This window comes from Elaeis guineensis, chromosome 5 (assembly GCF_000442705.2).
Source record: "Elaeis guineensis isolate ETL-2024a chromosome 5, EG11, whole genome shotgun sequence".
NCBI lineage: Eukaryota > Viridiplantae > Streptophyta > Magnoliopsida > Arecales > Arecaceae > Elaeis > Elaeis guineensis.
Window position 1 is genome coordinate 126,921,380 of NC_025997.2, and position 66,499 is coordinate 126,987,878.

General features: G+C 37.6%; 3 protein-coding genes across 5 annotated transcripts; 1 reads left to right on the forward strand and 2 right to left on the reverse strand.

Moving 5' to 3' along the window:
- The first annotated feature begins 17,496 nt into the window (after window positions 1–17,496).
- LOC105045849 (asparagine synthetase [glutamine-hydrolyzing]) lies at window positions 17,497–22,961 on the forward strand. Its single transcript, XM_010924272.4, has 13 exons — window positions 17,497–17,702; window positions 18,664–18,802; window positions 19,659–19,754; window positions 20,011–20,152; window positions 20,281–20,471; window positions 20,798–20,959; window positions 21,033–21,113; window positions 21,223–21,444; window positions 21,559–21,693; window positions 21,778–21,858; window positions 22,029–22,115; window positions 22,252–22,359; window positions 22,497–22,961. The coding sequence occupies exons 1-13, from the start codon at window positions 17,623–17,625 to the stop codon at window positions 22,740–22,742; spliced, it is 1,770 nt and encodes a 589-aa protein (XP_010922574.1). The 5' UTR covers window positions 17,497–17,622; the 3' UTR covers window positions 22,743–22,961.
- Window positions 22,762–38,067, reverse strand: LOC105046174 (uncharacterized). Of its 3 annotated transcripts, none has more exons than XM_019850846.3 (10): window positions 37,201–38,065; window positions 33,666–36,311; window positions 29,848–29,977; window positions 29,682–29,770; window positions 28,621–28,865; window positions 27,735–27,821; window positions 27,529–27,628; window positions 24,607–24,811; window positions 24,349–24,479; window positions 22,762–23,809 (listed from the first exon to the last, which is right to left on the reverse strand). In XM_019850846.3, the coding sequence occupies exons 1-9, from the start codon at window positions 37,285–37,287 to the stop codon at window positions 24,349–24,351; spliced, it is 3,720 nt and encodes a 1,239-aa protein (XP_019706405.1). In that variant the 5' UTR covers window positions 37,288–38,065; the 3' UTR covers window positions 22,762–23,809. The 3 variants fall into 3 exon arrangements, with proteins under 3 accessions (XP_019706405.1, XP_019706404.1, XP_019706407.1); XM_019850845.3 differs by having other exon boundaries at window positions 24,400–24,479; window positions 37,201–38,064; XM_019850848.3 differs by lacking the exons at window positions 22,762–23,809; window positions 24,349–24,479 and having other exon boundaries at window positions 24,631–24,795; window positions 37,201–38,067.
- A 789-nt stretch (window positions 38,068–38,856) lies between these two features.
- On the reverse strand, window positions 38,857–45,829 carry LOC105045848 (uncharacterized). The gene is made up of 3 exons (XM_010924269.4): window positions 44,864–45,829; window positions 39,769–39,839; window positions 38,857–39,274 (listed from the first exon to the last, which is right to left on the reverse strand). Exons 1-3 carry the CDS (start codon window positions 45,665–45,667, stop codon window positions 39,151–39,153), a joined length of 999 nt encoding a protein of 332 aa, XP_010922571.1. The 5' UTR covers window positions 45,668–45,829; the 3' UTR covers window positions 38,857–39,150.
- Between the last annotated feature and the right edge of the window lie 20,670 nt (window positions 45,830–66,499).

Here is a 66,499-nt window from a genome sequence, read left to right on the forward strand (position 1 = left end):
ATGTCTTCTGTTTTTGTAGGCCTCAATATATATATATAACCAATTCACTAATAAGATATTCCATCGGTACTTTATTTGCACAGAACTTTTCTCTCCATTTAAAGTAGATGAAATTTTTTTCCTCAAACCCTCATCCTCTAAGCAAGAGCTAAGATCTTGTTGGGTGTCATGTCTCTTCCGGATCCACGTGGCCCTTTTTTTTTCTCCATTTACTTTTCCTCGGACATCATTTGGATGCTAATGTGGTTATCTGGATACTGATGTGGTTACTAAAAAATCAACACAACGTGTGTCTGGCCAGTAACCAGCACGTGCTTCCCTCTCTCTCCAAACATCAATGCTTCTGTACCTAAGACGTCGTTTGCAAGTTTACTCTTTGACTCTCTTTTCTTTGCTTCAACCCAGCCCCAATCAACAGGTAAGGGTCTATTGCGTCCCTTCCAAATCCATGCCCCCCTTCTTTTTTTTCTCCATTCTTTTTTCGTTGCAGTGACACAGGCGCTATGTGGATGCTGATGCCGCTAACTTCTTCAACGGTTTTTTTTTTTTTTCTGCCCCCCCCCCCGATATGACGGAAAATCAAGCTCCATTTAGCCGGAAACCAGCAGCAAGCCTCGTTGGAAATGGGCAACAAATCCCATAGCACCATCCTACATCGACACCTAGTGTAGCTACTGACGGTGGATGACATCTTGAATGGACTTGATATGTGGGGCACCTAACTCTTGATAGATGGCATGCTGGGATAGCCATTGGCTCTCCTTTAATATATTAGATAGATGACGAGAGAGCAGACCCTGAAGCAACTGCTGTTATCATTATGAGTTGGGAATTCGTGTCGCCGAGGAAGTGTAGGAATACATACATGCATCCTAACATTTATGCATTTGTGTGTAGGCTCAGGATTAAGTTATATCTAGCGTAGCTCTCACATCGATGATCCAGATTATTCAATATGATTTATTATTTTTGAATTATTTATACATCAAAAATTATATAATTTTAATATTCTAATTTATGCATGGAGTGCTCTAAAAATATATGAGATGCTTGTCATAGCCCAAGCCCAAGCTAGATTAACAGACCCAAGCCCAAAACGAAAAAAAAAAGAGAGTAAAAATCGGAAAGAAGACTCTCGGTAGGAGTCTTCTTCTCCGGCGAGACCCAAGCACATTAGGAGTCCTAGGATCTCTCGAAATCCTAGGACCCTCTATAAGAAGGTCTCCCCTCTCTCTTGAGATCGATCATCGGCCTCTTCTCCCTCTCTTTCTCTCCGATTTTCCCGAAGTAGAGCCGCGGGCACTGTTGGTTTCTCGCCGTGATTTCTCGCCGGTGAGGTCACCGGAGACCGGGGGTGAGCTTTGCTTTCCTTCCTCTCTTCCTTCCCTTTCTTTTCGTATTTTTGATTGAGGCTGCCGGCGATGAGTGTCGCCGATCTACAGTCGGGAAAGAGACTCTGTTTTTGGGTCTCTTTTCCTTGAATTTTCCGGCGCCGGCGATCGATTCCGATCGCCGGCTATATTCCTCCGTGATCGGGGGAGTGGCCCCCGTCTGCCGTCGGCCTCCGCCGTGGCAGCCGCGGCCCGAATGGCCGATCAAGGCCGGAGGACCAAGGGTCCCTGTTCCGGCACGGGAAGAACCAAGAAAAAGAAGAAAAAGAAAAAGAAGAAAAAGAAAAGAGAAAGAAGGAAAAAGAGAAAAAGAAAAGGAAAGAAAAAAAAAAGAAAAAGAAGAAAAAGAAAAGAAAATAATAATAATAATAATAATAATAATAATAAATAAATATATATATATATATTTATATATATATATATAAGTAAGTAAATAAATAAATAAATAAATAAATAAATAAAAATGAAATTGATGAGAGAGAGAGAGTTTCTCTCTCTTCTTTCAGTCTGAACCCTGACTTTCTCTCTCTGGAATTGAACTTTCTCTCTCTAGAATTTTCTCTCTCTAAGTTATTTCTCTCTCTTGATGGATCCCTCTCTCTCTAAAGTTATTCCTCTAGGATTAGCGTAGTGGGAGGTCTCATCTGATGATTTTGATCGAGTTTAGGAAAGAGTCGATTTTAAGTGAGGTTTTGAATTGGAATTTGTTTAGATTTAATTTTAAATTAAAATTAATGTAAAAAATATAATTTTGGATAATAGGCATGGAAGAATCTCCTAGAAGTTAGTCGATCTGTTCATTCAGTGCTTCGTGGAAGGTAAGTAATGAATCATCTTCTCGAGATATTCCATATTTATTCTAAAAATAAATAATTATTCTCTGAAATTATGCATGATTTATGAAATTATGTTTTGAAAGAAAAGTGCGTTTGAAATATTATGGTACGTAGATTATGCACACGTTCAGTGAGAAAAATTATGATATATTATGATACAAAGTGTTTTGATACAGATCGAATTTATGCTCTCAGTCTCACTATATTTTAGTGGGCCCCGTCAATGGGGATTATACGTTGGTACTCAGTGGACTCTGCCAGTGGGGGTTGTGCGCTGGTATTTGTGGACCCTGCCAGTGGGGGTTGTGCACTGGTATTCTGTGGACCCCGCCAATGGGGGTTAAACGTTGGTCATAGTCAAGGCTGTTGAGTTACGAGTGTTTTGAATCGAATCGGATTTATGATTATATTATATGTAAATATTTGAAAATATTTGATTTGTATTAAATCAGCATGAAATATATTCTTATGTTTATTGCAGTATTATTCTTGAAAATTATATAATATCTGAATTATCTAGTTGAGATATTTGTTACTTACTGGACTGTCTAGCTCATTACCTTTCTTTCTATTTTTCAGATTCAGATAATTAATTTCGAGCGTAAGAAGAAATATTGGGACCGAGCTTTTAGAGGCGAGATTTAGCATTGTCAACTTCATTGAACTTAGATTTATTTTTTTAGCAAAAAATTTTATTGGATGTAAGACATTTGATTTAGTTACTTGAATTAAAGTTGAATAATAATTATTTGAATTTATTCTGCTGTGATGCATTGATATCGTGATGAGATGCCTTGCATGCTTATGGAGAGAGTTCTTCATGAGTATGCGGCGGTTGCCGCGATCCTCGATTCACAATCTCGGGTCGGGGGCGTGACAATGCTAGAGTTTAATGGTTGGGTTGGGTGATGAAAAACCCATCTCATACTACTTTTTAATCCATGGATCTTATGTTTGTGGTCCAATATAATCATCCTAAGGTTTGAAAAGACTATTGGTATTTTGGTGAAAATTAAAAAATTTAAAATTTTTTCGAACTAATTTCCAAACTTTTGTTTAATCTCATGTTAAATACGAGAAACCTTAAAAGGGGTTTATAATGAAAATTTTTTTCTTGAACTTTATCAAAAATTTAGTAATTTTGGATCAAATCACATACGGATGTACAGCCCGATTTATATGGCTGGGCCGTATTATTTTTTTTCTCTATCTATTTAATGAATATTATTATTATTTTTATTTATTTTGAGATAAATATGATTAACGTCTCTTAACATTCATTGTCCGATTAATAATTTTTCTTATTGATTTTCTATCCATTAGCTAATTAAAAATTCATTTAATTATTTTGACCATTGGATTAGTCTAAATGGCTAATTCTTAGGCCTATAAATTGGATCTTTGGTAGGAGTCAGAATATGTAAAAAAAATTTAGTCTCTCTTCTCCTAATTCTTTCTTTTATTTTCCTAATTTTTTTCTCTCTTTACTTCTCTTTTTTTAAGTTCTTTTTGATCAATTTATTTATCATTGGATTGAAGCTCCATTATCCTCTTCATGACGGTATCTATAGGGGAGATTTTCGATTATATCTTGAATAGAATTTTTGAAATTGATCATGCACAAGGGTCAGAAATCATCTTTGGATAATACATTGCAGTCTTCGAAAAAATTATATTCGCTGATTTTTTTAAAATTTTAATTAACTTTAATATTTATTTGATGATATAATCCAATTATTAATTCAATAGAACCGCAATCAACCGTCATGTTACATTTCCTCAACAAGGACAGTTTCAAAGTCATTCTACAAGGATGTACGGTCCGAATTTAGATCATATATGTACTTCTAATAGCATACAACATTTCTTGGAGGAAATTTCCCAAGGATATGCATTTGATAGCGTAGAATGCTATTTCCATGTCGAGTTGGACTTCATCTTTTAAACATCACTCGGGCAACCCAGATGGGCCAAGGCTCTGTACGCCTTCGATAGGATGCCTACACCCAACATATTAATCGATGGGCTCGGTCCTTGTCCTGATCTCACGGTGTGACTTAGCCGAAACAATCAAGATTCACTTATGCTCCTCCCATCCGAAAAAAAAAAAAAACATTATAAAAAAAATTTATGCCGTGTTTGAGTTCCCATTTTGCATTTTTGAGATCTGTCAAGCATCTATCAAAATCTCTATTCAGAAAATAAACAAAGACACAAAAGTTGGTTGCATACTAGTTTATGCTAGACGTAGGGCTGAGCAAATAACTGGAATTTAAAAATTAATAGAAGCACATCTTTTTGAGATAATTCTGAAGTGAAAGCTTTCAAATGTAGTTGCTTTCAGATGAATAAATTTTTTCTTTTTTATTTTATTTTGTATAGATTCAAAAATAAATTCAAAATCTATAATTTATAAGATTTATTTTTTTTAATATTAAATCGAAAAAAAATTTAATAAATTTAAATGAATCAATATTGAACTTAAAATTAATATTGAATCAATATTGAAGTCCAAAATGATACAATTCATCCGAACCTACTACAAACCGTTTACTTCGATTTCAAACGATTTATACATGATAGATGATCGATAGCGAATTAATTTTTTTTAATTTAATTAAATTTGATCGAATAAAATTTCTTTTCAATCCAATTAAATTTGATTTATACTGACCAGGTGCGCTCCTTGCATCCAAGCATTTAAGCACAGCCATATTGCCCAATTGGCATCCTTCTCTCTCTCAGCGCATGCACTGGCCGCAGATCTTTCGTTGAACTTGTACGATAACATGTCCACTGTATGTCTCATAAAGGGCAAGAAAAAAAAGGGGAAAAAAAAATTAAAGGCTGCACCTAGCTTTGGATACCCTACCATGTCTGACTTCCTTGGATCGACATGGAATAGTGCAATTCAAGGATACAGATTCATCAGTGTCACCATCATCAGGAGTTAGTGGCGTTTATTGTTTAAGGACGAGAGAGCAGACCCTTTGCCTGAAGCTACTGCCGCTATAATGGTGAGTCGGGCATTCGTGTCACCAAGGAAGTGTAGGCATACATACATGCATCCTAACATTTATGTATGTAAGAATGTTTGCGTTTGTGCATGGGCTCGGGATTAAGTTATCTCTAATATTGGTCCCACATCGATGGTTTCGACTATTGAATATGATATATTATTTTTGAATCATTTATATATCAAAAATCATATAATTTTGATATTCTAATCTATACATCGAGTATTTGAAAATTATATGAGATGCTAGAGTTTAATAGTTGGGTCGGGTCATGGAAAATCCATCGCATGCAAATTTTTAATCCATGGATCTCATGTTTGTCGCCCAATTTAACCACCTCCCCAAGGCTTAAAAAGACAAAGGTTCAAAGTCATTGTACAGGGATCTATGGTCCGGAATTAGATCATATATGTACTTCTGATAGCATACAGTATTTCTTGGAAGAAATTTCCCAAGGATATGCATTTGCTAGCATAGAATGCCTTGTCCATGTGGAGTTAGACTCCATCTTTTTAATATCAATTGGGCAGGCCAGATGGGCCAAGACTCTATAGGCCTTTAATAGGAGGCCTACACCCAACATATAAAACAATATAAAACAATCAACATTCACTTATGCCCTCATCCCCCAAAAGAAAAGAAAAGAAAAAAAAAAAAATGCCGTGTTTGACTTCCCATTTTGCATTTTTGAGATCCATCAATAAACATTCACTGGAAAGTTCTCCATATTGAAGTGCTTAGATAATCACATTTTATTAGCAAAGTGGGATAACTCTCAAAAACCAGTGGAGTAGGACCCTCTTTTATTGGTAGTTTGTGTTTGATCCATGGGAGGTGTTCCCTTAAAGTGGGATAGTTGGACATGATTTTCCTGAAGCAACAATGATTGTGTATAATTTGAAGCCATACTTAAAAGCCTAGTGAAGCTGCATTGTTATCAGATCCTTATTCAATCGGTCCGAAATCCTTAAGCTCAAAGCCAACCAAGGATCAAAGCGAGAACCTTTCAAGCCTTCTAACTCTAATTTAATCCTTGTTTGCCTATGGTGTGAACAAACTCTCAAGTGGGGATTTTGATCCCATCCGTTTTCACTACTCTCCACTTTTGAAATGGTGATGGCCTTGGCTCGGCTCATCGTTGCTCCTTGGCCAAACTTGTTTGTTAGAATCTTTCTTTCGAGCTTATTTGGACATTCTAGTAGGACTGGATCGGATAATTTTTTTCTATCTTAAGACATATTGGAACGGCACATTGAAATAGCACTTTTGCAAAAAGACCACCAACTCGGGATATTTTATACCTATCCTATATTTATATCTTTAAGTTGCAAATCCGAATCGAATAGTTGCCAAAATAAATCTACAAGCGTTATTGATGCTCTATCATCTTGGATGCTGAGGTAAAATATAGAATGATTGAAAATGAACTTGCAGAAGTTCGATCATATATGTTTTGGACAGCCCATTTAAGTATGGCCCATGTCAACCCAAAGAAGACTTAGAGGAAGGAAATGAGGTACTAAATTAAATATTAGAATAAATTATAATGATACTATTTCAAATTTTCATGATTGTACTTATCTCCTAATAGTTTTAATTGGTTCAATTAGACCACAAGACTTACATTTTGTTGCAATGAGGCCTGGCCATCCAGCTCCGTTAAGACCACATGATATAACTTAAGTGAGGGAATACCAAATATACCCTAATTCATTTGATATAACTCAAGGATTGGACCACATTACAACAAAAGTATAACTCTTGGGTCTAATTGGAAAATTAAAATTATTGAGGGGTAAGTGCGATCATGAAAATTTGAAGTGCCGCTGTAGTTTATCCTAAACATTATCATGTTCTACCATTTTTGGACTTGGGTTTGAGACATGAGATCTAATTAGAGCTAGATGACTCCGGGCCAAGAACTGAAACCATCCCACCGTGAATCAAAGAATTAAACAAAATCTTCACTGAAACAAAATTCTAGCACCTAAGCACCGAGAAAATCCAAACCACCCAACAGTATTCATGAGACAGTGGAGGAAGGGCAAAAAAAAAAAAAAAAAAAAAAAAAAAAAAGACGAAGTGATTGAGGCGAACTACTATTAATCCTTTGCGATCAACGGATAGGAAAGACATCAGCTTAACGAACAGACGATTAAAATTTATAGGATTAATATTAGTTCTTTGTAAAATAAGATGGAGGCATGCTAGGACATGAATGACTGTCGGATCGAATATATTCTATCGATCCGGATATGATATTTAAAAATAATATCTGATTTATTAATTTTTGATGATATTAAAATAATATATTTATTAATTAAATTTATTTATATGATGGAGAGAAAATCGTTCATTTATTCAAATTAAATCTCGAGTCTAATATTTTTCAATGAAGATTGAGATTTATAATCACGTTTAAAAAAAAAAAATAGATGTGACGGATTATCTCTCTATTTTTATTTTATTTTAATTAAAAAAAAAAGAAAAAAAAGACGGAGGCAACAGAGAATGATCGAGAGATATATGATTGGAACAATAACAATTATATTGTCATGCACCAAGACAAAAGGCGATGCAGTGAACTCCGGTAGTTCGTCATGCGGAGCTAACTCCAAGACCGCATCGTACTTGTTCGCTAGGTGCCTGGTCGTCAGAAGCATTTAGTTCGCATTGAAGCTGTACCTAAAGTTTCATGGATGGGCTCCAAATTTTAAAGCCCCATGGACCATTAGGAAAAGAACAAAAAAAAAAAAAAAAAAAAAGATACGACCAAGGGACCGGTTCATCAATGCTCTTGGTTGGCAAATTTGGCTTGAGAAAAATTCTAGAATTTTCCTGAGGAAAAGCTCTTCTGTCGAAGCCTTCAAACTTTCAAACTCTGGCGCAATCATTTTTCTTCTAAAAGCATGGAGATTATTCGTGAAAAATTTTGGAGTGTGTTATCACCTTTTTTTGATCTCTTCTCCAATCTCCGTATCCAACTCTTTGTAAATACATTTTCTCTAGTTAATAACAAGAGGGAGCGACTTGCACCCTATGTTTCCGTCAAAAAAAAAAAAAAAAAAAAAAAAAAAATCATGATAAAAGTCAAGAAGACAACGAATAAGTTCCCTAAACAGGCTTTCTTTATGTCCCTCCAAAGATTTCCCCTGCCCAACTATTCATATGTTCCTCCAGGATTTACCATTTGGGAGTAAAAATATATTCCTTTGCCGCTATTTTAACAAATAATCAATATTTTTATTTAAATTTAATTATATAAAAAATTTTAATTTTTTTGATAAATTTTTAATTTTATTATAAATTTTATTTAATACAATCAAATCACTGAACTTTTAAATTCTTTCGATTTGAACCCTGACTCTAATTTTCGTCTATTTATCGTGATTGAGTTGTCATGTGAGTGGCATCTTTTTGCCGATTTGGAAAAAAAATTTAGAAGTCTTTCTCTTCTTTTTTTTTTTCTATCTTTTTTATCTAGGATTTTTATCGATGGAAAGACTAGAAAAATCCTCTCCCTCCAGATCTCTATCTTCTCTTCTTTCTGTTTTCTTAAAATAAAAGAAAGAAATTTTTTTTTAGATAGATAGATATCAAAGTTAATGCAACTTAAGAAATGCTTTATGCACCGTGCGCACCACCTGTAGTGAAATCTTCTCTTTCACTCATCTAAGACCTCTTTCTTATCTTTTTAGTTAGCAATCCTTTTCTTCTTAAAAGCATCTCTTTTGAGCCACATCCCTATCGACTCTTTCCTAATTGAAAGCCTAATTCTTTAGATTTGTAGGTTATGTATTTTTTATGCATTTCTCAAGACTAGCTTTACAAATTTCTAATCCAATTCATTCATCTCTTCATATTTTGAATCTCTCTTTTTCTTTATTTTTGTATTTGATAATTTTTTATTAGCCTCTTTTCCATATATTATCCCACCATTTAGATTATTTTGTATTTGTTTGATAGAGAATTAAGATGGTGTTGTTGATTTAGAATTTTTCAAGTGGATTGAGAGTTTACAAGGAAGATTAGGTTTGTATGTCTTTGTTTTCTTTTCTTATTGGTCTCTCCTCTCAAAGTTTGTTTACTGTAAAATTTTAATTATTTAAATTTGATGTTTCCATATCAATATCTTTTATTGCATAAGCAGTCTGGTGCGAAGTAAGGAACCCACGTAATAACTTTGTTACGGTAGGATAATAAAAATTAGAATTAAAATTATCTAAAAATTTGATAGTTTGGTTGCATTAAATAAAAATATATTATAAAATTATAAATTTTAAAAGATTTGAGATTTTTCACGTAACTAAGCCTTTCCATTTACGATGACACGAGCATATGTACTTCAGAAGAAAGTAAAAGTTTTTTCTTTATTTATCATTTCATAAAGACAAGACATAGTACTAAATGGAACTTTTTTTTTTCCTTTTTTAATGATAAGGAGGCAAGATGCCACCCAGCTTTTATTATTGAACGAAGCTTATCTACAAGAGTTTATCTATGGAGTAGGTGCAAGGGCATTGAAAGCTGTTCTTAAAAAAGGAAAAAAAAAGAAAAAAAAGAAAAAAAAAAAAGGAAAAACGGAATTTTAGAATAGAACTACGGAAATCTGCCATGTAAGAAGTTAAGTGCTGTCCAAAGAAAACAGAGACAGCGGAGCAGATACATGGAATGGAACAAGATGTCAAAGCCAGTTGAATAAGATGAGTTCAGACAACAATAGCTAAGAGTAGTACTTAAGCAGAAAACCTCTCGGACAACAAAATGGTGAAGGAAAGGGTTCTTCCAGACATCACGAACAGATCATCTTCCTAACTGCAAGGAGTGATAGAGAAACTAAGCATCAATGGAAGTAGTATTTATCCTCTTGATTTTTTGACCAAATTGAAGTAAAGGCCGAGTGTTGCTTGCTGTGGCAAAGGATTGACCAATTTTTAAGATAGCAGAGCCCATTCTAAGTAATGGTACCGGATGATGCTAATTTGTTTAAGAATATTCTTGAGTTCCTCTCCTTCAAACAAGCCCAAGCTAATGCAGCCACTGGCGTATGGATGACTGGTCGATGGTTATTCTTGGGAAGGGAGTATGCAATTCAATTGAGAAAGAAGGATTCAAACGTGGGAGGGGCCCCTAGAGATATTGAAACTTGAGCAAATAGCATTTTGGATTTCCATTGTAAGGGGGCAATCGGTGAGAAGAGGATCCACCAATTCTTCTGCTGCATTATTGATCATAACTGATTATGATCAGTGACTATTCCATCATGATATTTATTTTAGTTAATATATATCAAGATTCATCATCTAAGTACTGGGTTCCTCTAGGTATCATCTTATTATAGATTGGATTGACTAGTGATCCGATCTGATTCGATCTGTATAGACTCAATCCAAACTATTTTAAAAGATCCATGGATCCGAGTCAGGTTCTAAAATTGGATTTGTTTCATTTTTCAGATCGAATATGAATTTACTAAATTTTGATTTGATCCGATCCGACTTGATTCAGGGAGACTTTTGGGTTGATCTAGTTCTTAAGATAATGATCTGATCCGAATCTAATATGAGATCCGAACACTCATCTGAATGGCTAAACCCCAACCCATCCCGAGTCTCTCTCCCAGCCTCTTAGATGCTCTCTTAAAATGTCTTCCAGGCTTCTTCCAATTTCTGATCAATGTCCCTTCTCCCCAGCGAAACTGTGATGGCTTTAGCGGCTGATGAGACGGCAACTTTGGCGTGTAGTGCATCCTCAGTACTTGGTCTTAAGGTATGCGCTTCTCTAAAACAACGAAATCCTAGATCTCATGTTTCGGTTGATTTCTTCTCCTCCATCTTCCCTTACTCTCATCCATCCTTCTCGCCGTGTCCTCGCTTCACTGGCATCTCCTTCATGGCCCCATTTTTTCTCCTCCATCTCTACCTGTGGCTACCTCATGTACCTTCTCCCTTCCTCTTGTACATGAAAAAAACCCCTTTAAGATCAAAATTTTGGTTAAGTCTAACAATAGTGCAAATAAAGTTGCTTATAGATTTTCTACTTATTGATTTTTTTATTTATAATCTGAATCTAAACCGACCTGAATCCGGATCCAAACTAAATTCGTGTTTTATGAATTGGGACCAGATTATATATAGACCGACTCGATTTGAATGATCTATTGGGTTAAGAAGTTATGAATCCCATCTAATTTGATCCGATCTTCTATTTAGTTGGATTTAGGTCCAATATTTAGATCCAATCAAAAAATTGAATCGGATCAAAATCACTTATGATCCAATCTGACCCGACCTATTTGCATCCCTAGACTTGCTCGATAGAAGGATCAATCTGATTTATCAAGTATCGGTACATCCTTCTTACCGAGTACTAAGTTGGCACCAATGTAATATGGTTGGCATGTACTGGAATTGATCGATACGGCAAATTTTACTATATATATCATATTGATTATGATAATTTATAGATACATTGAGATATATACAAAGAGGTGAGGAAAGATTCACCAAGAGTGCAATAGTAAGACCAAAGAGACCCATCCGACATCAATGGGAATAAATAGTTAGGAAGCTCTCTATGATTGTCAATCAATATGTCCGAACATTGTCTTCCCCAAGTCTCAAAAGCGTGGAGCATTTTTGGGAGTACTTTGTTCATTGCCTATTTAACCCTAACAAAGATTCTTTAATCCCATCCTTGCCAAATTTGCCAACTAAAAACCATAAACAGTTGATCCCAAGCCCCTCTTTCCTCGCCTCTAAAATGTCCAAAGGTCGTGAAGGTTTGGGTGTTGCTTTCCAAACCGAGACACGGCACCAAAACTGACTTGTGGGAGAAAGGACACTCGATGAGAAGATGGGATGAAGACGTTACGCATGGTCCACAGAATGGACATCCTCGACAGCCATGGGCATCTAGATAAGTTTGAAGCCGGCAAGTTATGGCTTGCAAGACCAACGTCCCAATCACGAAAATAAAAAGTGCCAACGAGGGAGATTTTAATTTGCGAAACTCAGCATGACTTATGCTATGGATAAAAAGAGAAATATCATTAGTTTCATATTGATTGTGAGTCAAAAAAGACTCTAATTTATATAAAAAAAATCATCCATCCTACATGAGATATTAGGGTTGAGCACGGATCGGATTGGATTGAGTTGAGAAAAAAATTTGATCCGATCGAATCTAATCGGATTGAAAAAAATCCAACTCACTGCCGATCGTTTATCATATATAAACCATTTGAAACCGAAGTTAACATTTTGTAGAGGATTCGAATGGGTTGTGTCGATTTGAGCTTTAATATTGATCCAATGTTGATTTTAAACATCACAAACTAATACACCATTCAATTCATATAGAAATTAAGATATAATAATTTCATAACATCCATAAATTAATACATAACATGTCATAATTATCAATTTCTAATTCTCCAAATAGTCCAAGTATTAAAAATACTATATCGGCCAGTTGGGTTCGATTTTATACGTGTTAAAAATGCAGAAATTGAACTAGACTGTAATTAACCAAATTTTTTACGAATCACAATCCGATTCAAGTTTTGTTTTATACGGATTCAGTTTCATATGGATCGGATTGAATGGATTTCTTTATATTTCGATTATTTGCTCAGTCCTATAAGATATTTTTTGAAGGACAAAACCGTGATGTCCATGGACCAGAGTGAATAATACCTTACGTGCTAAGCCATGAGCTTTTGGTCACAATATTCTGACACCAGATAGGGACCACTCTTCTAACTCTGGGGTTTCTCCCATCTATCACCAGTCTACGGTAAAAAATAAGAAAAAAGATACCTCCCATCTATATACAGATTTGTACATAGATTTCTTTTTAACAAGGAGTATAAGTTGTAGTATGTAAGGGAGGTTATCATTAGTTTCATATTGATTGTGAATCAAGAGAGACTATGACTTATATATGAATGGACCATTCATCCTACATAAAGTATCTTTTGAAGAATAAAATCATAAAAATTATGAAGTAAAATAAATAATAATTTATATATCAACTCATAAATCTTTGGCTGCAACGGTTTACATGGCAAATTGGTTACTGAGCTTGTCTCCAGTTGATCGGAAGTTTTCATCGGTGGCCTGTTGCAGGTAACGTAATAAAAAGTCTTATGTTATCATTCCAGGTTTTACCTTGTTCTAATCCGAATTTCCACATACCTTCTTGCATTGGGTCGTCATGAGAACCGTCACCCGAAGACATCCCATGAGACATGAATGGCAGATTAAATTTTCGTGTCAGTGAGTACTGTCTGGAGTCAAATTTTATTTGGATCCATGTGTGCACATGGTGGGTTGTCCCACCTACTAAATAGTACATCTTAAGGGCCCAATGTCTAGAATCATGAGAAATTTTACAACTCATTTGTGCAACCACTCGATTGTTTACAACGATACTCCATGAGATCACAGGATCTTGGATGATTATTCTTGCATTTAGAAGATCATATAAATCCATGCATTGATTTATGATTTCTAAATTATCAAGTGTAGGAGCTCTAAGCCACCTTAGCCCTTGGCAAAATCGATAAAAAAAAGAATCAACTATGATTAATTATATAATTAATGACACTAAGATCTTGATGGTTAGATATCATCGCACTGGCGAATGCACAAGATGAAGCATCTAAGTGACATTTTCATTCTAAAATTAAGCTAGATGTCACTGGTCTTTTTTTCTGTAGGCTAAGAGTGGTGGGCTGGATATTACTCAAAAAAAGAGTAGTGGGCTGGATATTACTAATAGAAATTTTTTGTGCACCATCGGTGGTAGAGAAAATCTGATGTAGAGTACGTCGCTTCATCTTATTGGACCACGTAGCCACTGCTTTCCAACGCGCATTTAATATCCACAGTTTTAATTTTTCGTTTGAAATTTTGAATGACGAAAATGTCTCTTCTTAAAAATTATGATACCTCTTTTTAAAAATTATGACATCCCTTCACAAAAATTATGACATCCCTTCCCTTTCAAAAAAATTATGACATCCTGTGCTGATATTATAACATCTTGCATTGAAATTATAACTTTCTGCACAGGATGTCATAATTTTTTCATAAGATAACATAATTTTTGTGAAGAGATATCATAATTTTTGTGAAAGGATATCATCATTTTGTGAAGAGGTGTCATAATTTTTTTGAAAGGAAAGGAATGCCATAATTTTTGTGAAGAGATGTCATAATTTTTAAGAAGAGATGTCATAATTTTTTAAAAAAATATTTTTCGTTGTTCAAAATTTCAAATGAAAAAGTAAAACTATAGACATTAAATATGCATTGGAAAGCGATGGTTATGTGGTCCAATAGGATAAAATGATACGTTTCACATCAAATTTTTTATACCATAGATGGTGCATAAAAATTTTTTTCAATTACTAATTGAGAATAAAGTAGTTGTATTAATTGATTCAACAAAGAGGCAGGTAGAGGTGCTGTCACCAATAATGCTACTTGCCAAATACATTCATTTTTAGTCAGTCTATTACAAATAAGTAGGAAGTGGCACATGCATTTGGTGATTTAAGTCATCTTATTTGGTATCTCATTGCAACCACGTAGCCAGTGGCATTCTTTAAGGACTATAAAAAAAATAAATAAGGCTGTGGCATTACATCATTGATGAGCAAATGAACAATCTTTTATACGTGGGATGACCATTTCTTCATAAAATTCAAACTAATACTACGTTCGATTGTTCCTAGCATATGCCCAATCATATTCTTTCTTCAGCCTTTAGTGTATAAATTTGGTGCAGAACCTCTAACCGGTGACGCAGTAATAAGAAGCACTGGAGAGATGGGACCATCTATATTCAATTAAGTTGATATGACATGACAATGACGTAGCGTTAATTGATTAGACTAAACAATTGAATACACGGGACCATGATCTTATCGCAGAAGTCATTGCTGCTAGTCCTTTATAAAATTATCACGGTATATATTTTTAGTTCCACCAAATGTTTGACATGAAATTTCATTATCCAGAGACTAAGTTGATAAGGGAAAAAAAAAAAAAAAAAGAGAAGTTAATGAGATGTAAAATGTAGTACAGATTCTTAAAGAAAGTCAGATGTGGAATGAAAGCTTTTTTCTTTTCAGGTTTGTGGCAAGCAGATGCTGTTTTCTGATGGCGTGCGTTGTACGGGGAAAAGTTGTTTTGACGAAACAAGTTAGTGGATTAGATGACATCATATCCACTAATTATATTATATCTATCTTTGTAGATGGCTGCAACTGATTTTTTTTTTTTAAAAAAAAATTGAATATTTTATTTTTCAATCCTCCTCATGGGTATATTTATTAGAAAAAAAGAAGAAGAAAAATGCAGCTTCTCTCGGCCAAAAGAACAAAATTAAAGGAAGCCGTTTCTAAATCTCCACAAGCTGTTCTCTTTTCTGAATAAGCTGAACAAGCTTTTTTTTAATTTGATGGTAGAGCTGCATGCTCTGCCGTAGTGCCGTATGGAAGGTTTCATATATGAGATGCGTGGATGCGTGTCTACATAGATTTGGCAGAGTGTAATTGAGATTGTGCATGAAAGGCTCCATGCGGTGCCAAGAGTGTGCTGCCAGGTTATGGCAAGAGGCCATACGTGCAAAGGGTGACCATGTGTATTAATTAATTAAGCAAAACTAAATCAAGGATCAAAAAAACAAACATAAAGAAACACATGTGTGAGTGTGAACGTGTGATAGTATGGCCCAGCCCTTCCATTTAATACATGTTACTTTTATTACTCTCAGATTTGAAGAAAAAAAAAAAAAGAAGAAGAAAAAAACAGTTTTCTTCCTGTATTTGTTTCTTACTTTTTTTTTTTTTTTTATTTCTTTTTATTTATTTTTAAATGTCTGCAAGTCCTATCAACCCAACATCAAGCTTGTGAACGTACTGGTTGGTAATCCAACAAACTCAATCATATTTAGAGAAGTTTGAGACAACCTTTAATGTTGGAGGAGGAAATATGTCCAAAAGATAGGCACCGACACTCTACAACAGCCTTTCATGGTGCATCTTGTGATTAGGTATTAATAATTGATTGTAAGATATGGGTGTCAGAAATAACAATGCTACTTTCCTAAAGGATTTACCACTTATCTAAAATAGATGAGTTTGGATAAGGATTTCTCCTGATTGGAACGGATTTGTATTCTGCACAAGTTTTCTGGTTTTGAATATGAGCCCTAATTTAACATGCTATCATAAATTGGACAAGCTCTTCGCTTAACTCCAGATCCCAAGATAGTAGCAACTATGCAATGAATTATAAAAACTTCATTCTGAATGGCCAGAAAGTTCATATAGTTGATGGTTAAAAGTGAGAATAAGCATAATCCAAAAAAATAGCAACACAAGCAACATTAAGAAAATTTATTAACATTTTTTTTTTCTACTTTTCTTTTCATTTAGGTTAGCTTGCGTTGGAGCTTCTATTTCAATCTGATGTCCGTATTAATTCAGATCAAACCTTAATAACTATTTTTTTTGAAAAAAATAAAGATTATAAAAATCAACAAATTATTCACAAAAAGAACCCCACTACTGCATAAAGAAACTTTACTAAATATCCATCAATTAGTAAATAAGTCAGTTATTTGATTCCCACTAGTTAGTTATACCTGTACGAATGAGATCAAGAAACCAAATAAATGAAGGAGAAATCGCAAGATAGATCCACTCTATTAATATAATATTCACAAAGTCTACCATGCGTTGCAAACTTGCATCCGGTCTATTAAAAAAATAGGTGGATAAAGATAAAAATGGGATCAAAGAGATAAATAAAAGAAAGCAAATCCATCGAGAAAGTTCCATCCCGTCAACGGGGACCGGGAACAGCCCCTCATCAAAGAACGGACGGTGGGAGAAGGCCCCGGTCCCTTTCCGATTTACCGTGGCGTGGGACCCAGATGAGTCAGCTCTCGGGAACCGGGAAACGGATAACTCCCGTTGCGTGGCACTGGGGCCCATTCTACGATGGATGGGGTCCACCGGATCTGCGGTGGACGGCCGCGCGCCCCCATCCGACGACGCGATGATGCGACGCCGTTCGACGCAGCGAAGGGCTAACGGCGTAATTAACAACCTTTTAATGATAATGAAGGCAAATTAATTAATAATTAGACGGAGAATGGTGGGCCACCCCGAGGGCGCGGTCTTCTTGGGTGGTTCGCTGAGGGTTGCTCGGTTTGCGCCTATAAATACCGCACCGGCTCTGGCACCCAGAAGCATACCCTGCATACCATTTCAAAACCTTCCTCTGTTCTCTTGTTCTCTTCTTCTTCTCGCTTTTCCCACTTGCCAGGGGGTTTGTTCTCTTGATTCATCTCATCCCAGTCATGTGTGGGATACTTGCTGTGTTGGGTTGCTCCGATGATTCACAGGCGAAGAGGGTTCGAGTGCTCGAGCTCTCTCGCAGGCAATGATCTAATCATCCGTACTCATATATCTTCCTTTCTTTCCATCATTTGTTTTCTGTGCACTGGAGGGGGTGAAGTTGTGAAACTAGTTTATGCTTGCCATCATGATGGGGTTTATTTGGCATTTGATTCATCCTGTTGTCTGTTTTAAGCTTTTAGCTACCAACCATTTAAATGGGCAAATCAGCTAGCCTTCTATCACTTTTATGTTCATTTTGTTATCCAAGTAAGATGCATGAATAAAACTTCCACTAGAATTCGTTTAGGAACTTCCAAGGATACTATTCTGGGATTCCACCATTATTGTAATCATATAAGATAATATATTAAGGGGATGGTGAAGACTCAAGATTACACTTGTTAATAAGCTATACTATTTGTCGAGTGTTATCAAGAGTATTACCTCTCACATGTCATTCCCATGCATGCTTAGGTCTCTATGTTATGATTACATATATATGCACACTGTTCCATTTTTTGTTTTTTTCCTTTGATTGGTAGGCGCTTTCACATGGTGATGTTTCCTCCTTGGAGAAGCCAAAAGAATATATGGAGCTTTTTATATAATTTCTTATGTTCCTACTATCTATCAAAACCTGGATAACAACCAAAAATAGGAAAAGTCGGTGCAAACTTCCATCACCTTGAATACAACAAATATGTTTTTCAACTATGAGCATTTTGAGCCCATATCATGGATGATGACTGTAAAATTATGCAGGGAGACATGCCTATTTTATCAATACCATCAGATATTTTCACAGCCAAATTAAAACCTTGGAGTTATTTTATTCATTAGCATTCCAAGTGACAAATATATGATTTTGCATGCAAAGATACCTTGTTGAAGATATATATATCTCTATTAAATGATGGAAGGATCATGGTTTATCTCTCTATCATTTCCATATTAATAAATGATTGAAGGAACTGAAGAGGCTGATTTTATTTCTCTGACAGATTAAAGCATCGTGGTCCTGACTGGAGTGGTCTACACCAGTATGGTGATTGCTTTTTGGCACACCAACGACTAGCAATCATCGATCCTGCTTCTGGAGATCAACCACTTTATAATGAAGACAAAACTATCATTGTGACGGTATAACCTACAAGGGAATCTCATCACAAGCCTAGCAGAAACTTTTCTTTCTTACCTTTGTTAATGGGTTATTAGAATTATACTTGCATTAAAACAACAGCGAAGAAAATAGATTATAACCATCAAAGAGAGAGTAAAGCTTTCCATAATTGATAAAAAACAAGAGAACTGTGTCGTTTATGACTTATGTTTGATGGTGGTTGTTAATTTGAAGTGTTTGGAATAACATATTCCAGACATCCTGTCTTATTTAAAAAATGAAAAATACATTATAAAAAAGAAAATGAAGTGAGGCCTCCTGTAATTCTATGCATTCAAGAAGATAAAAGTGAACCTTATAGGGTGGTACAGCACCCTTGTAGGAAACTTGGTGAAGAAGTTGATTTTAACAGCATAATTGTTTTTAACCGGGATTATAAACCTTGAGCACCCTTGAAATTTGACATTAGATTGTTATATTTGCTGTCTATATTTAGAAGAGAAATATATTTGAGCTCTTTAACAAATCTCAGAGATTATATACGATTATTCATATATATCCATCACATGATTTGATTAAGAGCAAGGAATTTGTGACCTAATATATCTTCACCAATCTTCCTCTTCTTTGAAACAAAGCTTGTTCTGTACAAATTTCACCTGATAAAAAGATGATATATGTTTGTCAGAATGATTCTGTCTGTCTCTCGTAGCTTTCATTAGGTCAATTCTCAAGTGTTGCCATCTATAACTAGCAAGTATGTCTAGCCTCATAATATGTTTTCCAGACTTATTTACATTTTAAAGAAAAACAAAATTTCTCCTCCTTGTCGATGTGTCGATCATACCTACCGATGGATGGTTGTGCATGTAACAGGTAAATGGAGAGATTTACAACCATGAAGAGTTAAGGAGTCAATTATCTGACCACAAGTTCAGGACAGGGAGTGACTGTGAGGTCATTGCTCATTTGGTGAGAACCTCTTACTCACTTTTCGTTCATTGTTACTGTTCTTCAATATCTTTTGAGATCACAAGTCGGATACTGCACAGCTTCATCATTTTGTGCTACTGAAATCAAGGCAATAGAAGCATACTTTAACTTGGCATCGCTTGTAGCCCTCCCTTTTTCCACTTTAGATGTGTCTGTTGTAATTAGTCTCATGACTGAAAAAATTTAACATGTAAGAGATTAATCCAGGTTTTCTCTTTGGTTCCATATTTGACAGTATGAGGAGCATGGAGAAAATTTTGTAGACATGCTGGATGGAATTTTCTCATTTGTGTTGCTGGACGCCCGCGACCATAGCTTCCTTGTTGCTAGAGATGCAATTGGAGTCACACCCCTCTACATTGGCTGGGGAATTGATGGTACTTACAAAACCATATAGATAAAAAATTTGGCTTAATTATGATCTCATATGTATCTCTCAGTAGGACTCAGATTTTGGTGGATTGTAACCTCTATAGTAAGGTCAAATGAATCTGTTACTCTTCAGGTTCTATCTGGATATCATCTGAGATGAAGGGGCTGAATGATGACTGTGAGCATTTTGAGCTGTTTCCTCCTGGACATCTGTACTCCAGCAAAGAAGGTGGCTTTAAGAGATGGTACAATCCTCCGTGGTACTCCGAATCTATCCCATCAGTCCCATATGATCCACTCGTTCTGAGGAAGGCATTTGAAGATGTAAGAGTCCATCTTTTTCATTTTTAAGCAATACCGATGATTTGAACCCTGGACCTCCAGAAGGACAAGCCCTTAAGGGAACATAAGACTACATCTTAATACATATTGACATATGACATTTCACTACTTAGGATTTCTGGGTCACCTTAATGTTCTTATATGTTTTTTCTTAATACCATTTGTCAATTTCATTATAAGGTTTCTATGATGCTCGGTAATTAACAAACACGAATTAGATTGGAAAACAGACAGTCCTTGGCACTCCATGTCCTCTAGCTAAAAGACATTTGATGGTTTTGCTACATAATTACTCTTAATTTTTTCAGGCCGTGATTAAGAGGCTAATGACAGATGTTCCATTTGGAGTGCTATTATCCGGTGGCCTTGATTCATCTTTGGTAGCAGCTGTCACAGTTCGTCACTTGGCAGGAACAAAAGCTGCAAAGCAATGGGGAACTCAACTCCATTCCTTCTGTGTTGGTTTAGAGGTCAGCATTACACTCTTGCACAATTCTTATTCTGTAATGAAGTAGTTTAAAGCATGTGAAATGTCCCTTGCAGGGCTCACCTGATCTGAAGGCTGCAAAGGAGGTTGCAAATTATTTGGGCACTGTCCACCATGAATTCCATTTCACAGTTCAGGTTCAAAGGACAACAATATTTTCTATAAGTGCCTTCAAAATTTTTCTGCAGATTTACCTTCCAAAGCTTAGAAAATACATGAAGTTATGGAATTTTTTATGACTGCTAGGATGGTATCGATGCCATTGAGGATGTAATCTACCACATCGAAACATATGATGTGACTACCATCAGAGCAAGTACCCCCATGTTCCTCATGTCCCGTAAGATAAAGGCATTGGGAGTGAAGATGGTCATCTCAGGTGAAGGTTCAGATGAGATTTTTGGAGGATATTTGTACTTCCATAAGGCACCTGATAAGGAAGAGTTCCACCGCGAGACATGTCACAAGGTAAGTGGACTAATGCTTGCCAAAAGTCTTGCAAACAAGAGCCTGTCAGCCTTTTTTCATGTCAAGTAATTATATATTCTTAATGATGGTAGAATTGCTCTATTTCTTCTGCAGATCAAGGCACTCCACCAGTATGATTGCTTGAGGGCGAACAAAGCGACCTCTGCATGGGGGCTCGAAGCTCGTGTGCCATTCTTGGATAAAGAATTTATACATGTTGCAATGAGCATCGACCCTGAATGGAAAATGGTGTGATAAGTATCCAACTTTGATTGCTAATAACATGCTCCAACCATACCCCATTTTTATCTGACACAAAGAGTTGTTTAACAGATCAAGCCTGACCTTGGTCGGATTGAGAAGTGGGTGTTAAGGAAGGCTTTTGATGATGAGGAAATACCGTACCTGCCAAAGGTCCGTAAACTATCAGGATGTTACATGTTTCAGTTTCTTCTGAAACTGCTACTATGGCTCAAAACATGGCAGGACTTGAAATCTAAACTATAGGATATAAACTTACTCTTGTTTTCTTTAGATGCATGGATGGCTGGCAGAACTAAAAACTGGAAATTTTGCTTGTGCAGCATATTCTATATAGGCAGAAAGAACAGTTCAGTGATGGTGTTGGCTACAGTTGGATTGATGGGCTCAAGGCCCATGCAGAAGAACATGTAATATTCCCTTTCTTTCTCTTCCCCAACATAATAGCTAAATCACTGTAAATTCTCTTTGCAGCATTAGCTAGAAAGGAAGTTCTATTCATAATTATTAAAAAACTAATTTCTTTAAAAAAAAATAAAATCACAGGTGACAGATAGAATGATGCTGAATGCAAAGCGCATTTATCCACACAACACCCCCACCACAAAAGAAGCCTACCACTACAGAATGATCTTTGAGAGATTCTTCCCCCAGGTGATCCACTCAGACCACAATCTGCTACCACCAACAGAATGTTTCTCGGAAATAATTTATATATGGTGTTCGGTTCTCTAAATATAAATTATCCTACTGGAGAGTCTTTTTTACCTTAACTTGATTTGGTGCTGCAGAACTCGGCAAGGGTGACAGTCCCGGGAGGGCCAAGTGTCGCTTGCAGCACAGCCAAGGCCATCGAGTGGGACTCTCAGTGGTCGAACAACCTCGATCCCTCAGGGAGGGCTGCTCTTGGTGTCCATGTTTCTGCTTATGATCCTCAAGTACCCACTGCTTCTGCAGGAAAAGGCCCTGCCAAGATCACCCATAAGAAGCCAAGGATGGTTGAAGTAGCAGCTCCAAGCCTCACCATCCAGACCTGATGTCTCCTCCAGTTATCAATATGCCTGGGGACCAGTAATATTTGCATTGATTCTAGCTGTCTCATTGTCGTTGCTGTTGTCAAGTTCATGTAATAGGAGTATTTGAGCAACTGCTTGTATTGGATCAAAAGTAAACCTTCAAGGACTCCTTTCAACTTGTTAGGTGGTTTCATTTTCCTTCCATGCAGCAAGTATATATAAAGTAATTAATTTTGTGCATCGAGTACTCGAGGCAAGTGCTGATGAGTTTAATCAACAGAATTTGGTGGATTTCATTTTGCACATCTGCTAAGATCTTTAATGCATAGACCGAAGACAGGACTTCCATAAAGATCATCTTCAATGGGATCACTTGTCATGTATTCATTGTACCCAGTGTCGGGTCGACAATCATCCTCCTTGGTTTTGAACCTTTAACTAGAATACGAGTAGAAGCTCATGGTTCTTTACAGCCAAAAAAGAAAAGACCAAAATTTGTTATATCTTGCCAGTATTTTAGAAAGAGCAACGTTTGCTTATCTTTGCCTCAAAATCTTAGTCTGCAAACATCTTAACTCCACAAGTTGTGGTAATATATAATCACATTTAGAGCCAAAGCTACAGTCAAGTTTTCTTAGTATGGTCGTGTAAATGGTCAGAAAGAAGATGCAACGGAATCAACTGCACTTGTTAGTGGCATTTGGACCATGTTGACCTTGAGAAATTAAACTGAAATCTCATTAAATTGTACAAGGCGATCTCCTTTGGCTTAGCATTCTAGGTTAAAATAAGAAAAAAACTTGGTATATGGTCAAGAACAGGATGCCCTTGGTGGCATTCGGACAATCCAATACCTTCTAGTGTAGAATACTTGAAAGTGCTCATGGATTGAGCGTCAATCCCTCTAATCCAGTGCTTTCTTCTGGTGCCACTTTTGCCAATAGGTCCATAGCATTTCACTGAGAACTTCAGAGTATTCAAAGCTCGCATAGTAGTGCTTTTAGGTGCTTTCTGCTGGTGTCTGTCTTGCTATTGCTTTCATAGAATGTCCTCAAGAACTTGAACTTGAGACTAGTGTTTTGTTTCACCTGCAAAAAAGAATGAAGATCAGAAAACTAAAAATACAGAAAGCAAAAGGCACAACTTCCCAAGAGAAACTCCTAAGAGCAACGAAGAAGCATATTTTTACACCCCAAGGAGAATCTAAACTGAAATGCAACAGTGAGAAGACCACAATGGTCAATATAACAGTTCCTCATTAAGTAATCTAGAAATGAAAATGATTTGCGGTGCCCATTAAGAACATAAAGAGTCCCTCAGGCCCACCGTTGCTGTCTTGGCAAGTCAATATTCAATTTCACCCCATAAATTACACCATTACCTGAGACCACATTGCTGGAGAATATGTTAATGAATAGGGTGTCCCCTAGCATTACTCATCTAGAAATTACATATGGTGAAAATTTTCAATTGAAAAAAAATGATTTATTCATATTTATTCAATGATTTTATTCTGCACCACTTACCCCACTGGATTTACATAACAAATTATTGCAGAAGAATGTGCACTATCAGTTTGACTACTGGCATCCTTAAAATTATTAACTTCAGCAGGAAAAGAAGAGACCTAAATACAAAAATACATCAATTTCTTAATAGGCTCTGTCATCTCAGCCACCTCAGAAATAGGGATGTGAATGTCTGAGTCTACATTTTCAAGATTTTTGCTGCAACCATCTGGCAATTGATCATGAATCCCTGCATAAAAAAGAAAAAAAAATAAAACAAAAATAAAAGATTATACTTGGGATTGGAAGAAATAAATTTTTCTTTGGGATGGGTAATTTTTGGGGATGGGGTTTGGTTGTTGTTGTTGCACAAATACCTCTTGATTTCTTAGAAACCATTGAAGCTGCTCTTAGGAGCTTCTGACACATGGTAGTATCCTGAAAATTCAGAAGGGTGTACTCCAAATACTTAACTCTGTCAAGACTGCTCATTTTAGTAAATCCAAAAGATGTTGTCCATGTTTCTAGAAGCTCTGGAACTGCTGGAATTAACAGCCTTTCCACCCCTAATGAAGAAAGTAACTGGATAATAATTCAGAAAAATAGGGTCACCAGGTAAGCATGAAAACCGCTTTGTCCAAAACCCACATAAGCAAAAGTAGACATCTGACTGAGCCATCAACTATGTATGCATATTCAAGAAAACGTAAGGGGTTGACTTGCCATGTATGGCAATCCCAACCCTGAGAGGAATGGTAGATGCAGGAGGCTCTCATGAGATCCAACACATTCCTGTGAATCGCACTGTTCTCCAGATGAACAGGAAATGAGTGTGATACACAGGTGGATCATATTAATGCTTCCCCATCCACCATTTCTTCCAACATTGCAATCAGATTATATGGCAAGCAAACTGCTTCTATCAGAAAAACACTGGAATGAAATGCAATGGAAACCATATATGATGGCAAATGTGTGTAAATAAAATGACAGCTGCCAATTTACCTTCATAACCATAATATGGATAGTTCAAGAGTTAAAAATATTTTTATATTGATAGAGAATATTTAAAGCAAGGAAGCATAGATACATCAAATCACATGCCATATCCATATTGAAGACATACAGATACAAATACATGTCGGATGCTTCTAAGATATGTGTCTGATAATTAAGTATCCTATTCTTCCAAAGAATAATAAGCAAAAAAGCCCTGGATGCTTCCTGGATACACTCAAGATGCTCTTGTGATCCCTTCAAGAATGATGGAAGGAATATTAACACTAAATTATGGGATGTGGATTATCGATTTGAACGATGACTAAATGATGACTTTGTGGTGAAATATATTGTTTTGATGGCCTGTTATGCTTTATAAAATGCTTATATATATAATACGTATAGACTAGTGTCACGTGGCTTGAAATGAGTGGACAATGTGGGGGGAAAGAAAGGCCAGATTAATACAATGAATGAAAAAAAAAAAAAAAAGAATGGAGGGAAAGCGGGAGTCTGAGGGCTGAGGATTTGGGAGAGAAGTTTGGGATTCCAGACATCATTATCAGCAATATGAACATTCCTATTACTTTCTACTTCTAAAATAGCTCCGGAATTTCTAGTTTTTTTCTTAAAATCTTTAAATTTCTCTAAAATAATTTCTCCTTTTTGGTTGAATGAGAACACTAAGAAGGGAAATTTAGTCATAATAAGTTCAACTACACAAGGTCATTTGGGTCACAACTCACAACAAAAAGACTGGTCACAAAAAGCTTCTCTTATTATAACAGTAGAGAGATGTTGCCATATCCTATCTGTGTTTCATCCTTTTTTTCCTAGGATTTGTAATATCAGCATATCAACATCATGACATATTTGTCGCTGATGACCACTACCTAGCAACTTTCCATTTATACTTATGGAAAGCTTGTCAACATCATTTCTAAGACTTACCTCTATTTTATATTTTCTCTTCCTCTTTCTCAACCTTTCAACACAACAAGCCATTGTCCTTATTTAGTCCTCTTCAACCATTTGTTGCAAATATCCTCAAATTCTAAGCCAGTTTTCAATTTAATGGTTCTCGATTTGTGTAGCTCAAACATTTCATGCAATAAATACAATTATTGCCATTAGAGCATGATTGATGAATAAAAGTAAAAACAAACAATGATAGAATAATTACATCTCTATCACAGCACATCTCAAGTATTTGAGGTTAAAGAATCATTCACCAATAACTTCTACTAAAGACTACATTCATTTCTATTGCAAGCTTCTTATTATCCTATCATACAAATGCCGTCCACTATCTTAGATGGACTTCTGTCTCTTGACTCTTTGGTGAAAACCCAATCAGCTCTCCTTTAAGGGTGTCCATAAAATCTTCAATTTGACATGCCTGCGCCAACAATGTTTGTCCTACTGCACTTTCTTTTTATGTAATGCAGCTCCCACCGTTCCTCCTATATTCTCATCGGCATTGATTTTACCACACACCTCATCTCCACCATATTCATCTATCCTATTGGGCCCTATTCCCTTGGCCAAAACTTAGTAGCCAGAATATTCTACTTAGGGTAATGTACCTGCTTCAGAATCTCCTAATAATATTGAACACACATCCACTTCCTAAGCACTATTCACTTCATCACTTCGAGCAATTAAGGGCCAACATTGTAAACTGTGAGATAGTGTGGCCCTTTTCACCTTCTAAAATTTTTGTTTCTAGTCTCAAATGCATCAACTCATTATTTTGTCCAATAATCTTTGCTGTTATACACCTTTATCAATCTCACCATGCTTCTTGATGATATATTTAAGAAAGTGATATAATCATATCATCGTATCCATTTTTATAATGGCCTCATCTTCACGTCTTACACTAATAATGCATCTGAATGCTAAGTCTAAGTTTGACGGTTTCACACCTTCATTGTGAACATTTTTTCATGGTTTTTTTATTGGAATGTAACCATACCCTCATCTCTGACTAAAATATATCATCTATAGACCAATACCACAGGATACTTCATCATAATCATCAACATTAATTATTTAATTTCATTTCTGATAAGTACCAAGAAGTATAGCTAAATGCTGATTGAATCTCTAAAGCATTACCTTTTTTGTCATTGTCAAACCTATAATTACTTCAACTGTTTGAATGAATGCTGGTACACATTCATCTCCCTAGTTGTCACTATAGATAAATAATTAGGTAGAAAAATTATAAAATATCATCTTATGGCCCAAAAAATCTTTTGCTTTCAATCACCTCATAATTTATTCAAAAGTATCACCTTTTCAAGTTCATCCAAAAGAAGGCGGCACATTCCTTGTCGGCGATATTGAACACGGGTACCAATAAGGGGCATTTCTGCAACCTTGTCACCATACACCCTAATTCAAGAACAAAAAATCATGCTTCAAAACTAAAACATGAAAAAACTAGTAAGGAACCCTAGATAACAAATGACGGCATCAAATACAGGATTGTTAATGGTACCTAAAAGTAGCCACAGATATCACCTCATCTCCTCTCTCCAAAAGCATAGTGTAAAATCCCCAGAAGTTAAGTCGGTTCAGATCAGACCTGCAATACAATCAAGGCCACAAAAGGTGAATGCAAATATAAAAAGCAATGGTTGTTCCATCGAATAAAAGATAATATCTAACGGGAATGTCAAAGAGGAGGCATAAGAGTTTGGAAGCAACAAGAGGCAACATGATTAATACATGCATCAAATCACAGGCTTGAACCACCATGTGGGTTTAACATGTCCATGGTCTCTGTCTAAGCTTTCAAAGGCAGCCAAATGAACATCCTTATATAGCAAAACTTGTAACAGAAACTCTTTTTTACTTGTTTCAATGAATTAGGTATGTTTCATTGCTTAGTTAAATTAACGTATAAAACTCTACATACTATAATAGCAGTTCCACATAACATCAGTGCATACACCCCCTGAACAAGTATTACAACCTGTCTATTATACCGTTCAAATATAATTTTGCTGAAATCTTTGTTTTAGCATAAGGGTCCAGCCATGATACTCTTTTTAATCACAATTGAGATAATTATCCTGGAATTTAAAAATATGGTGGAAACTAAGAAATATTCTGCCAGCTGGAAATGAAATAAAGAAGGTTTTGCTAAAAGAACTTAGAAAAGAGATTACTTCATTTACTTATTTCCTTTTTTGACCAGAAAAAGCCCAACAAAAATCAGCATAGAACTCCAAAAACTTTTGGACATCTCATGTGACCTAGAAAGAGGGAGACAACAGAATATTCTAGCATTTATGTACTAAAAGTGCTGATAACTAGAATGAAATGACCGACAAAGAAGATAAAGAAATATATTAACATATCAAAATGTAAAGAGATCTCACTCTTTATTGAAAAGAATATCAGCAATAAGATCGCTCTGGGTACGGGGTTCGATCATAGTTACGAAACATTCATGAAGTATATTAAGTGCAACATGCAGCTTGCTATAATATCCAGTTGTGGTCTCAACATCAGAATGATCCTGCTCAATACCAGCATATCCACTGCCTCGCAAAATAGTCCATGACAAAGCTTCTTGGGATGTTGGTTTAGATTGTCCAAGAAGTGCATGAAGACAGAGAAATATCTGCAGCACAGTCACTAACATGTCATAATCTTTCTTATGATTGAAAATAGGTGATAATGTATACTTAGCATTCTGTAGATGAATATGGAAGCAATTTAAGTTCACACCAGATTCAATTAAGAAGCTATTTTATTACTTAGGCAACAAACAGATATTTAAAGGAGCAAAATCATGTAATTAACTGGGAATCGGATATGATACAATGACATGGAATTTAGTTGAAGCTAAAATAAGTATTTTGAAATGTACATTGCAGTAGTGGTTGTATTGTAGTAATTGTAGATGTGCATGAACAAATGGCAAAGTGCTATTGGAAGTAGTTGCTTGAAGTATTTGTTATGGTCAGCCTGTGGGTTTACTTTATCAAAATAGGAACTATTTTGAAAGCACAGGTCATATAGTTTAACTGCTAAATAAAAAATAAGGCCAAGAAAAATATTATCAAAAAAGCATAAAAATGTAAATGAAACATAAGCTCTAGAACCTTAGTGGCACTGCATTAATCACAATGCCTCTATCTCACAACCAGCATAGATATGATATCACAAATCTGCCACATTTTCATGATGAATTTATCTTTCTGAAGCCCATTCAAATAATGCATAGAACAATTTGATCAATATACATCATACATCATGCAAAGGTGAAGCCATACATAAGATCAAATACAAATTTCTTCCATGGTATTGATTCCTTTTTTTAAAAAAAATAGAAGAAAAGAAAATAAAACCTAATCTTAACTTCCTTTATTAGACTTGCAACTATTAGGAGGTAGAGGAAAAGCACAGGGAGGAAGGTGAGGAAGCTGTGACCTACCTCAGAACACGTATTGCTGCAAAACCAATTCCCAGCTGGATAATTTTCTAACCTGCTCATTCCTCTTTTTCTCAAGCATCCAACATGATCTAAAAAATAAATTAACAAATGTCAGACATGTCAAATAGAATTTTCTTTGGAAGTGAATGGATGGAACAAAGTTTACATTCACGCTCGCATTGATCACAATACAGTATTGTTTTATCTGTAAACTCTTTAGTGTCACAATTGAAGTCACTCGAGCCACATATGCCACATCGACAGGATGGACAAAACCATTTTCCCTTAGGCACATCCTGCATAAGAAGAATATTAAGACAAAATGTCCCAAAAGATTTCACTTTAAGTTACAAATCTAAACTTCAGAAGACTATAAATTATACTTTTTGTATTCACATCCAACTTTTGGAGGGCAATGTCCTGAAAATAACTACACTGATGCTTACAGAAAACTTATACTGAAAAGGTTGCTGCAAGCAACAGTACACAAGCAAAGCACAACTGTAGCTCCAGAACCTCTGTGCACATGCATCTGCAGGTGCCAACTGCGATAATCATGAACCTAAGTAGTAGAGAATATATTCATTTTCTTAATGAATTTGGGCCTTAGTCCACTTCCTCTCCACACCAAAAAGAAGTTATTAGAGAATATAATAAAAATTTTGGCCTCTTTGCTCAGTTTGAAACAAAAAGAGCTCAGATGAACAAAAGTTATGTAACATCACCACAAGAATTCAAATAAAGAAAATCATTTAGTGTTCTAAGATCAATATTAGACTTCATTAGTTGAACTTTAGAACTAGATCAAATAAAACTATTAGCTAAAGTGTCATGCTTGATCAAACTGCACAAAAGCATTTTTTACTATACTACAACAAAATGTTTTTGCTGAAGGAAAAGTGGAAATAGATACTTAAGAGGAAAGATGGGATCTTCAGTAATCATTCTCCAAGGATAACGAGGTTTAGAAGCACTTGCAGTAAGGGCTTATAATTGAGAGGCAATAATTAAGAGGGTGAGGATCATGGAGAATAATGGATGACCTTAATGAGCTCCGTGATAGAGTTACCGGGTTTAAATATGATGATTATTTTTCATGAATATTGAGCTCTGGAAACCATTCTCAAAAGATTTTTGCTCGTCAGATGGGGGAAGGAAATGAGTAGTGAGACACTTCAAGAGAAATAGTTAGGAAATATTATGTTTGGAATGGCACCTGAGAACACTTTTGTCAATAGTTTCTCGATCCTTTTCTACCAACACTCAGCATATTAAACACTAGGCTAATCTTGTTACATTGTTAAACAATTCAACTGGAGTATCCATTATGATGGTTGAGTTGAAAGCAATCTCTAACATGCCTGACTTTATAGGCGAAAAATATCATGAACTATAGACTGATTGACTTTTTGAGCAAGTTTAGAAGAGTATCACAAGGGCAATTACTATATTCTTCCTGGAAGCTACTATCTTAGAAACAAAGGTGCTGATATTTTGTCAGTAGAAATAAGTGCACAGCATCCCTTCTGGTGGTGGAGCACCTTAGTGCCAGCAAACCTACATGTATAAAATTGGTCATCTTTAAGATGCATCTTGACATAATTAATAAGTTGGAATAACTAAAAGAGAGTTCTATTCAGAAGGGAAAGAAGGACGGTGGAAGGTGCTGTCATCAGGTGAGCTGAGTGATAAAGCTTAGACCAAACAAGGAAGTCGTTTGGATGAGAAGGATGATAAGATGAATGATAAGTTAATTTGAAATTGGATTTTGGGATGCTCATGCAAAAAATTTATTCAGGTTTGTCTAAGGAGATCACTTTCACTTTACTAGGGTAGTCTAGAGCATTAATATGTATTTGGAAGTGTCTCTTGCATGAAAAGTGTTGTAGAGAGTTGGAAGATGTTATGACATACGATTGAATTTCAAGTGAGTGTGGAAACAAGGTGAAATTTTGGAGGAATAAGTGGTCTGACATGGTCCATCATGATGCTGATGGTTAGTTTTTGTATGTGCCACATGTCCATTATCATTTTGGCCTCTAAGCTAGGACAGGGGATACTATGGTTCTGTCAAGTTGAAAACAATTAGCCAGGTCTTGAATGAGGCTAGTTTGGGTTTTACAGTTTGCTGTACCATCTTGTACCATCTGATATGGGAGCATACCGTATCGATACACCGTACTGCTCCATACCGACACTATCGTCCTATACCGAACTACATACGGCGTACCAATACTATAATAGGATTTTATCAGTATGGGGTCCGTATTGAGATGCCAAATCTTGGTATTTTTACCAGTTGATCTAGTTCAAACCAATTTAAACTAGTTTATACCAATTACCAACATTGACATTGAAGAATAGAAAACAAAGAAAAATTAGAGAATAAAAGACTAATTGGAGAAACTAAAAGAAAGTTGGAGATAAAAAGGAATATATAAGAAGGCATCATTTGATTATAAATCAAATATAACGACTTGTTACAAGGATATGATTCATTTTAGATAATCTACTTCAAAAGAAAATAACACAATGTTCTTCATTGACCATGAATTGGATTATATATAAAATCAATGACTTTTATCACTGTTGTATCTATGAATGCATGTGAAACAAAAAAAATGCAATTTCATGTAAATATAGTAATATTTCCAAGAGGATGACAACTTCAATGAAATATAACATAAATAAGAACCACAAAAGAAATCAACTCTTTTCAAATAAATACATTTCTTTTCTTATATAAGCTAACTATACCAAAAAAAAACAACTAAGCTTTAATTTCATGAATTTATCATGGAGTTATGACTTAAGTACTGATGACCAGTCATGAGTTATCTCAGGGTTTTGCATGCCAATATATATATATTTTTTTACTTCTGGTATTTAATTTAAATTGTTACTTCTTTATTTATCCAATCTTCCGACCTACTAAAATATAGTTCATCATGTACCAAAGAGTATAAAGGCATGGTACTAGAGTTACAGACTTATTGATATACGCAACTGATAAACTGGTACCAATATCCAAACCTTGCTTGGTCCATTTAAAAATCACCATACAAAAGGCAGTTTTGCTATAGCACCTACAGATGGTCAAAATTGTTAAGAGATGAAGAAGAATATATGCTGGTCTTTTCCCAACCATTAAGACCAGGGACTGTCAGTGTGGCCAGGGAAACCTCAATCAGTAATTTAACTATCACGATTCTCATGATCCTAACTTTTTTGGTCTCCAATTCAAAATGATAGAGATAGGAGGGCTCTTGGTTAACCCAAATGCCTGATGGACCCCTCATGCGGGTTCAAATTCAATTTAAAAACTGAGGATTCTCTATACCTTCCAAGTCTTGCAACATGCCCTTGAGGAAGTACTCTCTTGTGACAACCTCCAGAAGTGCTAATGAAAGAGTCACAGTTATGCTATGCATAATGATGTAAAGAAGTCCCTTCTGATGTTGCTAGAAGATTGAAGTGAGCCTTCTTTAAGTGATTATATTAGAAACAGGAAAACAAAGATTCATGAAGGAAAAGATGAGGTTGGGAAGAAGGTTAGCTTGTGAAAGGTGAAAAGTTGGCAAAGTTTTGGCCTCAAAATTGTGAGGTATGCTTTTAGAATGAGTGGTTTGTCATCATACTCATTATTTTTCTTTTCAAATCTTTTGTTAATCAGGCTTCTTCGAACTGCAAGAAAATAAACTGCAAGGATGCTGCATAACCCAAAAAGATTATGTATTACAGAATCATTATGATGCCATGTTGCAGTTTGAATGAATAGAGCAGAGCCTACAGTAAACTTTAGATAGTTAGGACTCAAGCAATAGAATTATGGAGGCTTAAGAATGGGAATAATCGGAGTTTCTCAAGAAGACTTTTAAAAAGCCTAAATCAAACTATGAAAGTTATATTGGACCCAATTAGCATTTCTCCAAAAGAAAAAAATAGAAAGTAAACAAAATTTTACACTTGGAGCAAAGGAAATACCTCTAATGCAACACAGCCTGGATGGAATGCTGATGGACAGTGATCACAAAGCATAAGCTTACCGCCATATTGACATACAGAGCATATTGTGTCACTTCGGCAGAGAGAGTAGAGGCTTTTCAACCGTGGATGGGAGAAGCTCTTAACCTTTGTACCAGGCACCATCTGCATTTGGCACTGCAACAAGGACCTTCCATCTTTCAAAAATATACAGGCAGCTGCCTTCTGATTAGTGCCACCAGCATGAGCCTGAAACTTGGAGAGACCATACAATTTTTTACAGCATTTGCACTTGATTCCACCACGAGTTATACACCCCTCCAACATAACTTGGCCATCCCTCTTACGAATATAGTGTACCTTCTGCCTTGGTAATATTATGTTATTGTCTATCAACATTGACAAGGGTGTTCTAGCAAAATGCTGGCCTGTAGATGATAGTACAACCTCCTGTGATCTTTTTCTTGATTCATGATATCTTTGTCTAAGAGCTTGAGATGCCTTTCCTTTATTAGATTTCTGAGAGCAACTAGACCGTTGCTTTAACTTGCTACGTAAAGCTTTTAAAGGAATGGACAAATAAGTTGTTCTTCTTCTTTCTGATTTTTTAAGTTCTCTCACATGTAATGTACCAAACCTTGGTTCCTGTTCCAAAAAATTTGACACAATTTTTGATCCTTTTTCAGCCACATCACGTGATAACCTTGTAGATTCCTCAAACTCATCACAGGCCATTGCGGTAAAGGGTCTTTGGATTCTGCACAGAGATAATTCTTTATTAGAATCCTCAAATTGCACATTGAAGGATAGGCACCCAGATTTTTTACTGTTCATGTCTTCAGGAGATATTTCAGTGGAACTTTCAAGATTTTTCTTCCTTAACATAGAACAACTTGCACCACAATGTTGCTGTTCTTCAAGAATTTTGAGTGGAGATGCCTCTGTGGTACCAGAGTCTAATTGGTCATTAGAATCAACCATTTTGGGGTAGGCACGTAACTCCGTACATGTCCTGTTATTCTCTGCATCCATGCTAGTTGCAAATTCAACAACATCATGAGTACAGTGTTCTGACCCTCTTTCATGTTTCTTTGATGGAAAAGAATGCATAGGAGGATCCCTAACAAGAGAGGCAGGTTCAGAATAAATGTTTCTAGGAAGCGAAACACACAAGTTACAGCCCAAGCAGCACAAGTCTGAACTTTTGTCGTTTCTGCATTTCTGATCCTTCTTTTGCAGCTTGTCTATCAAAGCACAGCAGGCCTTGTGAAGCGTATAGTAGCATTTTCCTTCAGGTGAAATGCAGCGAAGCCTTAACATTGTATCTCTTTTAACTTCAACCTTCCATCCCAGAGCCAAAAGATGCTTCTTCACTTTTTCAATTACTTCTAATTTGCCAGTCGGGAAATATCTATCCTTTGAACCATATACACATAATTCTACTGCTTTAGGACAGAATTCAGCTTCAAGATTCACAGGTTGCCAGGATTTTCCAACTCTCCTATTCCCAGTTTCACTGCCCATCTGCCTGAGAATGTTGTTGACCTCAGCCCCTGTACCATTACGGGTTGAGTGGTTATTAGTGCCATCAAATTCCATATTTTGAACTTCCACCTCTTTGTGTGCTTCACAAGATTTAATCAAAGACTTACAGTGTTCACCTGAATCACTTTCCTTGTTATCACAACCTGCAGGTAATAGATGAAACTTTGCAACCTGGTGCATATCAGGGACAGCCACTCCCAAATATGAAGCATGAGAACACCTCTCATGAGAACACTTCGTCTTGCATGAGCTATCAGCACATCCAAACAGAGAGTTGTTTTCAAGTGTTTGCAGTTTCCTACATTGAAATTTACTTGTAGTTACATCCAATCTAGTATGCATGCCAACGTCATTATTCTGAATATCCCTAACTTCCATACAAGAAATATCCTCCGGTGCAATATCAATATCACCAAAGTTCATGGGAGCGTCAACTAGTTGGCAACCAGGAAGAGCTCCAGCAAGAGGTTTGCCAAGGACAACAGATTGTAATTCCTGGATCAACTGTGACACCAAGCTGTGCCAGATCGATCGGGACCCAAACATCCACATTCTGATCTTGTCCCAGAAAGCAGCCATGGTTCTCAAGTCATACCAGATTTCCCTGACAGATACAGGCAAAGCACCTTCTTGCTCCAAAATCTGAAGCACTTGAAGCAACAACCATTCGCCACGAGGCTTCCAATGCCCAGATACTTCATCCCACATCTGCGTGGGACGCAGCTGATCGATAGAGATCATGTGCTGATCACCTTGATCTGGGAAAAAAACTAATCTCTCAGTTGAACCATCCTTGCGATCAAAAACTACACCTTCCCACCATGCATCATCCACCAAGGCATCAACACAGAGCCCATATCTTAGCTCAGACTGTCTTATATCACAATGAGGTGGCAATGGTCTTATCTGGCCACGGTAATCTTTTGGTGTTGTTCTGTGCAGACCTTCTACAGCAGGTGATACGGGGATCCATTCTACAAGCTTTGAATGCTGATCTTCACTCAAAAGATCAGTATATTCAACCAGACGAGAGAATTCACCACAATTAATGACCACGCCTACATGCCAGGAACCCTTTAGCCCTTCATCAGAATATAACACCTAAATAATTTAACTAAAGCATGAGGGAAGAGCAAGAATGGCTCCTTAGTTGGAATTATGTTACAGATTCAGAACTATGGCAAAATGTGATTTCACTTCATAATGTGTCAATTTATAGAAACGACAAAGGTTGCAAAAGAATAGAAAACCAGGGGTCAATCATACTAATGCAAGAAGTTTTAGAAGGACAGGCAAAGAGAGAAGAAGCCTTCATCGCAGTTGCCAAGATTCCAAAATGTTGATAGCAAAAGAAAATAAAAAATTCTCAAGGAAAATAACAGAATAGAAGATAGTCCTTTTGGGTTTGAATGATAGAAATTCAAACATCTGAATTACATGAGCGAACAACTGGGGGGAAATTACCTTTTCTCCCAACAATATGCTAACAGAAATTGAAAAAAGAAGTTATATAAAAAAAAGAAGTTGAAAAAAAAAATGCTGATAGGGAAGGAAACAATGTCTTCGAAACGACGAAAGACAATGCAATATTCGTACCTCGAAAAATCCAACAGCAACTCCAAGTCAAGAAAGGGTCAAAAATTCATAATAAAGGATCAGCCAACACACAACAAAAAATAAACCAAAAAATAACTCCCAAAGTAGGAATGGCATAAGAGTAAAGAAGCTAGAGAGATCAAACTTCAAAAGAGAAGATCAAACGAAACGATAGACCAAAAGAATGGGTAACATACAGACATCATACGAATACAATAAAGGAGAATACCCAATATAAGGAAAAATCGTATCTTGCTACAAGGAAAACGAAAACCATAACAAATCCTCCTAAAATCACGTAAAACAAATTAAATAGAGGTCTCAAGATCCAGAAAAGTCCCACATTGCATCAGGAACCATTATTCTGGATCGCAATGGATCGAGGAGTGCTTACCTCGACCTTCTCCCCCAGCAGAAGCTTCTTGCTGCTGGCCTTCTTCTTCCTTCGCTTCCTCTTGCTCTCGCCGTACCCGTCCCCCATCAATGGAGGCCAAGAAAGTTAGGAAGTTCTCTGCAATAAGATCAAGAGGGCCAGAGAGAAGAGAAATCCAACGAAAAATATAGAGCTTTCACAGAGAAGAAAGAACAGAGCAAGGGGGTTTTCAGACTACCAAATAAAACCCCTTGGACAATCTAACCATTATAGGTGGGGGCGTGATTTTCGTGGTCCGACGGAGCATTATATGTCAATTATTTACCATGCGTGGCGAGTGTTTATTGGTGTTGAGATGAGCCGTTAACAGTTAAGGTTAGGCTTGGTGATGTTGGTACGCCGTCCTTAACTTATCCCCCGAGAGCTACAAACCGAGATGAGATCCGACTTACGCGGGTAGTTAAGTTAGAATTACATCCAAGAAACCAGATTTTACGCTGGTTATTAACAAGCCGTTACGAGTTATGGTACTAGTTGATAATGGGTTAATACGATACCGTCATATGCGAGTGAATAATTAGAGGGCATTTAGTAAAAGTTGGTTGCAAGGGAAATTAGTGAAGATTTTTATTTTTGAGAGGCATCAGATCAGGCCTGTAAATAGGAAGATAGAATTGGGGAAAGCAATTGAGGTGGGCAAGTCTGGCCATATAAAGATTTTGGTTCACCTTGATCATTTGTACTATTTAAACTTGAAAACAAAAATAGATTCCGAGATTCAAGCACTTGCTCGAGAAAAGGCTGCTGCCAGTTGCTATCAAAGAGGCTGTACTGCACTAGAAAAATGATTGAGTAAAGTTATATGAGGCAACATAAATCAAAACTAAATTAATTGATCTATCATGGTGGAGAATGAAGAATGCCCTTTTCATTTCTTCTTTTTGAAAACGAGATTTTTGTAGAATCAGTTTTTCACATTCTTGGCGTTTGGCATCTTCAAAAAAAGTAAAAGGTAAAAGGGGAGGGAGGTGAAAAAAAAAAGCAAGCAAATGTTTGTTTGGACCACGAAATGCAAATTTATCCAGTTATCTCTAAAAATAAATTGTTTCATTTCAAGTTTGAGCCAGAATGCGCCCAATCCTTAAAAAACAAAATGGACCTTGTCCTAGACTTTGATTGAGCAATAGTATGCAGTCTTATTTTGAGAGAGCACAGAAACGAGAAGGGGCTAAACAAGAAGGCAGACAAATATTTTTATCATTTTCTTTTAAAAAAAGGTTGATAACCGAAAACCAAATCACTTTTCTTCCTGAAAAATCGCTTGCAAGCTGCAACTTAGCGCTTACCTTGCCAGTTTAGATGCCATTACAAGCTTCGTCATTTTCTAAGTTTTCTCCAGTTAAAACAAGATAGGCTTTGATTTTCAAGTCAGACTACATTCACAGAATCGTGACATCTCGCTACTTAAAAATTCCTTTAGGATAAGGAAGCAATGTCCAGAAGCTCAGTGATCACTAATGGAGTTACTCATACTAGGTCTAAAGTCAGGATCTGTAGATGAAAATCAATGGCATCCCCTTAATCCAAAACAGAAGAAAAAAAGAGAAAACGACGATTAGGCATGAAGCACCACAATGACCAAGTCAGCTGACCTAAAAACTTGAAACAGCCTGATAATTCATAGAAAATGGGCATTAAATGGATGAATGTGATCCAGAACAGGCATATGTCATAGCTTTGACACTCCTGACATTTTTGTGAAATGAATTCGCTCAAAATCCACTGCTTTGAGGCAATGAACAGCTTCTCATGCCTTGCTACTAGTTTAGAGCTAATGAAACGAGTGATTCATGAACCACCTTGCTCATACATTTTCCTGCAGAGAGCAGTCTGCATTTCTTCAAGATGCAGAAAACAAAGAATTGCTCTCCAAAACCCTCCTAATGGTAATCTCCCAAAAACACTTCAGTCTCATAATCCTTTTGGAGTACCTCTGGGACATGACAAGCCATTTTTCCTGCTTGTACTAACTTGTAAACAGTAAACAGAAGAATCTTTGGCTGCTGGAACACGCGGTGATCTTGAAAATTTTGGCCTGCAATGCATGAACGAGGATGTGAGCAAGGTTTTCAACTCTGATATGCAGTAATTTTGGTGTGTGACCCATACCAATGTGAGCTCAGATATCAATCTACTATGGGCAAAGGCTGAGTAATCTTCAACAATTACCAACACAACAGGATATCTCAGTTGATAAGAAATTTATTGGCCAATATAATGAAAATGACAGTAACTTTTCTCTTAAACAGCGGTCCTAATATTTAGCAATTAAAAAATCCACTAAAGAAAAAAAAAAAAAAGGACCCCAATCCCACCTATATATTGATATAAAATGGGATAATATCTGGGAATAAATAAGCTTATAAGCCAACAAAAAATATTTGGGTATTCTGTATCACAAAGTGCTTATCTATCATATCAACTGAGATGGAAAAAAAATGAATGTGAGAGAAGGTTATTTCATGACTAACAAGCATAGAAAAGCTTTACAGAATAACATATGTGAGACAAGTTTTTAAGCAGCCTCACTTTCTTTTAGGGATTTGAATTTGATCATCAGACTCATTTGAAGCATCTCTCTTTTCAGCATGAGCTCCTCCCTGTATTGTATAGAAAGATGGTCATTGCAGAAGGAAGCATTAAAGCAGCTGAATGGTAAATAACATAGGCATATCTGACCGCATTACAATGAAAGCAGTATAATGGAGTAAACCATAATGCACGGATTCAAGACAGAATGCCACCAAAGTTATATGATCAGAGAAATAAGTGCAGGCTGTAAAATTTTGGTGGAGAAAGGCCAGCACGACCAACGGTTGATATAAGAAAAATGTTCATGCACTGCCAACCATGCAAGCAAATCTGCTGGATCATTTGTCCTATGCAATTCGTGCATCAATTTCATGCAATGCTCAGGCATGCCACTCTTTCAAATGCATTATGAAGATTGCTCCATCTCCATTGTACTTATCAAATTAACCTAATATATATCAAAGACAGATGGACTTTTTCTTAGCAGAAAGACAGAGATATTCCAAAATAACAAAGTTGTGCCATTGATTCCTGGCTTCCTTCAGTCCCAGCACATAAATTCCAGCAAACAATTTCAACTGGAAATTTTCAAGGTTTTCAATCACTTAATTCAAATTCACTTCTTTCTCTCTATATATATTGAAATGCACAAGCTCATTTATATGTAATTCTTATGGTGACAGAGAAAATCAATTTTTTCTTTTATCATGCAAAAATCTTATTCTTGGGTCTATTTTTAACAATACTTGCATAAATATCAATGCAGCTCATCTTGTAAATTTTGAAAATTTATTTATCTAGGTAATATGATCAACTTGAAAACAAATATCCACCATTTTCCCACCAACTCGGGTGCACCAAAACAAAAAAGAAGGGGAGGGGGGGGGGGCGGGGGAGAGAGAGAGACTTATTAATCTGCATATTAGAAAATAACATCTTCCTGACATACATCAGAGAGTAAAGAGTGTTTGGATGCAAGGGAATTTACAGAAAAGGAAACGTAGAATTTCCCCATAAAACAGAAAATATTCCAGAGGTTTAGAAATGAGATTTCCAATTTTTTTCAATCTTTTGTTGAAACAAGCAAATGGAAAAAGTAGAGTTTACAAGGACAATAAGTTCTCCATGCAGTTTACCAAAAAACCACAATATCCCCCCACCCCCTCCCCCCAAAAAAACGGAGCAGGCAAAGCTACAACAGAACCCCACCAATCTTCTATCTACATCAACCATGTAATGCTGCACCTCTGTAGGTTTTCTAACTCTCAACTCATGAGGAGGGCTCACAATCTCCACCCAGCTTCATAGCATAAAAGGCTGCTGTTGATTTACTTATTAACTTCAAATAACTTCAACCAAATGAATCACAATTCTAAAAATTCCACCTCCTTAAATGCAGGCTTGCTGAAAGCCCCACTTCAAATTCAAATTGGAAAATAGAACCAAGTCCTACAACTCACACATATAAGCCCTGACAAAATTTTTTGAAGCCAAGTTATACATCAGTTTATTACAGGAATCAATCTCCAAACACCCCCCACTTTACAAAAAAGAAAGAATGAAGAAATCACCTTGTCTATTTCCCTGCATTCTAATCACCATCTTAAAACTTGGTTCTGGTTCTGGTTTTGGCAAGTTTTGGAGTTTTGATTTAACAAAAAAAAAAGAAAGAAAATGAAAAATAGAAGGAAAAATGGTGCTAAGTATTTCACAAAAGCATTTCTCAAAATTTTAAAACATTTTGAGTTATATAGATTCCTGGTTATAATATTGATGATTTTAGCTCAAGTTACTACTGTATACAGGTGAAATTCATAAGTGATATTGGTACATGAACACATGTACATTCAACATACTGAACTACAATTGTTTGAAAATTCATTGAATGCTCTGAAACTTTTCAATCCCTATTATGTTCACATCTTTATTATCTTCATCATTTTTTAGTAGAAGTGGAAAATATATTAAACTTGGAATGTCCTTCTCATATGTTCAAGGTTAACTGGCTATCTGATCAAATGCATGTAGTTATAAACATAAAAAATATTTGATATAGAAAAAGCAGATTTTATTACTATAAATGATGGTTTCGTCAACTTAGCTATTTATAAAGTATCATAGTAGGAAAGTATCTATATGTTTCAGCCTGTCCCGGATTAAATTTGTCATCTATAAGTAAATATTCTTCTTTGTATTAAATTAAAGAAAGAAAAAAAACCATCCAAAATTGACTCTACTTTTAATGAATAGCTCGTCAATGATATTGAACACCAAAATATAGCTTTTTTCTGAAAAAGAAAAAAAAAAAAGCCTACAAGGCTAGTTTTGCTCAGTTTTGATCAACATTCAACAAAACCGAGATTTTGAGGATAAGTTTCAGTTTGATTGCAGCTGAAACAGTTCAATATTGGCCAAAAACAACCTTAGTTATGAAAGAAAACAGAGGTTGGTCAATGATGATGGATAACCAAGTTTTGAAGAGAGAATTCTTCATCAACAATCTCCACTCATCATCAAAGCTACGAAACATGATGAAGTCAATAAATTCCTAGTCCAAATCACATACTTCTGCAAAACTAACAATTTTTTGCCATGAATAATGGCTGCTTATTGTGGATGGATTTATGGTCATCTTGAATTATGAATATGGCTGATGATCTGCACAGATCATCATGGCAATGTTTTTATTTTTTAATATTCTTAACTTGGCCCATCACATTAAGTGTCAAGTTAGTCTTCATGATACATTCTTGGTTTTGTTGTTGAGCATATCAAGATTTGCAAGGCATTCTTAACAATGATTCTTCTTTTAGTTGGACAACATGAATCATTCAGATCTGAAAAACTAAAAGCTACGTAGCCATTAGCAGAGTTAATCTAGATGGTGCTTGGTAAAAATAATTGGGAAGCAACAGGGGTGCAAGGAAAGTATTTAATTTACCTCAGATAATGCATGAAAAACACCAAATGGAATAATTTTTCGCATTCTTACTACAAATACTCATTTTGATCAGTCCACTGGTCATGTGAGCACATATTGCTAGTTCAAATAGTTGGGTGAGATTTAGTGTAATGTCTCTTGTTGGTTTTAGACAAATCCTGGCTGGTCATGTTTAGAGCCAAGCTTGATTTGAGTGTTATACTAAACGAATAAAACTGGCATAAAATATGGTAAAAGCAACTTGTACATTCAAGTTCGGATTCATTTTCTCAAATGAAAAGACTCAACCACGTCCAGGTACTATTCAAATTAATAGTGAACCACTATTTCAATTTCAATAAAACATTGGACACTCATAATAAGTACAATAGAAAATATTGGGATAATAAGGAAGAAAGGGGTAGAAAAATGACAAATACAACACCTTAGATATGCTACTGTGTCCTGTATAATGCCTCTAGGAATGTGAACAGGATAAAGGTAGACCCAAGTTTCAGGTTTGTCTTGCATCCTTGGTGCACAACCTAATGGATTTTTTTTTGATGAAATTGATACCATCCTCATTTCATTCTTTGGATAACCAGCCACTCACCTCACCTCAGAAATTATGTCTTGCACGTTGAAAGAATATAAACAAATTGCCAGTTGTTGTATGAATTGATTCACAAAAGCAAGCATCTAATTCAATAAGCATATTCTGATCACCAACCATCACTTCAGTACAATTACCGCCATATGATAGATCCATTTAGAATATATGATACAAAGAATGTCACGGAGTAAAAGCAATTTAAGATGTTAATTATGACAACAAAGAGTAGACAATTCCCATGTTTATTGTCTAGTTGCCTTGTTAGAATGGTCTGAGGTTATTTTCTTTCCTTCATCTATGCTATATTAAAAATGAGATATCTAAATTTTGGAAAATTCTAAGAATGTTCTGTTTATAATTTTCTCCTCAAAATGCCCCGATCTCTTTATACAAATCCCTTTATATAAAGCTTGTTAAGACAATTGGGCTGAGAGCCCCAACAATATTGCAGGAAAAAAGAAAGAAGACTCAGTTGTGATAACAAACTTCACAACAGCATATGCCGGTGAGCTCCACAGCCATTAAAAGAACACTTGGCGAATGAGCAGTAATACATCAGACACGAAATTGCTAGAAGAAAGCTCTCTATATATGGTTATGGGTTAGAAGAGGTGTTTCTAGGGTGTTATGTGACCAATGCATTCCTTAACAACTCAAGAAAAATATAAAATAAGGCTTGCAATATTATATGCTTAAAAAATGTAGTATAAATGAAACTGGTCGAATGCTAAAAAGAAACAGAATGGGTAGAGGCATAAAACTAATGGTAATCTAATATAGAGTGCTGAAGAACCAATTGAGATGATATGATATGTAGAATAACTAAGGATGTTTCAATATGGAGAGGTGCTTGAATCTTTATTGAATGTTCGAAAAAGAGGATAAGATCCAATGGATTATGAGGAAACAACTTGGAAAAACTTGCAATAACACCAGAAATAACCTTCAATGAAAAATTAGATGATGAGGATTAATAAAGTCAACCACAAATAGTTGAAATCGGTGTTACAAAAATAGGTGCATGCTGATACATTCAATTTGTAAGCTATTACCAACTAATTATTGCAAACTAGCTCTTATGATCTTTAAAGTTAAAGGTCGCATTCACCAATAATTTCTCTAATATCCTCAGATCTATAAATATTATTGTGTCGCAGCATGTCTTTCCCAACAAAGATTACTCCTGCATTTATTTATTCATATAGTTGCTATTGCCACCAGGAAATTAGTGTCTTAAACTACCTCTACATCCTCTCCTCTTAAGCCTACCTTTTAATCGGGGCATATCAACGCTGCAATCAACAGGTAGCATGCAGTGGAATGATAAGTAGATATACATTCTATAGTATACAAATAAGTACCTAAGATTAACATTTTCAACATACCACTACTCAAAGAGCACGTTTATGGAATAGTTGGCACAAATGTGGCTCTATGACATCAACCTTTCAAGAAAAATATAAAGAATTTGATACATCAACATCATCATATTCCATAAGCTGCTTTAGTATTTAACATGCAAATGGAAAAATAAAATAACAGATCAAGAACATTCTTACCTCATCTACTGATCTTGAATGCTCCTTCCCGGCCGGAACTTTCATGTCAATCAACGGCTGCTCCTTCTCCTTCTCACTGATCAATCTCTCCACCAGACCCAGCTTCCTCTTCTTCCTGCATACATTCCATAGTTTCTTATCCCGGACCTTCCACACGATCCCCTTCCTAAAGATGAGCTTCTCCGACTTCCAACCTGGGGAGCTCGTGTCGATAACCGTCACCTCCGTCTTCGAGTACGTCGACAAATCCGACTCGACAGGACTTCCTGCCGTCCCCCGCTTCCTTCTTGCCTTCGTCCGGCTCTTCTTGGCCTCCGCGACGCTGTTCTCAGCGCTCGACGGCGAAGTCGCCGGAGTAACGCGGCAAGCCGCCGGCGCCCCGGCCAAGAAGTTGCCGCCGATACTCGCCGAGATGGAAGGGACGCAGGCCTTAGGGTTGGGCTGCTTCCGGGCGCTCTTCTTGCTCGCCCTTAGGGTTGCGGGGGCGGAGCCATCCCCCATGATGAAGAGCTCCGCCAAGGCGGAGCCCATCAGATCGAAAATCTGCTCCTTCCCGCCGGCAGTTTTGTTCCCCGCGGCGGAGACCGGTGGCGACGGATGCGGCTGCCTCCGCCACGCATCGGAGGGCCGAGTCTCAGGAGGAGGAAGAGGAGGAAAGCAAGAATTCGTGTTGGGGTCAGGGTTAGGGTTGGAGGAGAGGAAGTGGTCGAGATCGAGGTCGGCGGGGATAGAGAAGCCCTTGGAGGTATGGAGGCGATCGAGCCAGTTGGAGCTCGACCTCGAGGTCGAGATCGAGCACAGCATTTTGGTTGTTTCGAGATTTCTATCCCTTTTTTCTTTAAATCAAATGAAAGATTGCGAGAACTGGTGCAGAGTTGTGGTCGGCATGGAGACTGGAGAGGAAGAGAGTGGGAGGAAAAAGAGGGGAAATGAAGACGAAGGACTATTAGGTGAATTAAGATCGCCCCCTTTTGGTCTGTTAAGTTCCCTTCCCTCATTTACTCTTTATAATAACCAAATCACCTCCCACCCTCACCCGCTTCACCATGATGGCATTGTCGAGAATAACAATATCCGAAGTATGCGAATGCCAGAAGCCAGTATCCTCCCGATGATGTCTGGCGGCTGCAAGCTGAGCATCTACTGTAGAAAAAAATATTATAAATAATTTTTTTATCTTAATTCATTAAATATATATATTTTTTTATTATAAAAATTTAAAAAAAATAACATCAACAGCCAAACAGATTTTTTTTTTTTACAAAAAATAAAAAAAATCCAACGAGGAGATAAAACTTTCATGATTGGATTGATCATAGAAAAAATTATGGATAAACTTTAAAGATATTTGAATAATTTTGATAAACATCACGTAACCCTCTAGAATTTATTCATTCTTATTTTTTTAATATTTTAACGTGCGAGCATAAGCACGTACGGCTTACTTCGAAGACGTTCGCATGCGGTGTACTTCGGAGAGCAATGACGGTCCAATTATAATTCCTTTCATGATCGATCCGATCATAGAAGTTTTATCTCTAATGAGGTCCTTTTCCACAGATGAAATGTTCGATATAGGATGCCAACGCTTAACCTTTCCCTACTGTTCGGTGACATACAGGGTCTGACGAGACTCCTACCTACGACCTACGGATGGAATGTTCGACATAGGATATCAATGCTTAACCTTGGCCCCTTCCCACGAATGGAATGTTCGATGCAGCATGCTTCGGAGAGCATTGACGGCCTGAGACTCGAGCCTCGACCATCGGCGGGGGGGGGGGAGCTCAAGCCCATTACCATTGGGCTGCCACCGCGATGGCAACAGATTTTTATTGTCAAAAATTAAAAAAAATAATTTTTATTTTTATTTTAAAAAAATACAACAATGCCACAGGCGGATGTGTCTTGTTGCGATTATCGGTCAAGGGGTCGGATCTCCGCATACGTGAGGTATTGTCTGCTTTGACTCATAACCATCTTTGGGCTTCAGTGAGCCTTAGGCTTCAGCGAACCTTGGTCATTTAGAGCCTCACGGTTTTGTCCTTTAAAAAGCGCAGTATGTGTGGCTCCCACAGATGGCGCCAATATTGCGGTTATGGGTCGAGAGGTCGGATCTCCACATACGTGAAGTATTGTCCGTTTTAGCTCATGACCATCTTTGGACTTCAGTGGGCCTTAGGCTTCAGTGGACCTTGATCATTTAGAGCCTCACGATTTTATCCTTTAAAAAATACCTCACGTGGAAGAGAAGATTCTGATCTATATAAACTATACTCTCTCTTGACTCTAACCGATGTAGGACTAAAGAAATTTTCTCTACACCACAACATGCCTCAAACTTTTTTTTTTTTTTTTTTGTGGCTGAGCTACTACTTGCAACTCTGTTTCATATTCCGGCCTCCCACTTGATTGATCTTGGTCGAATGCCCACATAAAACCCTTTCCGGTGTTTAGCATCTCCAACAAATTTGCAGTCATGGTGATTCTTTCATTTCTTATCATCTCCATCCTCCAATAACATCTCCAAAGAGCAAAAGATAGTGAACTACTTTTAGTGTTGCATAAATGTGCTCTGTTTTAAGGTTCAATCTGATGTGCAGAAGCTAAACTAATCAATTACACAGTTGCAGAGTTCGATCTTCTAATCACAAGATATTTTTCATGGCTAAAATAAATTCATTCAAAAACTGTCATTTGTACTATTGATAAAGCATGAAGATTAGAAGCGGTTATAACTCTTTACAAACCTATCCATCACTGCTGTCAAGGTTCAGAAACTGATCCACTGATACACAGGTATGCATGACCAACCAGACAGAACAGAAAAATGGGTAAGTGTTAGTGCAACTCCAAGTGATGGAAACGCCTAAACAAATTTTAAAAATCCCAGAAATCAGTCCTTGCGATAATTTACCACAAATTCATCAGATTTCATGCCAAAAAGGATTTTTCACCAGCACTCTGCAAGTTCACTGTAAACTTTGCAGAGCATCCACTGTAACCCTGTCAAAGTCGTTACACCTAGGAAATTTCACTTCACTTCATTAGTTAGCTAACAGCAGAAAGAACAGATTGAGGGAGTAAAACAAGCGAAACCATGTTAGACTACAAGGGAAAATAGCCTATTTTCTGTAAGTTCTTTGCTACAGTTGATTCCAATTATTGCAGCACCGAATTGGAAGTTCATTGTAGCTCAAACTCGTAAACATTTATGAACATTGTGGCCCATGTATATAGCAAGATTCTACTTAAACAATCCGGACAGAATTACCAAACTTGCTTACGTTTCCTGGCCCCACTGAGCAGATATAACTGAACCGTCACTAAAATCTGACTAACATTTCAGCAAGCTATATAGATATCAACAGCCACCACTGATAGCTCACAAGCAATTCAGGACTTCAAACAGTAATATGAGATGAAAAGTGGGCCCTGCCAATTCTAATGGTCATATCACCTTCAGTTCCAAATTATGATTTGTTCCATCAAAACGAAGGAAAGGATAATCTACTGTGACAAAGAAGAAAGATTCGCATTGGAAAGTTATGAACCAGAAACCTGTATACCTCTCTTCTTACTGCTCCTCCAATAACTGTTCATAGATATCACAGGAAGACAAACCTACTGCCATTCTATCTGTATGGTAACATGGCTAATATTGAACTCCCTTTACATCCTATCACCAGAAGGATAGCACCATATCAGCATCTGCCTTTCAAGTGATCATCACATGGAATGCTAGGAAAGCCCTTCCCTACTATGATGGCCCATATGTGCAGCTTGTGGTATGGCTGCAACACCACCTAGCTCACACAACCCCTTCTGCAGCCTGGTTACATCCTTGGGGTACTCTCCGTGAGGACCTCAAGTATGTTCGTCAGCATCTTGATTGTGGTTATCAACACAATGAAAGAGAAAACAGGGGTGCAAACAAGATCAATTATCTCATATTAAGGTTTGTACCATATGATGGCCTCACCAATCATCACCCCCATGCTCCGAATGGGGTATCCAAGCACATGTAGATAGGCACTATGCACATTGATGTTCCTTTGCATTTTTACGGTCTCTTTCAAGTTGGGACTTTGGCTAGGAGCATCTTCAGCATGCCTCAGCAGATGTCCGTTTCCTTGTGTTTGGAATTTCCTGAATGATGGTGATGAGTTGTAAACTTTGACCATGTTCCACACCGTGTCCATGTTCATGATTGTGGTCATCATGGTTATGACTGTGATCATGGTTTGACTTTGAGCAACCTTGGTGGTTGTGACCTTATCGTCCATGATCATTGTTGGGACAAATCAACCGACCTCTAACTCTGACTCTATATCGGCCGAATGAACATATATCTCTGACTCATAATCGGCTGACCGACCGACAGTCGGCTATTATCGACCAACAACAAATGACTTGATCAACCTCCGATCGAAGACCATCGGCATATCAGAGTTACCAGCCGATGCACATTCGGATCCTCTACCGACTTATCAGTATTACCGACTACAGTCGGTCTGTCTGCTCAACATATCCTAACCGTTATTAACGGTTATTGACTACGTGTTACGACTATCAATGAAAATAAACAACCCACTAACTCTATGATTATGGTCCGATAATTTAGCGCCATAAAAGACAGGACCACGTGCTCGACGGTTACATTAGAATCATCTATAAAAGGAGAGGTAAATGAGCGGCACGGGTAAGACAATTTTGGACCAAAACTCTGCCACTCTCAATATTCTTATTAGCTGTTCACCAACCCCCTCTCTGACTTAAGCATCCGAGGGTCACTGTCGGACATAACTCCGATCTGTGAGGACTTTGTCTTGCAGATGCTCTTCACTGACGATAGACGACAGAGAGTTGGCTGCAACAGATTGGTGCGCCAGGAAGGGGACAACTACAGTCAACCATGCCGATAACCAGAACTCAGCATTCGACTGGATTGGCAAGACAGTCTTCCCACTGGAAAGATGTTCCTCCCCCACCTACGGTGGTAGAGCCCAGTTCCTCACATCCTGTGGTTACCACGGACGCATAGATTGCTGCACTCATGCAGCAAATGAAAGTTTTGATAGAGACAGTTCAAAACCTCCAACAGCAGCAAACCCAGCAGCAGCAACCGCCAGTGGAGTAATCGATGGCTCAGTCGGTGCCATCTAGGCACAGCCGCCGTCCTTCACAATGCTTACCTTCCTCATCTCCAGAGCGACCGTCTCGATATTTTCACTGAGACAGACAACCACATTCTCGGTACTCTCATCGTGCCATCCACCATTCACGGCGTTCTCCCTCTCCTTCTCATGCATATAGTATCAAGAAGGAGAAACGGCTGCGGATGCCTTCTATTTCTCCTTCTTTGAGTTCTTCAGGGGATTCCACCTTCGGAGTTTTTCAGCAACGGCGGCTTGATGACTATGAATGCAAATTTTAAAAAATTGATTATTAGCTCGTCCGACTTCAAGTAGAAGATTGGAAGTCTTCAAATGACTATGACTTTTACACTGTCCAGCCTCTCTCTCAATGCATCCTGGATGAACCAATTTTCTCTTGATTTAAGATACCGCAGATGGAGTCATACGATGGCTCCACTGACCTGATCGATCATTTGGAGAGCTATAAGACTCTCATGATGATCTAGGGGGCAACCGATGTCCTCTTATACATTGGCTTCTCGGTAACTCTTCGAAAGACTGCTCGAGCCTGATATTCCGAACTTCAGTTGGGGAGTATTAACTCTTGCGAGCAGCTTGAACATTCTTTTATGGTCCACTTCAGCACAAGCCGAAGGCCGTCATGGACATCCGATAGTCTCTTCTCAATTAAGCAAGGTGAGACAGAGACACTGGGAGACTTTGTGGCTTATTTCAATACAATCACGCTTGAGGTAAGGGACCTCAATGAAGACATGGCTATATCGACCATGAAAAGAGATCTGAGGAGATCCAGATTTACTTACTCTCTTGACAAAACTCTCCTCCAAATCTATGCTGAACTTCTGGAGTGTGCGTATAAGTACATTCATATAGATGAAGCTGCTTCTGACCGACGCTAAATAGATAGAAAAGGTCAGAAGAAGAAATAAAAAAAAAATGAAGCTCTAATCGAATCAAGTAGGCCGACTATCAATAAGCAAGCTTCATCTCGAAGATGAAGTCCGAAATCGAACTATGACAGATATGACTCCTACACTCCTCTCTATGCGTAGATCCTGATGGAGATCGAAGGAGAAAAGTACTTACGACATCCTCCATCAATGAAAGTACCATCGAGGAGTTGAGACAGGAAGAAGTACTATCGGTTCTATCATGATCACAGTCATGATACCGAACAGTGCATCCAGCTCAGAGATGAGATGAAAACTCTGATTCGACAAGGCTACCTCAAAAAATTTCGAAGGGATCAACCGACTCAACCTCCTGCTGACCGATAACCTCAGCCACAAACTGAGGAGACTATCAATAATCAGCCGACTGTAGGAGTGATCATCATGATCTCCGAATGATCAAACTGGGAGGCAACTTTCGAGGAAGAGTCGGTGAAGAAACGACGACTCAACAATATAATAACTTTTTCAGAAGAAGATGTTCGGAGAATTCAAACTCTCCATGGTGATGCTGTCATTGTCTCGGCAACGATAGCTAATTATGATGTAAAAAAAAATTTAGTGGATAATGAAAGTTCTACGAATATTTTATTTTACTCGACTTTCTTTTGAATGCGACTACCGACTGATCGACTTAGAAAAGTCTCGACGTCATTGGTTAGTTTCATAGGAGATGCAGTCATTGTGGAAGGAGAAATCACTCTCCCATTAACCGCAAGAACTGAACGACAACAGAGTATTGTTCTCATGATATTTACGATTGTTCGAGTTTCCTCGACTTATAATGCGATACTCGAACGATCTGGACTGAATGCTCTGAGAGTAATAGTCTCGACTTATCATCTACTAGTCTAATTTTTGACAAAAAATGAAGTCGGAGAGATACATGGAGATCAACAACTTGTCTGACACTACTTTCTAGTTTTCACATAAAATAATCAACATGAAGACTCTTTGTCCGTCGATAAATTGGATCAAAGAGAAAATGAAGAGACGAGTGAATCAGTCGAACAACTGATTTCCATCTTATTAAAAGAAGAAGATCCTGAGAAGACGGTCGAAATTGGATCGTAGCTGTCTGATCCAGAGCGGCAGCAACTAATAAATCTACTCAGGATAAATGTCGATATTTTTTCTTGATCAGCTACTGATATGTCAGGCATTCCTCCAGAAGTAATAATCTATCGGCTAAACATTGATCCAAAGATCAAGCTGGTGAAACAAAAGAAAAGACCTTTTGCTCCTAAAAGACAGAAGGTCATCAATGAAGAAGTCGACAAGCTCCTCACAGCTGGCTTCATCAAAGAAGCTACCTATCCTGATTGGCTTGCCAATATAGTGATGGTGAGAAAGGCCAATGAAAAATAGAGAATCTGCATCAACTATCCAAATCTAAACGAAACTTGTCCAAATGACAGTTTTTCTTTATCAAAAATTGATCAACTAGTTGATGCGACTTCGGAACATCGACTCTTAAGTTTTATGGACGTCTTTGCAGACTACAATCAGATTTGGATGTCATCCAAAGATGAGGAGCACACAGTCTTCGTAATCGATAAAGATATTTACTACTATAAGTAATGTCCTTCGGTTAAAAAAATATCGAAGCCACTTACCAATGGCTTGTCAACAAAATCTTCAAGACACAAATCAAATGAAATATGAAAGTGTATGTGGATGACATGCTGGTAAAAAATTCTTAAATTACTGATCATGTTCGAAACCTAGAAGAAGCCTTCAGCACACTTTGATGACATCAGATGAAGTTGAACCCAACAAAGTATGTGTTCAGAGTAACTTTTGAGAAGTTCCTCAGATTTCTTGTGTCCCAACGAAGAATCAAGGACAATCTCAAGAAAATAAAGGCTATCATCAACATGAAGCATCCTAGTTCCAAGAAAAAGATACAGCAGCTCAACGGAAGGATCGTCGTGCTCAGTCGATTCATATATATCAAGATCGATAGAAAGATGTTTGCTTTTCTTCAAGATCTTGAGGCAATCAAATGACTTCATATGGTTAGATGAGTATTGACAATCCTTCAAAGATCTAAAAAGATATTTGACATCACCACCACTGCTTACAAAATCAAAGGTCGGAGAAACTTTATATCTCTACTTGACGACATTGATGAAAGCAGTTAGTTCGGTGCTTGTTCAAGAGGATGAAAATCAAATTCAATGACCAATCTACTATACTAATAAGGTGCTTCACAATACTGAAGTGAGATATTCAAGAGGAGAGAAAATTTATGCTCTGATCATATCATCACAACGATTTCGTCCATACTTCCAAGCACATTCTATTCTTGTCCTGATGGATCAGCCATTGAAGGCAATCTTGTATCGACCTGATATATCAGGTCGAATGGCAAAGTGGATGATAAAACTCGATGAATTTGATATATAATATCATCCACGTCCATCAATGAAGATGCAAATTTTAGCCGACTTCGTCGTCGAATGTACAATACCAGATAATAAATCTGAGGATGAAGCTAACGATAAAATAAAACAGGCCACGACTCCCGAACCTGACTTAACATCGGTATGGGTGCTATATATTGATGGAGTATCTAATGCACAAGGCAACGGAGCTGGTCTCATCCTCATCAATTCTGAAGGGGTTATAATTGAATATGTCCTTCGATTCAATTTCAAAGCTTCGAATAATCAAGCCAAATATGAAGCACTCTTAGTCAGTTTAAAAATTATCAAGGAGCTTGATATCGATAGTCTGAAAGTCTTTACCGACTCACAATTGATTGTTGGATAGGTTAAGGACAAGTTTGAAGCTCGAGACCCTATTATAATGAAGTATCTTCAGAAAGTGAAAGATCTAACTTCAATATTAAAGTATTTTAAAATTTTTCACATCTCAAGGATAACGAATGCTCGAGCCGATGTACTTTCATGACTCGCAATCTCTTCTTTCAACTCATTAGATCGGACATTCATCGAATATCTTGAACAGTCGAGTATCGATAAAATCGAGGAAGTACAATAAATTACTGATGAACTAAGCTGGATGGATCCGATTGTCCGGTACTTAACTGATGGAACTCTCCCTACAGATCCCTTAGAAACCAAACGACTTAGATGGACGGCCTCTCAATACATTTTGATGAATGGTCATCTATACAAAAGATCATTCTTTCTTTTCTTAATGAAGTGTTTGGGACCAACAGATGCCGACTATGCACTCAGGAAGGTCCACGAAGAGATTTATGAAAATCACTTAAAGGGCAAATCTCTAGCTTATAAGACCTGCGACAAGAATACTATTGGCCCACTGGAAAGATGTTCCTCCCCCACCTTCGGTGCTAGAGCCTAGTTCCTCACATCCTGTGGTTACCACGGATGTATAGATTGCTGCACTCATGCAGCAAATGAAAGTTTTGATAGAGACAGTTCAAAACCTCCAACAGCAGCAAACCCAGTAGTGGCAGCAACCGCCAGTGGAGTAATCGGTGGCTCAGTCAGTGCCATCTAGGCACAGCCACCGTCCTTCACGATGCTTACCTTTTTCATCTCTAGAGTGACCATCTCGACATTTCCACTGAGACAGACAACCACATTCTCCGTACTCTCAACGTGCCACCCATCATTCACGGTGTTCTCCCTCTCCTTCTCATGCATATAGTATCAAGAAGGGGAAACGGCTGCGGATGCCTTCTGTTTCTCCTTCTTCGAGTTCTTCAGGGGGTTCTACCTCCAGAGTTTTCCAGCAATGGTAGCTTGATGACTTAAACGCAAATTTTAAAAAATTGATTATTAGCTCGTCCGACTTCAAGTAGAAGGTTGGAAGTCTTTAAATGACTACGACTTTCACACTGTCCAGCCTCTCTCTCGACGCATCCTGGATGAACCAATTTTTTCTTAGTTTAAGATACCGCAGATGGAGTCATACGATGGCTCCACCGATTTGATCGGTCATTTGGAGAGCTATAAGGCTCTCATGATGATCTAGGGGGCAACCGATGTCCTCTTATACATTGGCTTCTCGGTAACTCTTCGAAAGGCTGCTCGAGCCTGATATTTCGGACTTCAGTTGGAGAGTATTAACTCTTGCGAGCAGCTTGAATATTCTTTTGTGGTCCACTTCAGCACAAGCCGAAGGCCGTCATGGACATCCAATAGTCTCTTCTCAATTAAGCAAGGTGAGACAGAAACACTGAGAGACTTTGTGGCTTGTTTCAATACAATCACGCTTGAGGTAAGGGACCTCAACGAAGATATGGCTATATCGATCATGAAAAGAGATCTGAGAAGATCCATATTTACTTACTCTCTTGACAAAACTTTCCTCCAGATCTATGCTGAACTTCTGAAGCGTGCGTATAAGTACATTCGTACAGATGAAGCTGCTTCTGACCGACGCTAAATAGATAGAAAAGGTCAGAAGAAGAAATAAAAAAAAAAAATGAAGCTCTGATCGAATCAAGTAGGCCGACTATCAATAAGCGAGCTTCATCTCGAAGATGAAGTTCGAAACTGAACTATGACAGATATGACTCCTACACTCCTCTCTCTGCTCTCTGTGCGTAGATCCTGATGGAGATCGAAGGAGAAAAATACTTACGACATCCTCCATCAATGAAAGTACCATCGAAGAGTCGAGACAGGAAGAAGTACTATCAGTTCCATCATGATCACGATCACGATATCGAATAGTACATCCAGCTCAGGGATGAGATGGAAACTCTAATTAGACAAGGCTACCTCGAAAAATTTTGAAGGGATCAACCGACTCAACCTCCTACTGACCGATAACCTCAGCCACAAACTGAGGAGACTATCAATAATTAGCCGATTGCAGGAGTGATCAACATGATCTTCGAATGATCAAACTGGGGGGCAACTTTCGAGGAAGAGTCAGCGAAGAAACGACGACTCAACAATGTAATAACTTTTTCAGAAGAAGATGTTCGGAGAATTCAAACTCTCCATGATGATGCTGTCATTGTCTCGACAATGATAGCTAATTATGATGTAAAAAAAATTTTAGAGAATAATGAAAGTTCTACGAATATTTTGTTTTACTCGACTTTCTTTCGAATGCGACTACCGACTGATCGACTTAGAAAAGTCTCGACGTCATTGATCGGTTTCACAGGAGATGCAGTCATTGTGGAGGAAAAAATCATTCTCTCATTAACCGCAAGAACTGAACGACAACAGAGTACTGTTCTCATGATATTTACGATTGTCCGAGTTTCCTCGACTTATCATCTACTAGTCCAATTTTTGATAAAAAATAAAGTCGGAGAGATACGTGGAGATCAACAACTTGTCTGACACTATTTTCTAATTTTCACATAAAATAATCAACCTGAAGACTCTTTGTCCGTCGATAAATTAGACCAAAGAGAAAATGAAGAGATGAGTGAATCAGTCGAACAACTGATTTTCATCTTATTAAAAGAAGAAGATCCTGAGAAGATGGTCGAAATTGGATCGCAGCTGTCTGATCCAGAGCGGCAGCAACTAATAAATCTACTCAGGATAAATGCTGACATTTTTTTTGGTCAGCTACTGATATGTCAGGCATTCCTCCGGAAGTAATAATCTATCGGCTAAACATTGATCCAAAGATAAGTTGGTGAAACAAAAGAAAAGATCTTTTGCTCCTGAAAGACAGAAGGTCATCAATGAAGAAGTCGACAAGCTCCTCACAGCTGGCTTCATCAAAGAAGCTACCTATCCCGATTGGCTTGCCAATGTAGTGATGGTGAGAAAGGCCAATGAGAAATAGAAAATCTACATCAACTATCCAAATCTAAACGAAACTTGTCCAAATGACAGTTTTTCTTTACCAAAAATTGATCAACTAGTTGATGCGACTTCGAAACACCGACTCTTAAGTTTTATGGACGCCTTTACAGACTACAATTAGATTTGAATGTCATTCGAAGATAAGGAGCACACAGTCTTCATAATCGATAAAGATATTTACTGCTATAAAGTAATGCCCTTCGGTTAAAAAATATCGAAGCCACTTACCAACGGCTTGTCAACAAAATCTTTAAGACACAAATCGGATGAAATATGAAAGTGTATGTGGACGACATGCTGGTGAAAAATTCTCAAACTACTGATCATGTTTGAAACCTAGAAGAAGCCTTCAGCACACTTTGATGACATCAGATGAAGTTGAACCCGACAAAGTATGCGTTCAGAGTAACTTGTGAGAAGTTCCTCAGATTTTTTGTGTCCCAACGAAGAATCGAGGCCAATCTCAAAAAAATAAAGGCTATCATCAACATGAAGCATCCTAGTTCCAAGAAAGAGATACAACAGCTCAACGAAAGGATTATCGCACTCAGCCGATTCATATATATCAAGATCGACAGAAAGATGTTTGCTTTTCTTCAAGATCTTGCGGCAATCAAATGACTTTATATAGTTAGATGACTGTTGACAATCCTTTGAAGACCTAAAAAGATATTTGACATCGCCACTGCTGCTTACAAAATCAAAGGTTGGAGAAACTTTATATCTCTACTTGACGACATTGATGAAAGCAGTTAGTTCGGTACTTATTCAAGAGGATAAAAATCGAATTCAATGATCAATCTACTGTACTAATAAGGTGCTTCACAATACTGAAGTGAGATATTCAAGAGGGGAGAAGATCTACGCTCTGATCATATCATCACAACGATTTCGTCCATACTTCCAAGCATATTCTATTGTTGTCCTGATGGATCAGCTATTGAAGGCAATATTGTATTGACTTGATACATCAGGTCGAATGGCAAAGTGGATGATAAAACTCGATGAATTTGATATATAATATCATCCACGTCCATCAATGAAGATGCAAATTTTAGCCGACTTCATCGTCGAATATACAATACCTGATAATAAACCTGAGGATGAAGCTAACGATAAAATAAAACAGGCCATGACTCTCGAACCCGACTTAACGTCGGTATGGATGCTATATATTGATAGAGTATCTAATGCACAAGGCAACAGAGCTAGTCTCATCCTCATCAATTCTGAAGGGGTTATAATTGAATATATCTTTCGATTCAATTTCAAAGCTTCGAATAATCAAGCCGAATATGAAGCACTCTTAGTCGGTTTAAAAATTATCAAGGAGCTTGATATCGATAGTCTGAAAGTCTTTATCGACTCACAATTGATTGCTGGATAGGTTAAGGACAAGTTTGAAGCCTGAGACCCTATTATAATGAAGTATTTTCAAAAGGTGAAAGATCTAACTTCAATATTAAAGTATTTTGAAATCTTTCACATCCCAAGGATAAATAATGCTTGAGCCAATGTACTTTCATGACTCGCAATCTCTTCTTTCAACTCACTAGATCGGATATTCATCGAATATCTTGAACAGTCGAGTATCGATAAAATCGAGAAAGTGCTACAAATTACTGATGAACTAAGTTGGATGGATCCGATTGTCCGGTACTTAACTGATGGAACTCTCCCTACAAATCTCTCAGAAACCAAATGACTTAGATGGACGGCCTCTCAATATATTTTGATGAATGGTCATCTATACAAAAGATCGTTCTTTCTTTTCTTAGTGAAGTGTTTGGGACCAACAGATGCCGACTATGCACTCAGGAAGGTCCACGAAGGGATTTGTGAAAATCACTTGAGGGGCAAATCTCTAGCTTTCAAGACCTGCGACAAGAATACTATTGGCCCACTATGAAGAAAGATGTAACTAAACTTGTCCGAAAGTGTGAACCATGTCAGAGATATACAAATATACAACACCAATCAGCAAGTCAGTTGATATCAATTGTTGTGTTATGGCCCTTCGCACAATGGAGGATTGACATACTTGGTCCTTTCCTCCGGCATCTGGTCAGAGAAAGTTCATAATGATCGCCATCAATTACTTCACCAAGTGGGTGAAAGCTGAACTTCTGGCATAAATCATTGGGAGCAAGATGGAAGACTTCATTCAGAAATCAATTATATGCAGATTCGGTTTACCACATACCATCATTACTGACAATAGTCGGTAATTCAATAATTAGAATTTTAAAGAGTTCTATATAAAATTTTATATTACGCACAAACTTACATCAGTTGGCCATCCACAATCCAACGAAGAGGTGGAGGTAACTAATCGGATGATTCTGCATGGACTCAAAACCAGACTGAATAAAACTAAAGGCCTCTGGATGGAAGAATTATATCCGATTTTATGGACATACCGAATGACTCATCGCATACTAACGAAAGAATCACCATTTAATCTAGCTTATGGAAGAGAAGCGATGATCCGACTTGAGTTCGGATTACCATCAACAAGGGTGGAGCAATATAATGAATCGAGTAACTCAGAATATCGGAGAGCCGATTTAGGTCTACTTTCAGAAGTCCGACAGTAAGCTCAAATTCGGATGGCAGCCTATCGATGAAGGGTAGCCCGATATTATAATACAAAAGTTAAACCGAAGATCTTTCATCCTGGAGATCTGGTCCTAAAAAAAGCAGAAGTCTCAAGATCTCTTGACCAGAAAAAATTATCTCCGAATTGGAAAGAATTTTATAGGATAACCAAAATACTTAGATCGGATGCATATCGGCTAGAAACTCTAGAGGGAGTAACTATCCTTCGAATATGAAATGCTAACAATTTAAAAATATATTATTAATAAAGTTGTTCGTGTATATATTATTCAAAATAAAATATTGAATTTCAGAAGCACAGGCTTCAGTAAACTATAAAATAATAACAAACCGATAGATGCACGATCAATTTCTATCGACTATATTTTGATTTTTCATTATAAAAATCGATACACCGACTATATTTTAGCTTTCATTGTAAAAGCCAAAATACCGACTGTATCTCGATATCGAACATATTTCGATTTTTCATTATAAAAGCTGGTCCTAGTCGAATGACTATAATGCCGACTTAGTCTTAACTAAGTAGAATGCTATGCCGATACGACCTAGGTCGAATTAAAATTATACCGACTCTACTACGGTCAGTCGAAGGATATTCGGCTTGCCATCAATTATCAAATAACCTGACATACTAAATCCGACTAAGGTCGGACAAAAGATATTCAGTTTATTATCGCTTATCCTAATACTTAAGTACATCAATGGATGTTCGATTAACAAATGAATTCTATAATTACTATCAGATGTACGACTTGTCGATCGATATTCGGTAATTAAAAAATAATTCTACGACATTACAGATATACAAAGAAAGAGAGTCTATACTTGAAAAATTCTTTCATTCATTCATTGAAAAGAAAGTTACAAAATTGGACCAAAGTCCGATTATAAAATTTTTGAGTACAAAAAGAAAAAAAATTGTACCGATCATCAGTCGCGATCTCCATCTCTTTGCTTCAATATAGCATCAGAGACTTGAACAACTTCTGGTGCATTGGTGCTCCATCTTCGGTTGGTGCGGCTTCTTCAGCAGCTCCATCTTTCGGGATGGGAGGGATGATGCTACTCAAGTCAAGATTTGGGTACAACTTTTCGACTACATCTCGACCATCCTCGTACCTGATGCAATAAGAGGCGAACCTGCCTTCGAGGATCTCTTTCTTGAACTCTTCTAAATTCTTGAAGTCCTCAATGGCATGGTTCAGAGCCTTCCTTGCTGACTCTACTTCCACTCTCGCTAGCTCTGCATCAGCTCTTGCAGAAGCCGATTCATCATCGGCCAGTGCCCACCTTTCCAAGATGGTCCGATGTCTTTCACGTTCGGCTTCGAATTTGCTGATGCACCCGTCCCTCTCCCTTCGAAGTCGATGGATAGAATGCTTCTTGCTCTTGATCCTTGACTCAAGAGACAAGATGCCTTGACGAGCCGACTCAAGTTCGGCTCCAAAAGATTGAAGGTCGGCGATCAGACGAAAGACTTCCTCCTGAAGTTTCGCTTCCCACTTGCTCGTTGCCTGAAGTTGTTCAAGGGCAACTGCCTTATCAGCATTAACGGCTACCACTTTATCCATCTATGTCTGATGAAAGTCGACAACCTTCCAATAGTCGACTTCCAAGCCGAACATGTCATGCGCCAACTGCAAGTAGAAGATAAGTCGGATCAGATTTAAAAAAAAAAAGATGCGAAGAAAAACTTATCTCGAGTATCAATGGGTAGAAAGAGAAAAATATCTCAATGACGGTTCTGTTCTTTCTGTTCTCCCGATCAGTTGGGAGAAGAGCAACTTCGATGAGTCGCTTGGCCAATGCTGGATTGGCCAAAGTCAACTCATCCTCGGAGACTCTGATATCGAAATGAACAGTGTGACCCACCGATGATCCATCGTTTGCTGAAGCCGCCGATGCCTTCCCCTGATCTTCTGTCGGTAGCCCCACACTTGAAAAGGCAAGAAAATCAGAGCTCGACTGCGCATAGGAGGGTTCCACTGGAGGAACCATCGGTGCAGCCATTGATTATTCCAGCTCGACAGCAACTTCCACCTCGGCCTGATCCTCGATTGGTGGAGCTATCGATGGTGCTATGACAGCTCCATCTTCTACTGTCACCCCACCCTCAACGGATGGCACTTCAGAAAGCGCTGTCGGGGTCGACAGTGCCAAAATTGGCTCAGGAACCGACGTCGATGGTATGTCAGATTCCCTTGTTGGTAAAGTAGGAGCCCGATCCTTCTTCAGTGGTCGGGAGGGTCCAGCTTCAGATGCTGCTTCCTCTTCTTGGCAGTATGCTGACGAATATCGATGGTCGATACTCGCACCCTCGGCTGCATAGCTACAATCGGAACAAGGAAGTCAGTACAATTCAGAAACAAATAAAGAAAAAATAAAAGTGATCAACTATGCTATACCTAAAGTGGCGACTGAACTAAGACCGACATCGTAGAGAGCTTGTTTGATCATCAGCTTTCTCTACTGCAGAACTGTCATGTCCTTCAATCGGTGGAAATCTTTTCGATTGTCGACCTCCACCTGACTGTTCTCGTTGGGGCCGATCCTTGGATCACCCCAGCGCAAAGGGAAGCTCGAGGGAAGAGAAGAAGCAACAAAAAAGAATGGGTTCTTCCATCCGTGAATAGACGATGGAAGACCGATGATGAAGGAAAGGCCTTTTCTTAGGTTAAAGAGTCACCAACCCTTGGCCTTAGGTTGGGAATAGAGAACAAAGAAGGTACAAAAAAGAAAAGGATGAGGCTTGATCAGTATTAACCGACACAACAAAATAAAGCTAATTATAAGTCGGACCGAGTTCAGTGCTAGCTGAGCGATGCAAAGACTATAATAGTCAAGCAAATTTCGGACAAACTCCGAAATCAAAAATCGAAGATCCGTCTGAAGGTCTTTAACACAGAAGGCTACCTGATCCGGAGGAGGGAAGTTCACCCGACCATCGATGCCAGACGCAAAGAGTTGATACTGCTTCGGGATACAATACTGCTCTCAAAGTCGTTCAACATTGGATTCAGATAGTGAAGAAACCTCCACTTTCGGATCCGATAGAGAGTTGTCGGTCAGATTCTCCGACCGACTATCCCAAGAAGAAGAAGCCCTAGCCATAGAAAAGGAAAACTAGAGAGAACCAAAAAGAAGATGGACCCAAGAAGGAAGGACAAAAATACTTAACCTGAAAGCTAAAAACAAAAAGGCAGAGAAGGAACCCTGGAGTCTTCTGGTGTTGGGGTGACTATCCGACAGAGTTTCTGTAGCAAAGGATGAAGACAAAATGCAAAGTAAAAATTTGACCGAAAGCGACCTTATATATATAGGATCTCTCAATGGTCAGGATGGAAGCGATCAAATCGGAGTCTCGTCAGATGACGACACATGACAACATCTAAACTGACCATTGGTCGGACGGTTTGACACACCTGCTCCTGATCGTGTCACCTCATCGTCATCCATGTGAACAGTTTCGATCTAATGATATTCGGACACGTGGCCAAAATCTATTGGTCAGAATCGTATAATCCGATACCGAATTATCTTCCTGAAATGATGTTCGACACAGACGTCCGATACTAAATTGTCCAATCGACATGACATCCCAATAATGATTTTACAGCCATCGAAATGATAAAACAGCCAAAGAACTCTTGTATTTCAAAAAATCTATAAAGGACAACAGCTGAGTCAGGGCTTGAGACAGTACCTGACGACTCTTTTCGTCTAATGTGACAAACCACGTGATGATATACACGTCGGACCATCTTGGACTTGGGAGTGGGGGGCAACTGTTCAGGCAAATCAACCGACCCTCGACTCCGACTCTACATCGGCCAAATGAATATATTACTCTGACTCATAATCAGCTGACCGATCGACAGTCGACTATTATCGACTAACAACAAATGACTTGATCAACCTCTGACTGAAGACCATCGGCATATCAGAGTTACCAGTCAATGCACATTCGAATCCTCTACCGACTTATCAGTATTACCGACATACAGTCGGCCTGTCTGCTCAACATATCTTAACCGTTATGAATGGTTATCGACTACGTTTTACGGCTATTAATGAAAATAAACAATCAACTAATTCCATGATTATGTCCCAACAATTTAGCGTCATAAAAGACGGGACCACGTGCTCGACGGTTATATCAGAATCATCTATAAAATGGGAGGTAAACGAGTAGTACGGATAAGGCAATTCTGGACCAAAACTCTGCCACTTTCAACATTCCTATTAGCTGTTCACCAATCTCTTTTCTGACTTAAGCATTGGAGGGTCCCTGCCGGATATAACTTCAGTTTGTAAGGATTTTATCTTATAGGTACTCTTCATCGATGACAGACGATAGGGAGTTGATCGTAATCATGATCATGACCCAGCAATACGGCAGACATCATGTTACACCCTGCACTTCACCACCGGTGAAACGGACGAGGCTTACAGTGGCTTCATAAATTAATATCCCAACTAAAAGCCATATAAGCTGGATGGAAACAAGTTCTCCACGTATGTCTATTCAGAAAAAATGATATGACTGGCGTGGGGTTGCTTCCCATCCTGATGGCCAAAGGGAGAATAATGAGATCGCAAACGCTGCAACATCTGAAACGAGATGAGCTGCATTACTTAAGATTGCAAGACCGTTTGCTTTAATCCCACCAACCACCTTGACACTCATGAATACAACACAAAGGACAACAGCTGCTGGTAGCTTCTGCATTGACGCAGATCTATCTTTGGCATCTTTGGACGTTTCTCTAGAATCAGACAAACCACAACTAGTGGCACCACATCTTATTACCACCTAAACCTGAAAATTCCCCAGGCACATATACACTTATACCGATGATCTGAGATGAGTGAGAATTTGGTGATTCCATTTGTGATGACAAACAAAAAAGGAATCTTTATGAGATTTGAAGAAAGAATTAAACGAAATGTGTGAGATATTATCTTCGGCTATCCTAATATGTGGAATAAAGTTGGAAGCAAATGTGCAAGACAAGGAGCATGGAACGAGAAACACTCCAACAATGAGCCACTACCAAGAAACTGTATAGTGTATACCATCAGAAGAAGCATTTAAAGTTGATTCAGCAATTAACATTTAAAACCAACATCGAGCAAAGAAAAAGAAAAAGATGATGGCCGGGGTACTAAATTTCAGAATTCCCAGATTCTACAGGATACACATATCGCAACAGCCTTCTCCATCAATCTGAATGCAAAAGTTCTTTCTATTAGATAAGTCCATATGCACACATCTGAACAGCCAACAAATTCCCCAATTGCTGAACAGGATGTTGCTGTGTCATTACTTGTCAGTGGCATAGACTAACTCATAAGTAAGTGCTGCAAGTGAGGATTGAGCTTCCTCTTTCAGGATGCAGAAAATTCTAAATCTATTCTGAAGTAGAATAGCTCAGCCACCAGAGACTACCTGATCAACCAACCCTGTTGGATATGAGATACATTTTCAAGTTATCGATCCATAGTCAGACTTGCAGATAAATCACAAGAAGAGATGTATTTGCTAACATCTATACAACCTCGCAGCAATGGCAAAATCTAGGATAAGTCCGCCTATACTACTAGTGTTATGCAAAGAATTTGGTTGTAGAACTAAATCATGATTAGCTGACAAGCCCTGTGGCATTAATCCGACATTCATCGATCCTGTCCAAAAACATTGTAGGGAAACTTCATTTTCAGCCTTATTTCAGACATACCTTTGCTTTGACGGAGTACCTTCTATAGAAGGTCTCTCTCATGAGGGGAGGAAAACTTCAGACCCTTCTTTTATTAATTTTATTGACCACAATCTACATCATCCAAACACAGCTTCTCTCACATTATCCTTGCATTCTCAATCACATTCTTCTGTCTTCTAAGCCCAAAAGAAAGCAAGGATGATTCCTATCAGCCAATAAAGAGAGAAAAATGCATAGACTATATAATTAGCAGATCAAAAGGATCAGACCAGTGCTTACTAACAGAAACAATTTGTGGATGGCCAGGTCCCCAAGAAGTAGGGGAGCCATTTTTCTGAAATGAGAAAGATAGGACTTTAGAAAGCTTTGGACAAGATGGAAGTTAATTGGAGCAAAAACTAAATATACTGCAACCTGAAAAATATGTGTGGGGTTCAAAGGGAAACTGGAGATGTAATAGTTCCAAAGACATATTTTGCCTAGCTTGGTTGCTTCATGACATCTGAATAAGATAAGGGCAATGCAGATAAATTAGAAATGAACTTGTGGATATGATTATATCCAAAGCTTTGGACGTAATTATTATTATGTCCTGGCTCATCCTCATCCTTGCTGCAGATTTTTCTTACCTTCGTTGCATTTAGTCGTTCTGTTCTAATTTCGGTATTATCTTCTACCAAAAAAAGTAACATAATAGGAATAAAACACCTTTTACTTGGGATTTATTGGCCATGGCAAATGGATGGATCCTTCCCATGCTCAAATACAATAATGGCAAAGAGTACCTTCTAATCATTATCCTACTCACCGTCGAGCTCGATTTCGAAGTGAAGTCACATTTTCGATTTGAGAATTTGTAGCAGTCTACTGTTACATAATAAGAAGGCCAGCAGTCTACTGTTGCTTAATATTCGAGGTCTTGCATAAAATCAAACACTACCTAGCCTAGGAAGATTAACTCGCAGTACTTCAGAAATGAAGTTATCAAATAATAAATAATTTTTAATTAAAATCTCTACTAACAAAAATTTTACTACCTATAGTAATGCCAAATAGCCCCTAAGCCAGATTTGAGTATTCATAATACCAAATATGTCCGCTAAAACAAGTTCACCACTTGAATCAGAGGCGTTTCTCGAAAAGTGGGCATTATGTTGATTATTTCGATGCCTAATAGACCCAACAAATATTTTCAATCAAACAAGTACCCAATAAAAAGCATCATATGCTCATTCACAAGGACATCAAAATTAATCTAAAGAACTTTAACCAAAAGGGACCATTTTTCATTTATTCATAAGCTAAATAGTGCTATCATTTTTCATTTATTATGAACTCGAACCAAAAACCTCTTAGTTGGCTAAAAAGGTTTCCTCCCATCATCCGTGTCGATCTCAATGGTTGAGTTCTT

Coding starts and splice junctions, on each gene's coding strand:
- LOC105046174 (XM_019850845.3), bottom strand. CDS start 37,287: ATGGGGGACGGGTACGGCGAGAGCAAGAGGAAGCGAAGGAAGAAGAAG. Junction 36,312..37,200: donor TGCTGGGGGAGAAGGTCGAG/GTAAGCACTCCT, acceptor TAAATTATTTAG/GTGTTATATTCTGATGAAGG. Junction 27,629..27,734: donor ATATCTGTGGCTACTTTTAG/GTACCATTAACA, acceptor TTCTTGAATTAG/GGTGTATGGTGACAAGGTTG.
- LOC105045849 (XM_010924272.4), top strand. CDS start 17,623: ATGTGTGGGATACTTGCTGTGTTGGGTTGCTCCGATGATTCACAGGCG. Junction 17,703..18,663: donor GTGCTCGAGCTCTCTCGCAG/GCAATGATCTAA, acceptor TTTCTCTGACAG/ATTAAAGCATCGTGGTCCTG. Junction 21,114..21,222: donor AATTCCATTTCACAGTTCAG/GTTCAAAGGACA, acceptor TATGACTGCTAG/GATGGTATCGATGCCATTGA.
- LOC105045848 (XM_010924269.4), bottom strand. CDS start 45,667: ATGCTGTGCTCGATCTCGACCTCGAGGTCGAGCTCCAACTGGCTCGAT. Junction 39,840..44,863: donor ATTCAAGATCAGTAGATGAG/GTAAGAATGTTC, acceptor TATACAATACAG/GGAGGAGCTCATGCTGAAAA. Junction 39,275..39,768: donor ATTCAAATCCCTAAAAGAAA/GTGAGGCTGCTT, acceptor CATGCATTGCAG/GCCAAAATTTTCAAGATCAC.